This window comes from Phoenix dactylifera, chromosome 3 (genome assembly GCF_009389715.1).
Source record: "Phoenix dactylifera cultivar Barhee BC4 chromosome 3, palm_55x_up_171113_PBpolish2nd_filt_p, whole genome shotgun sequence".
Taxonomy (NCBI): Eukaryota; Viridiplantae; Streptophyta; class Magnoliopsida; order Arecales; family Arecaceae; genus Phoenix; species Phoenix dactylifera.
This window is the reverse complement of record NC_052394.1, coordinates 750,440-822,528: the sequence shown is the minus strand read 5'-3', so window position 1 is coordinate 822,528 and position 72,089 is coordinate 750,440. Positions and strand designations below refer to the sequence as shown.

The 72,089-nt window shown below is 40.9% G+C and overlaps 2 protein-coding genes, 1 long non-coding RNA gene and 1 pseudogene across 26 annotated transcripts in view; 1 reads left to right on the top strand and 3 right to left on the bottom strand.

Annotated features, from left to right (window-relative positions):
* Nucleotides 1-13,312, top strand: part of LOC103698679 (putative ABC1 protein At2g40090) — a 14,738-nt gene extending 1,426 nt beyond the window's left edge. Inside the window, exons 2-6 of one of the 24 annotated variants that reach the window (XR_005510886.1) lie at nucleotides 1,196-1,350; nucleotides 3,668-3,791; nucleotides 4,041-4,137; nucleotides 4,240-4,385; nucleotides 9,358-13,312. Coding sequence is in view for 15 of the 24 variants with exons in the window: in XM_039124141.1 (XP_038980069.1) it covers nucleotides 1,196-1,350; nucleotides 3,668-3,791; nucleotides 4,051-4,137; nucleotides 4,322-4,385; nucleotides 9,358-9,445 (518 nt within the window). In the remaining 9 variants the exon portion in view is untranslated. Of the gene's footprint in view, nucleotides 1-1,195; nucleotides 1,351-3,667; nucleotides 4,138-4,239; nucleotides 6,527-9,357 lie in introns of those variants that run through there. The other 23 variants (XR_005510883.1, XM_039124143.1, XM_039124141.1 and 20 more) reach the window with 23 other exon arrangements.
* Nucleotides 13,313-39,052: 25,740 nt separating this feature from the next.
* Nucleotides 39,053-47,587, bottom strand: LOC103723669 (arginyl-tRNA--protein transferase 2). The gene is made up of 6 exons (XM_008814650.4): nucleotides 47,125-47,587; nucleotides 44,906-44,944; nucleotides 43,609-43,759; nucleotides 42,311-43,456; nucleotides 40,966-41,296; nucleotides 39,053-39,455 (listed from the first exon to the last, which is right to left on the bottom strand). Exons 1-6 carry the CDS (start codon nucleotides 47,279-47,281, stop codon nucleotides 39,330-39,332), a joined length of 1,950 nt encoding a protein of 649 aa, XP_008812872.2. The 5' UTR covers nucleotides 47,282-47,587; the 3' UTR covers nucleotides 39,053-39,329.
* Nucleotides 47,588-49,332: 1,745 nt separating this feature from the next.
* LOC103723678 lies at nucleotides 49,333-52,721 on the bottom strand. Its single transcript, XR_005510878.1, has 2 exons — nucleotides 49,986-52,721; nucleotides 49,333-49,904 (listed from the first exon to the last, which is right to left on the bottom strand). It is a non-coding gene; the product is annotated as an uncharacterized LOC103723678 (long non-coding RNA).
* Nucleotides 52,722-66,746: 14,025 nt separating this feature from the next.
* Nucleotides 66,747-72,089, bottom strand: part of LOC103699176 — a 10,230-nt pseudogene continuing 4,887 nt past the window's right edge.

The window sequence follows — 72,089 nt, the reverse complement described above, 5'->3', positions numbered from 1 at the left end:
GCATAAGTACAAACATAACCCAAAACTCTCCAAAAACTTTTATAATGATCATATAGGGCCTTTACATAGTTAAAATTTGACAATCTTATTTTATTCAGTTAAACCGTACATTTAGTAATCTTGTAATTAATTTCAATTGTATAGCTGCTAACAGTAATGTGACGATGCTATGATATTATTCAAATGATAATCTTCAGACAAATAACAATATTTGGCTGACATGTTATTTTTCATGTATCTGAAATCGACAAATTTCTGCCGTTTCAAATGTAGTGAGGTCTAAATGAACCCCCTCCCCTTTTTCACCAAAAGAAATAACCCCTTTTTTATAAATAATAATGTTAAGCAAGGCCAATGCTAGATATATTGGAAAAGACACCCTCTTAGCAGATATGAGATGAGGGTTTATACTTACACTATGGAGAATCATCTTTGTCCAGGAGAGTGTCTGCAGTGGCAGTAATTTAGATGCTTTAATTGCTTTTTATTTTTGAACTTTGCATCTATTAGACTTAAACTATATGTTTGATGTTTAAAGTAGGTTTGAGAGAGCGAGATTAGATTACTATAGCATTGCTACCATGTGTAGTGCTCATGCTGTAGTAGGTAAGATTTTCTGCATCTTTTTGGGTTTCTTTTTTGAGGTTTCAATTCATAGCCACAGTTAATTAAATTCTAGGGCCATGCTTCAGTGCTATAATAGTTCTAATAATCTTCTCAAAAGCTAGTTGATGTTTAATTGAGAATTGTAGATTTAACATGTTATTTTGAATATGTGACCCCTAATACCAAAACTGGTTCTTAAATGTTATAATATTTACCCTTATGAGCCCATTCCTGACCACATTCATTCTAAACATGATTTTAAAGAATCAATATAACCCTTTTGCTTGTACATCTGGTATAACCACATATGTTGCCTTGCGCTAGGTGAATTTTCATTGCTCACCAAAAAAATTATAAAGAATCAATATAGCCCTTTCGCTTGTACATCTGGTATAACCACATATGATGCCTTGCGCTTGGTGAATTTTCATTGTTCACCAAAAAAATTATCATTGAATGTGAATGCCCTATGATGTTGCTTGTTAGAAATTGATGCTACTGTTTTGTGATATTTATTAAGAAAAAATGTTTGTATCACCTCTCCATCTTTCATTCGTGCTCTGCCTTGCTGCCTTTTTTTCCTTTTCAGACTATCAGTATTCATTATGGGGGCTTAAAGAAGGAAGTGTTGAATGGTTGAGAGCCAAGCATGAAGTCCATAATCAGTTTGCTTATAGGCTTCAAGAGTTATGCTTCCATAGTGGAGGAATTTACATCAAGCTTGGTCAACATATTGGTCAATTGGTATGTTTCAAATTAGACCATCTTATTCTGTACAATATAAATTTTTCTAATGCATTTCATGAAACACTGGAAAAGCATGTCATCTAGTGTCACAAAATTATGAACCTCATGAAACACTAGAAGAACATGCCGTCTCATGTCACAAAATTATGAACCTTGAATTTCATTGGTCAACAACCAAGGAACTGGAGAAGTCAACTAGTGAAATCTCAAAAAAATAAATCAGTTGGATCAGGGTGCCTTCTTTCTCCCCAAATATCATTTTGTTTGGACTGTTGGAGAGCTAAATTAAAATCTGTGCCTTTTACTGCATAAATATCTGGTATATTCACTGAAAATTTCCGGATTAGGAATGATATTTTGCCAAAAACTGAGCGTTAAAGAGGGAGAATGAGAACATGTAAAATAAGAGAGCATTAAGAGTACTGAAAACAATCTTATGCATAAGAGTTGAGCATAGGAAAGTTATTTATTTTGGGGGGTTTTTATTGACTACTGTTTTATGAGTTTTAATCTGAATTAATTTTGAGATGTAATATCCATTATGTGACTTAATGATTAAAATGCATGAAGTTTAAGATCAAGTATCTCATATTTAGTTTTATATTTTGTTATATTAAAATATTCAATTTCATCAATAAATAACTAAATGTTAGGTCAATAATTGGCTTCCAATGTTCTATGTCGATATTATCCCTTCTTGACCTAAAAAATCTGGATGAAAGTTGGTAGATTATTTGATCACTCAGTTTGAGGATGCTGAAATAGTAACTGGACAGATATCTGTTGATTTAGCTCCATGTCTTAATGGGACTATAAGAAATTATCTTCCTTCAATTATATAAGCTTCCATAAGGATTAATAATTACCTAGGACATGATTCCTGTTGCCTAAAAAGAGTGCTTTTGTAACTTTTAAGACAAAAAAATGCTTCGTAGAAAATATGTGTTCGGTACCAATATCTGAAAATTGCTTCTACAAGGAGAACAAGTCAAGAAAAACTGCTTTTAGGAGAAGCTTGAAAACCTACTTCATATCTTCTCCTTTCATGAAAAAAACTTTTTAAAAGCAGAAGCAACACCAGCATCTTGAAGAGGTTAGATCTTGCTTATTAGAAGTGGCTGCAGGAGCAGGAGTTGATTCATGTTTGGGTATAGGGAAGTAGGTCTCTTAAACTATTTTGAAATAGGAAAACACTTAGAAAGAGAGTGTGAGGATGAGTTTCCAAGGAGATTATATGAAGCAGGTCTTCTATTTTAAATGCATGATTCCTGCTATAAGGGTTAGATTCATCAAAGGTCCAGTTTTGCCTTTTTTTGATGATATCACATAATCAATTTAGTTGTTTACATAGGTGTGAAAAGGATACAAAAGACACATAGCGTCCATATAGTGTTGCTAGAGATTCCATATGATTATTTTCTATAGTGGGTATGAAGGTAGGAAGATAAAGTTGGTCTTTGTTCTTGTTATATTTCCATGATCAAGGGAGTGAAAGAGGTGAATTTTTTATGAAAAAAGTAACATATTAGCAAATTTGGGATTATTTTGCCTAGTAATACTCAAAAACATATTGAACAATTAAAAGTGGATGAATAGAGCACTAGATTCTACTAAATTGTTCTCGGTGAATAGGAGATACTGAAAGATTTTCATGACGTTTTTGTATTTCTAGAAGTCACCACAAAGTTTCGTAAAATTGTAATTTTTATGAAGTTTGGATAAACTTCAGATGCAAAATTCTGGGAGTAATCAGAAAATCATTTCATAAATCAGATAATTTCATTAGTTTCTGGATGAGGATGAAGACCATCTTGGGTTGCTTTATAGGGTAGTTGCACCTTTTACACTTCTTCTTGCTCTTTGAAAGAGGTTCTTTTGATTATCTATAGGCATGGGCCTGGAGTCATACCACCCATCCCCCACCCGAAAAACAGAAAAATCCACGACCACCTTATGCGGCATTTTATAATATCCTTTTGGTGTTAGGGATATGCGGTGCCTTTATGTTTTTATGCTGCTGGCATTTTACTAAAAGAATTGTACAATTATTTAGAGAAATACTTCATTTCAAATGTAGGAAATTTTCATTGAAAATTCAATTAACCGTCAATCTTTTTCTTTAAATGGAAAATTTTACTTTTTAATAATAATATATAGTTTGTTTTTATCTTATGCTGTTAGCCTTTCACTAAAAAAATAAAAAAGTACAATTAGTTAGGAGAAAATCTCAGTTGAAATGTAACCATTGTTCTTTGATACTTGTTTTTATCCATTTCATTTTTATCTTTTTAATGGATAATTTACTTTGTTATAGGAATATATAGTTCCTCAAGAATACGTACAAACAATGAGGGCCTCAATGCTGAAGAGATGTCCAGTTTCCTCTTGTGATCAAGTGCGAAGTGTATTTGTGAAAGAGCTTGGGGCCACCAGAGAAAGTCCGTTCAGTTACATTTCCTTTTTCAAGTTTATCTTGCAAAAACTAGAGAAAAGTATATTTTTCTTTATTTTCTATTTGTGCTGAAATAATGAATGTTGCTGGTAGGTATGCCTTCTTGTGCTCTTCTTTACAATTTATTTAATAGCAAAGGCCTTCTTCATTTAATATATGTGCATGTTTTAAGGTCATTCATTTCACAGTACCTATGAAGTACTCCTCTATTGATTAAACAATTATGAATGCTCAGATTTTTGCAGAATTTGATCCAATTCCACTGGCAAGTGCTTCTCTTGCGCAAGTTCATGCTGCTAAAACTCATGATGGCGAAAAGTCTCTCTGTAAAGGTTGTGAACCAAACTGTACTTTCCTGAAGTTATGAGATATTAAACTTTGAATATTTTTTCTCCCTCTCAATATTGAGTACTGAGAGTTATCTAATATCGTAGGTTGTCTTCTGAGCTATGCAAGGGCTTAATTATGTTAATGTCCAGGTTCAACACACTCACTTGATGGATACTGCCATTGCAGATATTGCTACTGTGGGTTTGGTAGTGAATTTCTTGCACTGGTTCTTTCCTGCTTTTGATTATAGGTACTGCTTCAAATGGTTATTATTGGTTATTGTTCCATTTCAGAAATTAGAGGTTTCACTTGGAATTTGACATATTTTCTATTTTCTATTTTCTTTCCTGCTTTTGATTATAGGTACTGCTTCAAATGGTTATTATTGGTCATTGTTCCATTTCAGAAATTAGAGGTTTCACTTGGAATTATCGGTCATTGTTCCATCTGAATTTTGAATGGTTCATATTCACTGGATTCGTTGTGGGCTTGATTGAAACTTTTAAAAATAATTTAAATGTTATGCATGCTAGTTGATAGAAAATTGGCCATGCTCCATAGGTGCAACATGTAGTTTTTCAAGGCATCAGTCACTAAAAAAATGCAGTAAGATCATGCTTCTTTTGTAGACAGATCACAAAATGTGTGCTCTCAAGTTCTCGGTATATACTTCCATAACTAATTTGTGTTTGCACTTGTGTGTAGGAAGCAGAATTGTCGATCTAGATATCAATTTGCTTTGGTATCTTGATTCTACTTTTCCCCAAATTCTTAAAGCTTCCAACTCCTTGCACCAAAAATAATCTATTGTACTAATGTATCTTAAGGCAAATTCTACGTCACTTTTTGCACTATCTATAGGATGTTGCTTTGTGCCCCCTCACCCAGCTTTAACTGCTTCTGGCTTTCAAGCACATATCATCATCTATTGCCAAATGGCTCTTTCAAGACAGTGCTTGAGTTCAATAACTTATGTACTATTTCTAGTTTGTGTAGTTTCAAATTGTGCTGTTCATGAAATATGTTTTGCAGTTTCTGTTATCAAATAAGTTTAGTGCAGTTTGGCCATATTGCTTCTGAATTTAACTTTCTCATGTTGGAAGCAAGATATCTCATCAATCATTTACATGAGGCACATATATAAGCTAGATTAGGTAGCATGTGAGCCAAGTGATGATGTTGAGACACCCCCAGATATGAAAAGCTATAGGCTTGTATGCTGGATCCAAATAAATTGGGTATTGGCATTTGTGATGATGAACTTGTGAGCTAAATTATTATGCTCTCATCAGTACTACAAGTTACTATGCATATGTAACAACTTTTTTTCGAGAGAGAAAGGAGGCCCACCTGCATTATAATTACCAATGTCCTAATGCTTGGGTGTGCACCACCCAAGAATTGAACCTAGAACCTCTGGTTGTTAAGCAGAGGGGTTTAACCATTGAGGGTAGCCCCAGTTCACGTATCTAACAACTGAAAACAAATAAAAACTGGTCCTATCATATTTTTTCACATTTGTCTAGCCTGTCATATATTCATAATAAATCCAAGTTATCACAAGATTATGACTAGTTTATGTTCGGTAGAGATACTTATATTTGCATCGTATAACACCTTCGCACAACTAAAATTGTAACTTTTTATTTAGTTGGTTGGTTGATGAAATTCGAGAAAGTGCACCTAAGGAAAGTTTACTTTGATTTCTACTTGATCTTTCTATACTAGTTTTTAGTGTTGGCATATATTTGCATGCTTGCAATGAAGCATGAATGTTGTAACTCTTTATGTACTGATGGGATGCATGCATGATTTTCTTCATCATTTTTGGGTCCCTTAATGTCTTAATGTCGGACAGTCTCTCTGTGTGTATATTCACATACAGATAGATGTTTATATCTGCATTCAGGTGACCTTTGTCCTAATGATTATTTTTTTTAATTGTTGTGATGATGCTTACTTTCTTCTCCCTTATGCTTTGAGTTTTGTTTTGTGTACTGACTGCAGCTATCATTTTAACGAGGACATAGTTCAAAATGTTTGTATTTGGCTGACATCTAATGTGTCCTTTGACAACACATCCTTTTTAGAAGAATATAAATTACTTTTCATTTTACTCTAGAAAGCTAGACATGGTACTATGGTAATTGTGGTTGTTATTATAGCAGTGTGCTTCTTTCTGTTTGTACTGAATTTGAAATTATGATGTAAGACTAATTATGGTTGGCCTACAAAGGCATAGGTGGACCAAAGGAATTATACAACGGTTTAGGTCAAGAAATCTCCTTGTTGTTCTGTTACAGAGAAGGATGTTTTTTTGAAGATTGTAAAATTCAGGCCCGCCAAAAAATTATTCTAATCTCAATTCCCTTTATCTGATCTTTATCCTGATCTGTTTTCCATCACTCTGGATGAATATGCTGCTGTGTCTCCTCCTGTTCAATGGTCCGATGGTGTTTTTCATTTACATCTTTTCTTTTGAAGGACAATTGGTGATTACTTAAATTTGGAACGCTCTCTGATTTGTTATCTTCTCTTTCACAATTCAACCCTTCTTCATCTGGATAAAGCTCATTAGAGATGGTCTTCTGATGGATCTTTCAATGTCAATTCTTACTACAGATTTCTAAACTTTGATAGTCTGGTCACGAAGGAATTCTCTCCTATATAGACATCTGTTATTTGTCTTAAGGTTAAAAATTTCAATTGGCTGGCTGTTAATGATAAATTATTGATTGCTGAGAATCTCTTGAAAAGGCACTAGCAATTTTTCTCTAATTGTGATCTCTGCAATGCCGGAGGAAAATGGGGTTCACTAGTTTTCTAGGTGCCACCATACTAGAGGATTGTTGAAATTCTTTAAAACCAGGTTATCTATAAAAGGTTTGTCTGGTTCCCTATCTTCTACTTGGAAATCTTGTAGAAATTCTAGAATTGAAAGGTCCCTCGGTAGGGTGAAAACAGATGTTATCCATATCTATGTTCGTTTAATATCTGTATCTACATTTATATTCGCTGAAAAAAATATGGATACAAATATGAATATATTAATATCTGATCCAGATAAAGATACAAGTTGAATATTAGTTATATTCGTATTTGGTATCCGAATATGGATATAAGTCAGATTTTTTTGGATATAAATTGGATCTTGAGTGGAATTCAATAATGAAAACTAACATAAATGACCACACATGATGAGAATAAACCCGCATTATCTATCTAGATCGCACATGATGCATGGGTATAGTTCCTAAACCCTAATGGAGACCGACCTGGTCAAGGGTTCAAGTCACTAGTCTAATTGGATTTGCATTAAAATAAAATATTAATTTTCTATATATATAACTTTGATAAATATAATAATGATATTAGTAACATAAAAATGTTAATAGATTTTATAAATTTTCTACATCAACCATTACTCTTTAATTGCAACAAATATAAAAGATAATCATGAATTATCTATTTCTTGAGAGCTTGTAAATAAAATATATGTATAAATAATAAAATGATATATATTCATTCTTTCATTTTTATCAAGGGAAGAGGATTGATAGTTATAAAAATAATTAATTATTAAATAGAAAGTATCATCCTAATTATTCTATTTAATGATAGGACTGAGATTTAAATAAGTAAAATAAACCATAACTGCATAACAGGATTGAATGTTGTACCCTGGTGGTTCAGTGTTTGTTATCCAAGTAACATGCCATAAGTACGGTTCTACGCATGGGAACAAAATTATTTTGGGACAATATTTTACTGGAATTTACCAGATATCTAGATCTGGATTCGGAAAATCTTTAGAATCTGAATCCAGTTTTAGATCTGGCAAGATTTATTGGTAAGTATCAGGATCCAATTGGATACAAGAATTTGTATCTGAATCCAATCCAAATTGAGTATGGTTGGAAATTATCCAACCTGTTTTCAGCCCTATCCTTTGGACTCATTACCTTACGATTTTGGCTCTCTGGTGATTTGCCTGGAGAGGAAGGAATTGGCAAACTTTTTGTCAGTGTCATCAACTGGAGACTTAATCAAGGATGTTGAGTGCTATCAACTTGAGTCCTAGTAAAGACCAAGATATTTCAATTTCTTGCTTTCTTAATTTAGTTTTGACTCTTGGATTGCTTGTATTCATTTCAGTACCCATGAAATGAATTAATGGTCCCTGCCACCTTCTCTTTCAAAAAAGAAGGCCAAAAATTTCTGCTATAGGTCTTCAGGTGAGTTATAGGTCCAAAGAAGAGTTTTTAAAGAAAACAACATACTAGTTCTATAACAGAAATTGGGATCACAAATTTTATGTTTCTGTATGAAACAAAATTTGTGAAGCAAGGGAGAAATATGAGAGAGAGAGAAGAAGGGTCAAACCTGACCTAAAGATATCCTTTCTTTCTTTCAACAGCCACATACAATGCTTTTATCCAGCGACCTCTCTTACATGCAAACTAGCATTCTTCAAATTGGAAAGTACCTAGAGAAATCAGCTACCACCTATTCATTTCACTCCAATTAAAATCCCTAGAACCATGCTTTAAATTTTATCTAAGATTTTCTAGCTGGACACTAATGAGACCTAACTAAAACTCCTAAATGAAAAGTCATGTATGCTATTCACTTTTCACAGTATTGTAGCATGTACAGTGCCAAACAGTAGATTTGTTTTCTTACAAAGAAACACTTCAATTAATTATTAAATACTAAAACAATTCAAAATAGTTGTCTTTTTTTGTCATCTTGACCTCTAAATAGCAACCAGTCACGTCATATGCCATGGATATGGACGCAAAGAAATGCTCCAGCATCATTTGCTTCTGTTATGCTTACCTAGTCCTCAAGATCATATCCCTCAAAATTTTGATCGCCATTCTGAGTCTTGAACATTGGATGATAGAGGCCTATGTAGAACATTCTCCCTATCAATTCACTAATCATTTGTTGTGGTGCCCGACAATTGGTAACTATGAATCTTTTGATAACTTGATTGATAGTGTTTACCAAGGAAACTGCAGAATTAGCAAGGGTCATATCTTCAACGTGCTTTGATACAGTTATAGCTCTTAATTGGTGTTGCTTTCAGCAATTAGAAATTCCTTTAAAATTGTTTCTATAGAGCATTCAATCTTCTTAACCAGATTTTTTAAGCTGGTTTATTTTCAATCTTAGCATCTAAATTTGAAGTATGATTACTTGCGTGATTTTCAATGTAGAAATCCTCGCTTTCAGCTGAAACATTCTCAATGCCATAAGATGGGCCTTCATCTGCATCAGTGCACTGCCGAATGCCTAAGGTTGTAGCACATGCTTGCAACATAGCTTGGATGTGAGATGATTTTTGATAGATGTCATATCATCATGCTTGTGGTCAAAACCTTCTTCTCATATCTGATATGCTGGGGAGAGCATCAGTCTTGGAACTTAATTTTTAATCCAAAAACATGACGGACAGAGAAAAAAATAAAGATGGAAAGAAAGGCAGAGAAATCCTTTCTTTCTTTCAACAGCCACATACAATGCTTTCATCCAGTGACCTCTCTTACAAGCAAACTAGGATTCTTCAAATTGGAAAGTACCTAGAGAAATCAGCTACCACCTATTCATTTAACTCCAATTAAAATCCCCAGAACCATGCTTTAAATTTTATCTAAGATTTTCTAGCTGGACACTAAGGAGACCTAACTAAAACTCCTAAATGAAAAGTCATGTATGCTATTCACTTTTGACAGTATTGTAGCATGTACAGTGCCAAACAGTAGATTCGTTTTCTTACAAAGAAACACTTCAATTAATTATTAAATACTAAAACAATTCAAAATAGTTGTCTTTTTTTGTCATCTTGACCTCTAAATAGCAACCAGTCACGACATATGCCATGGATATGGATGCAAAGAAATGCTCCAGCATCATTTGCTTCTGTTATGCTTACCTGGTCCTCAAGATCATATCCCTTAAAATTTTGATCGACCATTCTGAGTCTTGAACATTGGATGATAGAGGCCTATGTAGAACATTCTCCCTATCACTTCATTAATCATTTGTTGTGGTGCCCGACAATTGGTAACTATGAATCTTTTGATAACTTGATTGATAGTGTTTACCAAGGAAACTGCAGAATTAGCAAGGATCATATCTTCAACGTGCTTTGATCCAGTTATAGGTCTTAATTGGTGTTGCTTTCAGCAATTAGAAATTCCTTTAAAATTATTTCTATAGAGCCTTCAGTCTTCTTAACCAGATTTTTTAAGCTGGTGCATTTTCAATCTTAGCATCTAAATTTGAAGGATGAGCACTTGCGTGATTTTCAATGTAGAAATCCTCGCTTTCAGCTGAAACATTCTCACTGCCATAAGATGGGCCTTCATCTGCATCAGTGCACTGCCGAATGCCTAAGGTTGTAGCACATGCTTGCAACATAGCTTGGATGTGAGATGATTTTTGATAGATGTCATATCATCATGCATGTGGTCAAAACCTTCTTCTCATATTTGATATGCTGGGGAGAGCATCAGTCTTGGAACTTAATTTTTAATCCAAAAACTTGACGGAGAGAGAAAAAAATAAAGATGGAAAGAATGGCAGAGAAAGGTAGGGTCCATCAGTTCTAATGCCAAAATTGATGTAGGACAGATTAAGGATGGCTTACAGGCATAGCTGGACCTGTGGAAGGGATTAGACAAGGGTTTAGGTCAAGAGATCTCCCTGCTGTCCTGTTATAGAAAACAGGACAGAAAAAGTTCAAGGAAGCACAAAATTTTTGTTTTAGGTTTTTAGATGAGATATATGTCCACAAGTTTTTCAAGAAAACTTGTCATGGGGTTGCTTCATACTTGTCCTATAACAGAAATTTGGATTGCAAATTTTATTGATATAAAAAAAGGATGGAAGTGTCGTTTAGAAAGAGCAAAAACAGTGATTGGAGATGATAAAAGAGAGATCAAGAAGAAAAGGATGGTGGTGTGTAAATAGTTTAGAAGTGTGAGCTATTTATACATCAAAAATCATGTGATTTAAAGACTCCAGCCCATGCATCAAGTGATGTTTAACTAGTTTAGAAGTAATAGATTACGTCCAACAGCTCAAATCATTGATGTAGGACCTTCATCATCCAATATAAGCCTAAATGGTTCTGAGTAGAGATCCATTCAAGCATAGCTAAGTCTATCTAAATCATATGAAAGAAAAAACAGATGGATCATAGAATGTCATACCAGTCCAAACTGGGCGGTACAGAGTGTACCGTACTGGTTTGGTGCTGATATTTGGTACGGGTGGCATACTGATACTCGGTACGCTAAAAAACCTCTGTACTGTACCGATATTTTATTAGTGCGGCACTGATACGGGGTCCGATATCGAAACGACGAACCTTGAGATGGATGACAACCTTTTTTTCTTCAATAAAATTCTACGGATGGCTTGTTAATGGTTTGTTTCTACATCAACCATTACTCTTTAATTGCAACAAATATAAAAGATAATCATGGATTATCTATTTCTTGAGAGCTTGTAAATAAAATATATGTATAAATAATAAAATTATATATATTCATTCTTTCATTTTTATCAAGGGAAAAGGATTGATAGTTATAAAAATAATTAATTATTAAATAGAAAGTACCATCCTAATTATTCTATTTAATGATAGGACTGAGATTTAAATATGTAAAATAAACCATACCTGCATAACAGGATTGAATGTTGTACCCTGGTGGTTTGTTGTCCAAGTAACATGCCACAAGTACGATTCTACGCATGGGAATAAAATTATTTTGGGACAATATTTTACTGGAATTTACCAGATATCTAGATCTGGATTCGGAAAATCTTTAGAATCTAAATCCAGTTTTAGATCTGGTAAAATTTATTGGTAAGTATCCGGATCCAATTGGATACTAGAATTTGTATCTGAATCCAATCCAAATTGAGTATGGTTGGAAATTATCCAACCTGTTTTCAGCCCTATCCTTTGGACTCATTACCTTACTGTTTTGGCTCTCTGATGATTTGCCTGGAGAGGAAGGAATTGGCAAAATTTTTGTCAGTGTCATCAACTGAAGACTTAATCAAGGATGATGAGTGCTATCAACTTGAGTCCTAGTAACGACCAAGATATTTCAATTTCTTGCTTTCTTAATTTACTTTTGACTCTTGGATTGCTTGTATTCATTTCAGTACCCATGAAATGAATTAATGGTCCCTGCCATCTTCTCTTTCAAAAAAGAAGGCCAAAAATTTCTGCTATAGGTCTTCAGGTGAGTTATAGGTCCAAAGAAGAGTTTTTAAAGAAAACAACATACTAGTTCTATAACAGAAATTGGGATCACAAATTTTATGTTTCTGTATGAAACAAAATTCGTGAAGCAAGGGAGAAATATGAGAGAGAGAGAAGAAGGGTCAAACCTGACCTAAAGCAATCCTTTCTTTCTTTCAACAGCCACATACAATGCTTTCATCCAGCGACCTCTCTTACAAGCAAACTAGGATTCTTCAAATTGGAAAGTACCTAGAGAAATCAGCTACCACCTATTCATTTCACTCCAATTAAAATCCCTAGAACCATGCTTTACATTTTATCTAAGATTTTCTAGCTGGGCACTAATGAGACCTAACTAAAACTCCTAAATGAAAAGTCATGTATGCTGTTCACTTTTAACAGTATTGTAGCATGTACAGTGCCAAACAGTAGATTCGTTTTCTTACAAAGAAACACTTCAATTAATTATTACATACTAAAACAATTCAAAATAGTTGTTTTTTTTTTTGTCATCTTGACCTCTAAATAGCAACCAGTCACAACATATGCCATGGATATGGACCCAAAGAAATGCTCCAGCATCATTTGCTTCTGTTATGCATACCTAGTCCTCAAGATCATATCCCTCAAAATTTTGATCGACCATTCTGAGTCTTGAACATTGGATGATAGAGGCCTATGTAGAACATTCTCCCTATCACTTCACTAATCATTGTTGTGGTGCCTGACAATTGGTAACTATGAATCTTTTGATAACTTGATTGATAGTGTTTACCAAGGAAACTGCAGAATTAGCAAGGATCATATCTTCAACTTGCTTTGATACAGTTATAGCTCTTAATTGGTGTTGCTTTCAGCAATTAGAAATTCCTTTAAAATTCTATAGAGCCTTCAATCTTCTTAACCAGATTTTTTAAGCTGGTTTATTTTCAATCTTAGCATCTAAATTTGAAGGATGAGCACTTGCATGATTTTCAATGTATAAATCCTCGCTTTCAGCTGAAACATTCTCAATGCCATAAGATGGGCCTTCATCTGCATCAGTGCACTGCCGAATGCCTAAGGTTGGAGCACATGCTTGCAACATAGCTTGGATGTGATATGATTTTTGATAGATGTCATATCATCATGCATGTGGTCAAAACCTTCTTCTCATATTTGATATGCTGGGGAGAGCATCAGTCTTGGAATTTAATTTTTAATCCAAAAACATGAGGGAGAGAGAAAAAAATAAAGATGGAAAGAAAGGCAGAGAAAGGTGGGTCCATCAGTTCTAACACCAAAATTGATGTAGGACAGATTAAGGATGGCTTACAGGCATAGCTGGACCTGTGGAAGGGATTAGACAAGGGTTTAGGTCAAGAGGTCTCCCTGCTGTCCTGTTGTAGAAAACAGGACGGAAAAAGATCAAGGAAGCACAAAATTTCTGTTTTAGGTTTTTAGATGAGATATATGTCCACAAGTTTTTCAAGAAAACTTGTCATGGGGGTGCTTCATACTTGTCCTATAACAGAAATTTGGATTGCAAATTTTATAGATATTAAAAAAAGATGGAAGTGACATTTAGAAAGAGCAAGAACAGTGATTGGAGATGATAAAAGAGAGATCAAGAAGAAGAGGATGGTGGTGTGTAAATAGTTTCGAAGTGTAAGCTGTTTATACATCAAAAATCATGTGATTTAAAGACTCCAGCCCATGCATCAAGTGATGTTTAACTAGTTTAGAAGTAATAGATTACGTCCAACAGCTCAAATCATTGATGTAGGACCTTCATCATCCAATATAGGCCTAAACGGATATGAGTGGAGATCCATTCAAGCATAGCTAAGTCTATCTAAATCATATGAAAGGAAAAATAGATGGATCATAGAATGTCATACCAGTCCAAACTGGGCAGTACAGAGCGTACCGTACTGGTTCGGTACTGGTATTTGGTACGGGTGTCATACCGATACTCGGTACACTAAAAAGACTCTGTACCGTACCGACATTTTGTTAGTGTGGCAGCGATATGGGGTTCGATATCGAGATGACGAACTTTGAGATGGATGACAACCTTCTTTTCTTCAATAAATTCTACGGATGGCTTGTTGATGTATTGTACGGACGGATGTGGCACAAAATGTATCTTCAAATTGAGACTGTGATTCTAGACTATATTGCACATAAAATAACGATCAAAAAGCCTTCAAGGCTGGTCCTATCGTTTTGTCTGTTGCATCCTCCTTCTATATGCATCTAGTCATTTTCAATCACTGCAACATCAAGTGCGCTCTTCTGAGAACTCGACCTTGTTGAGTTGGAAAAAGGACCTAACAAGTCATCTTTGCCCAAACTGACAAGTTGTACAAGGTATTTTTAGGGTTTTAAATTCCGTGGGATGGGGGTCCCAATTTTTCAACAAAATAGGGCACCCATCCTAGTGGGTGTCCTCGTCTAGAACTTACTTGGGATGCCTTTATATATATATATATATATATATATATATATATATATATATATATATATATATATATATATATATATATATATATATATTATTTTTTTAAAAAAAATTATTTCGAAGTTTTACTACTCTATTTGTTGTTTAAACATTTTTGAATTTCAAAAATAATATATTTACAATAAATTAGCTCTATTTAAAACTAACATTATAGTGTTATGACCTCTCAAGTTATTAAAGATCCTTCCTTGATTACCTAGCAACGATCTCTTATAGTTGATGCTGCACAAGTCCTTGATAAAGCAAATATGATAAAGTTTGACGAAAAAACATTACAATTTTTACTATACTGAGCTTGGTCGCTTGTAAATGAAAATATAATTATGTCAGTACTATTTAATAAATTATATTCAATATTACACAAAATGGAGGGCATGCCTAATGTCGATGTTCCTCGACCATCCTCAACTCCTCATAAAAATGATCCAGAAGCCCTTTGTGCCACAACCTGCAACAATTTTCCTCGCTCTTTCTATAAGCTAGCAACTCCTCGCCCTGATATGTAGATATGGGTCTAGCTCGATGGTCATCATCTTGCGTAGCATGGGTGAACTCTACCTATCTAGTAAATTGATTGATCCCATGTGCTGCATCATCTCCTTCACCCTGACTATCATGATCATCAGATCTATCATCACTCGTGCTATCACTGTCGCCATTGCCATTATCATGAGATGATCTAGGCAATTCAGGATCTGAAAGCTTGGGTCTCTTTATCGTCATCTTGAATCTGCACATCATCAATTGCCTCTACTGGACGAATATGCTACTGTGTCTCCTCCTGTTCAATGGTCTGATGATGTTTGTCATTTGCATCTTTTCTTTTGAAGGACAATTGGTGATTACTTAAATTTGGAACGCTCTCTGATTTGTTATCTTCTCTTTCACAATTCAACCCTTCTTCATCTGGATAAAGCTCATTAGAGATGGTCTTTCGATGGATCTTTCACTGTCAATTCTTACTACAGATTTCTAAACTTTGATAGTTTGGTCACGAAGAAATTCTCTCCTATTTAGACATCTGTTATTTCTCTTAAGGTTAAAAATTTCAATTGGCTGGCTGTTAATGATAAATTATTGATTGCTAAGAATCTCTTGAAAAGGCACTAGCAATTTTCCTCTAATTGTGATCTCTGCAATATCGGAGGAAAATGGGGTTCACTAGTTTTCTAGGTGCCACCATACTGGAGGATTGTTGAAATTCTTTAAAAACAAGTTATCTATAAAAGGTTTGTCTGGTTCGCTATCTTAGCATCTAAATTTGAAGGATGAGCACTTGCAGGATTTTCAATGTATAAATCCTCGCTTTCAGCTGTTACATTCTCAATGCCATAAGATGGGCCTTCATCTGCATCAGTGCACTGCCGAATGCCTAAGGTTGTAGCACATGCTTGCAACATAGCTTGGATGTGAGATGATTTTTGATAGATGTCATATCATCATGCTTGTGGTCAAAACCTTCTTCTCATATCTGATATGCTGGGGAGAGCATCAGTCTTGGAACTTAATTTTTAATCCAAAAACATGACGGACAGAGAAAAAAATAAAGATGGAAAGAAAGGCAGAGAAATCCTTTCTTTCTTTCAACAGCCACATACAATGCTTTCATCCAGTGACCTCTCTTACAAGCAAACTAGGATTCTTCAAATTGGAAAGTACCTAGAGAAATCAGCTACCGCCTATTCATTTCACTCCAATTAAAATCCCCAGAACCATGCTTTAAATTTTATCTAAGATTTTCTAGCTGGACACTAATGAGACCTAACTAAAACTCCTAAATGAAAAGTCATGTATGCTATTCACTTTTCACAGTATTGTAGCATGTACAGTGCCAAACAGTAGATTCGTTTTCTTACAAAGAAACACTTCAATTAATTATTAAATACTAAAACAATTCAAAATAGTTGTCTTTTTTTGTCATCTTGACCTCTAAATAGCAACCAGTCACGACATATGCCATGGATATGGACGCAAAGAAATGCTCCAGCATCATTTGCTTCTATTATGCTTACCTAGTCCTCAAGATCATATCCCTCAAAATTTTGATCGACCATTCTGAGTCTTGAACATTGGATAATAGAGGCCTATGTAGAACATTCTCCCTATCACTTCACTAATCATTTGTTGTGGTGCCCGACAATTGGTAACTATGAATCTTTTGATAACTTGATTGATAGTGTTTACCAAGGAAACTGCAGAATTAGCAAGGGTCATATCTTCAACGTGCTTTGATACAGTTATAGCTCTTAATTGATGTTGCTTTCAGCAATTAGAAATTCCTTTAAAATTGTTTCTATAGAGCCTTCAATCTTCTTAACCAGATTTTTTAAGCTGGTGCATTTTCAATCTTAGCATCTAAATTTGAAGGATGAGCACTTGCATGATTTTCAATGTATAAATCCTCGCTTTCAGCTGTTACATTCTCAATGCCATAAGATGGGCCTTCATCTGCATCAGTGCACTGCCGAATGCCTAAGGTTGTAGCACATGCTTGCAACATAGCTTGGATGTGAGATGATTTTTCATAGATGTCATATCATCATGCATGTGGTCAAAACCTTCTTCTCATATTTGATATGCTGGGGAGAGCATCAGTCTTGGAACTTATTTTTAATCCAAAAACATGACGGAGAGAGAAAAAAATAAAGTTGGAAAGAAAGGCAGAGAAATCCTTTCTTAAATCTTTAGAATCTGAATCCAGTTTTAGATCTGGCAAGATTTATTGGTAAGTATCTAGATCCCATTGGATACTAGAATTTGTATCTGAATCCAATCCAAATTGAGTATGGTTGGAAATTATCCAACCTGTTTTCCGCCCTATCCTTTGGACTTATTACTTTACTGTTTTGGCTCTCTGGTGATTTGCCTGGAGAGGAAGGAATTGGCAAACTTTTTGTTAGTGTCATCAACTGGAGACTTAATCAAGGATGTTGAGTGCTATCAACTTGAGCCCTAGTAAAGACCAAGATATTTCAATTTCTTGCTTTCTTAATTTAGTTTTGACTCTTGGATTGCTTGTATTCATTTCAGTACCCATGAAATGAATTAATGGTCCCTGCTATCTTCTCTTTCAAAAAAGAAGGCCAAAAATTTCTGCTATAGGTCTTCAGGTGAGTTATAGGTCCAAAGAAGAGCTTTTAAAGAAAACAACATAGTAGTTCTATAACAGAAATTGGGATCACAAATTTTATGTTTCTGTATGAAACAAAATTTGTGAAGCAAGGGAGAAATATGAGAGAGAGAGAAGAAGGGTCAAACCTGACCTAAAGATATCCTTTCTTTCTTTCAACAGCCACATACAATGCTTTTATCCAGCGACCTCTCTTACATGCAAACTAGCATTCTTCAAATTGGAAAGTACCTAGAGAAATCAGCTACCACCTATTCATTTCACTCCAATTAAAATCCCTAGAACCATGCTTTAAATTTTATCTAAGATTTTCTAGCTGGACACTAATGAGACCTAACTAAAACTCCTAAATGAAAAGTCATGTATGCTATTCACTTTTCACAGTATTGTAGCATGTACAGTGCCAAACAGTAGATTCGTTTTCTTACAAAGAAACACTTCAATTAGTTATTAAATAGTAAAACAATTCAAAATAGTTGTCTTTTTTTTTGTCGTCTTGACCTCTAAATAGCAACCAGTCACAACATATGCCATGGATATGGACCCACAGAAATGCTCCAGCATCATTTGCTTCTGTTATGCTTACCTAGTCCTCAAGATCATATCCCTCAAAATTCTGAGTCTTGAACATTGGATGATAGAGGCCTATGTAGAACATTCTCCCTATCAATTCACTAATCATTTGTTGTGGTGCCCGACAATTGGTAACTATGAATCTTTTGATAACTTGATTGATATTGTTTACCAAGGAAACTGCAGAATTAGCAAGGGTCATATCTTCAATGTGCTTTGATACAGTTATAGCTCTTAATTGATGTTGCTTTCAGCAATTAGAAATTCCTTTAAAATTGTTTCTATAGAGCCTTCAATCTTCTTAACCAGATTTTTTTAAGCTGGTGCATTTTCAATCTTAGCATCTAAATTTGAAGGATGAGCACTTGCATGATTTTCAATGTATAAATCCTCGCTTTCAGCTATTACATTCTCAATGCCATAAGATGGGCCTTCATCTGCATCAGTGCACTGCCAAATGCCTAAGGTTGTAGCACATGCTTGCAACATAGCTTGGATGTGAGATGATTTTTGATAGATGTCATATCATCCTGCATGTGGTCAAAACCTTCTTCTCATATTTGATATGCTGGGGAGAGCATCAGTCTTGGAACTTAATTTTTAGTCCAAAAACATGACAGAGAGAGAAAAAAATAAAGATGGAAAGAAAGGCAGAGAAATCCTTTCTTTCTTTCAACATCCACATACAGTGCTTTCATCCTGCGACCTCTCTTACAAGCAAACTAGGATTCTTCAAATTGGAAAGTACCTAGAGAAATCAGCTACCACCTATTCATTTCACTCCAATTAAAATCCCTAGAACCATGCTTTAAATTTATCTAAGATATTTGGCTCTTGTTTTGTTAAAATTGAGCATAGAATCTGGATCTATACCTTTGATATTAAGGTCTAATGGCTCATTATTGTAGAATTAGATTGGGATGGGTCGAGCTCTTGTTGTAATGAGGTGACCTAGAATGTTGTTTTAGTTTACCTATCTTGACCTGTTTAATATGTTTAGTAGGCTGGTTGCATTTTATATAAGGGAAAATTTCTATATTTAAGATTAAGTTTCTAGCTTATAAGAGTTTGGCATGTGCATCGCATGTGAAAAATACCGAAGATGGCTGCGGTATTTGTGTAACCTAATAAATGCAGTATCCAACTTAGGTTCACTGCTTTTGCATCTTTTACTCTCGGCTAAACTCTATGCAATTCAGGATCTGAAAGCTTGGGTCTCTTTATCATCATCTTGAATCTGCACATCATCAAGTGCCTTTACTGGATGAATATGCTACTGTCTCTCCTCCTGTTCAATGGTCTGATGGTGTTTCTCATTTGCATCTTTTCTTTTGAAGGACAATTGGTGATTACTTAAATTTGGAACGCTCTCTAATTTGTTATCTTCTCTTTCAAAATTCAACCCTTCTTCATCTGAATAAAGCTCATTAGAGATGATCTTCCGATGGATCATTCACTGTCAATTCTTACTACAGATTTCTAAACTTTGATAGTCTGGTCAAGAAGGAATTCTCTTCTATTTAGACATCTGTTATTTCTTTTAAAGTTAAAAATTTCAATTAGCTGGCTGTTAATGATAAATTATTGATTGCTGAGAATCTCTTGAAAAGGCGCTAGCAATTTTCCTCTAATTGTGATCTCTGCAATGCTGGAGGAAAATGGGGTTCACTAGTTCTCTAAGTGCCACCATACTAGAGGATTATTGAAATTCTTTAAAAACAAGTTATCTATAAAAGGTTTGTCTGGTTCGCTATCTTCTACTTGGAAATCTTGTAGAAATTCTAGAATTGAAAGGTCCCTCGGTTGGGTGAAAACAGATGTTATCCATATCTGTGTCCGTTTAATATCTGTATCTACATTTATATTCGCTGAAAAAAATATGGATACAAATATGGATATATTAATATCTGATCCATTAAGTTGAATATTAGTTATATTCGTATTTGTTATCCGAATATGGATATAAGTTAGATTTTTTTGGATATAAATTGGATCTTGAGTGGAATTCAATAATGAAAACTAACATAAATGACCACACATGATGAGAATAAACCCGCATTATCTATCTAGATCGCACATGATGCATGGTGTTGGGGGAATAAGATTTTTCCCTCCCAGTGACACAAATGCCCCTAAGAAGTCGTACAATCGCCGACTCTGGACGGCCGAAGTCGGCGTCCGACCTCGGAGCGCCCGACCTCAAGACATCCGACCTCGGAACCTCCGACCTAGGAAAACCCTGATGCTCAAGGTCTACCCTTGTCAGCCACCTACTACGGCCATACCCCTCTGAGGTCCGGCCGAGGACCATACTCTGCCGCTCCCCCGGCATTTATTGCGCATGGCCACTGTAAACCTCCAGTTCACTCAACAATTAATGCGGATCTCCGGCTTACTCCACAATTAATGGGGATCTCCGGCTTACTCCACAATTAATGCGCATGGCTCCTGTCATCTACGGACTCTCAGCTCTCCACGGCAAGCTAGCCCAGTAAAGTCCAATCGGCTATGATAATCGACTATGATAAGTCTCTGATCTCGGCCTTACCTCCGACACCAATGCAATAATTCGCCTGGTAGCGTGCTAGTTCGGGTCGTACGACGCCCTTATCGCCGACATCAGCGCAATGATTCGCCTGCTCGTGCGCCGACCTGAACCACATGCCGAGCCGTACTATGGCCTCGCCCCGTTACATCATAGGTAAACCGACCCCCGCTTATAAAAGGGAGCCTTGGCTTCTCAGGTGGGGGGGGAGGAAAAAATTACGCACTCCACAAAATACTGTTTCTCTTCTTATGTCCACACTGTTTGCCCCCCTTTCTGACTTGAGCGTCGGAGGGCTGGCGCCGGAAAACCCGGCCACCGGTTCGTGTGCAGGCACCCAGACGGAGGACGCCGCCCGCCGACGGATCGCCGCTCCCCTGCGAGGACCTCCCGCTCCCTCTCTCCGACCGAAGATCGCCCCCGGGTCCAATTTCCAGCAAGGGGTGCAAATCCCGCATCAGATGGCGCTAGAGGAAGGGCCCGAGTAGCGATCATGAAGTTGAGAAGCAAGGGAGCCTCCAACATCTCCCGACGTCCCCCACAGAGTCCTGGACATTCCGTCCAGAATCCGCCTACTCCGGCTGACCCGATTCCTCAGGTCCAGCCGGAACAGTTTAATGCCTTGGTGCAACAAGTCCAGGCCTTGACCGCCGCCGTCCAAGGCCTGCGGTGCGAGGAGGCTTTACCGACGCTTCCCTCGCAGGCCCAGGTCCTGCCGGAATTTCTTCCCAACGGCCCGGTTCTCCCAGGCCAGAATTTGCATGGCTCCTCCAGAGCCAACGATGAAGAGCGGACTTCCCCCCAAAGAGAGCTACCGGGGGAAGATTTCAACAGAAGACCCCAACCTTCTGAGGCTGAGTCAGCCCCAGACCGCCGTGGGCCGGCGCAGACTACGGCGACAATTCCACGGGTGGGGGAGCTCGACAGGAAAGTTGAGCATCTGGAGCGTCAAATTGCAGCGCTCCACAGCAAGATAGCGAGACAAGAGGGAGACTTTGAGTTTACTACCAAGTCCCCCTTTTCTTCCAGATCGAGGATGAGCCGGTTCCCACAAGGTTCAAAATGCCTCAGGTGGAGCCCTACAGTGGAATCACCGACCCCCTCGACCACTTAGAGAGTTATCGGGCCCTCATGGCCCTATAAGGGTCCTCGGAGGCCATACTTTGCAAGGCCTTCCCAGCAACCCTCCGAGGGACCGCTCGGCTTTGGTTCTCTGGGCTGAAGCCGAACATGGTATCCTCCTTCGAGCAACTCGGCAGGCAGTTCGCCACCAATTTTGCTGCTAGCCGACGCCAACGACGGACGTCAGATTCCCTCTTAGACATCAAACAGAAGGAGGGGAAATCCCTCAAGGAGTACCTGGATCGCTTTACTGCCGCCACATGGGAAGTTCGCGAGCTAGACCAGTCAATAGCCATGTCGGCTTTGAAGACTGGGGTTCGCTCCTATCGATTCCTCTTCTCCATCGAGAAGAGCTTCCCGGCCGACTTCACCGAGATGCTGGCCCGAGCCCGGAAGTATGCCAAGGCCGAGGAGGCGGTCGCCTCCAGGCGGGGAGCAATTGAGCCCGCCTCAAAGAAGCAGAAGAAACGCCGCGAGGAACGCGGCCGACAAAGGAGCCGATCTCCCCGTCGAGAGAAGAATCTCCCCCGGCTGAGGAGCCCGCCCCGGCAGCAGGGACGACCTCAGCAGAGGACCCCTCCTCGACCGAGGTCTCCACCACGGCCTCGGACGTACCCAGGGAGGTACGAGAACTACACACCTATCAACGCTCCTCGGGCTGAGATCCTGATGGAAATCGAGGGCCGGGACTTTTTCCGACCCCCGCGTCCTATGCGAGACACGGGAGTTCCCCGTAACCCCAGGAAGTACTGTCGCTTCCATCGAGACCGTGGGCACGACACGGAGAATTGCTTCCAGCTCCGGGACGAGATAGAGGCGCTCATCCGTCGGGGAGTACTCAACCGGTTCGTGAGGAACCGACGTGAGGAAAGGAGGCCGACAGAGAACGTCGCACCACTCGAAAACCCGGACGACAACAGGCCTATCGCCGGCACCATCAATATGATCGGAAGGGCCTCGGCAGGAGCGGCCGCCCAGGGACCACCCCCAAAGCGCCTACATACTGATGAAGTCATCTCATTCTCGGACGAGGACTTAGAAAGGGTTGAGACCCCTCATGATGACGCTGTGGTCATCTCTATGATTGTAAATAGGTTTGATATAAAGCGTGTCCTAGTTGACAATGGAAGTTCGGCCAACGTTTTGTATTATCATGCCTACCAAAAAATGGGGTTGCCAGAAGGACATCTCCGGAGAATTAATGCCCCACTGGTTGGGTTCACCGGAGATTCGGTCCCAGTTGAAGGTGAGGCCGGCTTCCTTGTCACAGTTGGCCTTGCCCCCGGGAGAGCACTGTGAGGACGGACTTCCTGGTGGTCCGCCTGCCCTCGGTCTACAACGCCATCCTTGGGCGGCCAGGGCTAAACGCCCTTCGAGCCGTGGTTTCCACCCGCCATTTGCTCATGCGGTTCCCTACCGGCCAAGGAGTAGGCGAGGTCCGTGGAGACCAGCTGGTTGCCAAGCAATGTTACATGGCGGCCCACAGAGTAGGACAACCAGCCGAGGCGCCGATTCAGCCAACGGGCCCCTCACTACCCATAGAAACCCTCGACGCAAGGGACACCCTTTGGAAGAAGCAAGTAGAGCCTGGTGAGCTTCTTGTTCAAGTTCCACTACAAGAGAATTTTCCCGAGCTAACTGTGCAGGTCGGCTCCGGCCTTGGCGCCTACGAGAGGGATCGCCTCGTCAGCTTCCTGCGGGATAATGTTGACATTTTCGCCTGGTCGCCCGCGGACGTGCCAGGAATTGACCCTGAGGTCATGGTCCATCGACTCCAGGTGAAGCCGACCAGCAGACCTGTAAAGCAGAAGAAAAGGGGTTCCGCCCCGGAACGACAACGAGCTGCGGCCGAGGAGGTGGATAAACTCCTCGGAGCTGGCTTCATCCGGGAGGTCTTTTACCCGGACTGGCTCGCCAACGTAGTCCTCGTAAAGAAGGCCAACGGAAAATGGCGCATGTGCGTGGACTACACCGACCTGAACAAGGCTTGCCCAAAGGACAGCTTCCCCCTCCCAAGCATCGATCAACTCGTCGACTCCACCTCAGGACACCAACTGCTAACTTTTATGGACGCCTTTTCAGGGTATAATCAAATCCGAATGGCGCCAGAAGACGAGGAGAAGACGGCCTTCATCACCGACAAGGGCACCTACTGCTACAAGGTGATGCCCTTGGGCCTGAAAAACGCTGGGGCCACCTATCAGAGACTGGTCAGCCAAATTTTCAAAGATAAGATCGGCCGAAATATGGAAGTTTACGTGAACGACATGCTGGTGAAGAGCCGAGCGGCCGAACACCACGTAGCTGACCTCAACGAGACATTCTCCAAGCTCAGGAGATACCGAATGAAGCTCAACCCGGCGAAGTGCGCGTTCGGAGTCACCTCGGGCAAATTCCTGGGTTTCATAGTCACCCAGCGCGGAATTGAAGCCAACCCTGAGAAAATTCGAGCACTACAAGAAATGGCGCCACCGAAGACAGTCAAGGAGGTGCAGCGGCTCACAGGGCGGGTTGCCGCCTTGGGGAGGTTCGTCTTCCGATCGGCTGAACGCTGCCTCCCATTCTTCAAGAGCCTCAAACGGCCGAAGGACTTTCGGTGGACAGAAGAATGCCAGCAGGCCTTTGAAGAGCTCCGGAGCCTTCTGGCCTCTTCCCTGCTACTCACCAAGCCACAAAGGGGCGAAATCCTTTACTTATACCTGGCCGTCTCCCCAGTCGCAGTGAGCTCAGTCCTCGTCCGGGAAGAGGACAAGCTCCAAAAGCCAGTCTACTACATTAGTCGGGTCCTCAGGGATGCTGAGACCCGATATTCCAAGCTCGAGAAGACCATCTTCGCTCTCATCATCTCGGCTCGGAGACTCAGGCCTTACTTCCAAGCCCACACAATAGCTATACTGACCGACCAGCCCATGAAGCAAGTATTGCAAAGGTCGGATCGTGCGGGGAGGATCGCCAAATGGGCGGTCGAGCTCAGAGAATTCGGCCTCGAATATCGACCCAGGCCGGCTATCAAAGCTCAAATACTCGCCGACTTCATTGTAGAGTGTACTCTGCCGGACGACCTCGAGCTGCCATCCATATCCATGGAAGAAGCACCAAGGCCACCATGGGTCCTACACTCGGACGGGTCTTCAACTACGGGGGGTAGCGGGGCCGGACTCATTCTCACCAGCCCAGACGGAGTGGTGGCTGAGCAAGCCCTGCGCCTCGAGTTCCCGGCCTCGAACAACGAGGCTGAGTATGAGGCCCTCATCGCCGGGCTTAAGTTGGCGAAGGAACTCAAAGTGGAGGACCTGACGGCCTTCAGCGACTCCCAGCTGGTAGTGTACCAGATCCAAGGAGACTTTGAAGCTAAAGAGCCATCCATGCAAAAATATCTCCAAAAGGTGCGGGAACTCACGTCTGCCCTGAACTCTTTCAGTATTCAGCACCTTTCCAGAGCGGAAAATCTCAGAGCAGACCAATTGTCCAAATTGGCGACCTCCCGCATGAGCGAGCTTCCCAAGGGAACAACGCTCGAGTATCTTCGGACCCCCAACACGGAGGAGCCAGAACCTACCATGTGCGTCAACTTTGAACCAAGCTGGATCGACGGGTTCGTCTGCTACCTCGAAGACGGGACCCTGCCTCATGACGAGACGGAGGCTCGCCGAATCAAGCGCCAAGCCCCCCGGTATGTCTTATACGAGAATAGACTCTATCGTCGATCATTTACTTCTCCCCTCCTCAGATGCCTCCGCCCCTCCGAGGCGGACTATGCCCTCCGAGAGGTCCATGAAGGAATCTGCGGAAATCACCTGGGGGGTCGGGCATTGGCCCATAAGATCCTACGGCAAGGATATTACTGGCCCACGCTCCAGAAGGATGCGGCAGATTTCGTCCGCAAGTGCGACCGATGTCAACGGAACGCCAATATCCAGCGCCGACCTTCGGCCCTGCTGACTTCCATTATCGCCCCCTGGCCGTTTGCCCAATGGGGAATCGACATTCTGGGGCCTTTTCCCCTGACCACCGGACAAAGAAAGTTCCTGGTCGTCTCCATCAACTACTTCACCAAATGGGTCGAAGCCGAGCCTGTAGCCCGGATCACCGAGCAAAAGATGCGTGACTTCGTGTGGAAGTCCATAATTTGCAGATTCGGGCTGCCCCGTATCCTTATATCCGACAATGGTCGGCAGTTCGACAATGTCCACTTCAGGGAATTTTGCTCTGAGCTCGGCATTGACCACCGCTTCACCTCGGTTGCCCACCCCCAGACAAACGGAAAAACTGAGGTCACTAACCGTACTATTTTGCAGGGGCTCAAGGCTAGGCTTGATCGGTCCAAAGGACAGTGGGTCGAGGACTTGTACAACGTCCTTTGGGCGTACCGGACTACGTTCCGACTGCCCACGGGAGAGACCCCCTTCAACCTAGCATACGGCACTGAGGCCGTCATCCCGCTAGAGATCGGCCTTCCTTCTCCAAGGGTGGAGCATTACGACCCCGACACCAATTCCTCCCAGCTCAGGAGCAACTTGGACCTCGTTGAAGAGACACGAGAAGTCGCCCGAGTTCGTATGGCAAGATACCAACAGAGAACGGCCCAATACTACAACTCTAGAGTCAAGCCCAAGCTCTTCAAAGTGGGGGACCTCGTCCTCAGGAGAGCCGAGGCTTCTCAACCGACCGAGCAAGGAAAGCTCGCCCCAAATTGGGAAGGGCCGTATCAAATCGCCCGAGTACAGCGACCCGGAGCATACAAATTGAAGTCCCTAGAGGGGACTCTGATTCCGCGAAGCTGGAACTCCGAGAATCTACGAATGTACTACCAGTGAAACCCCTAGGGGTTCAAGACAGTCAGGACAATGGACTCAGCCTCTTTTCTGCAAATAATTCTCCCATTTTGATGATTATAATTCTCTTCTAATGTTGGGTCGTCTGTGATCCTCAGATTCCCCGACCTAAATCGGGATGCCTCGAGGCTCGACCGTAGAGTCCCAAACTCCCTCGACCTCGGAAAGTATCGCAGGACGATGAAACCTCGACTTGGCGCAAGATTCTCTCGACTAAGGTCGGGATGCCCCGAGGGTCGACCGTAGAGTCCCAAACTCTCTTGACCTCGGGAAGCGTCGCAGGTCGATAGAGCGTGCCCAGACCCATCGACCTGACGAACGATCCCTCGACTAAGGTCGGGATGCCCCGAGGGTCGACCGTAGAGTCCCAAACTTCCTCGGAAAGCGTCGCAGGTCGGTAGAGCGTGCCCAGACCCATCGACCTGACGAACGATCCCTCGACTAAGGTCGGGATGCCCCGAGGGTCGACCGTAGAGTCCCAAACTCCCTCGACCTCGGGAAGCGTCGCAGGTCGGTAGAGCGTGCCCAGACCCATGGACCTGACGAACGATCCCTCGACTAAGGTCGGGATGCCCCGAGGGTCGACCGTAGAGTCCCAAACTCCCTCGACCTCGGGAAGCGTCGCAGGTCGATAGAGCGTGCCCAGACCCATCGACCTGACGAACGATCCCTCGACTAAGGTCGGGATGCCCCGAGGGTCGCCGTAGAGTTCCAAACTCCCTCGACCTCGGGAAGCGTCGCAGGTCGATAGAGCGTGCCCAGACCCATCGACCTGATGAACGATCCCTCGACTAAGGTCGGGATGCCCCGAGGGTCGACCGTAGAGTCCCAAACTCCCTCGACCTCGGGATGCACTGCAGGTCAGCAAAGCATCCTCAGACCCGCCGACCTGACACAAGACTCCTCGACCAAGGTCGAGGCACCCCGAGGTCCGACTGTAGGGTCTCAAACTCCCTCGGCCTCGGAAAAAGCTACAGATCAGTAAAGCCTTCCCCGATCCTCTCGACTTCGGCGGGCGTCATCGGGTCCATAAGAGGCTCGAGCCCCCCTAACAAGTCAAAGCGACCCCGAAAGTCGACAAGGGGAACAATCCACTCTGCCGTGTGGAACACAATTCTGGGAATACAAAAGGTACATTTAACCCGACGCCCTCCTTATCAAGTTTTATCTACGTTCTGCTGGCGGAATCTCAGTCAAAATTGGAGCCTTATTTCGCCCAAAGTTGGGCTACTCCAATGGGTCGGCTTAAGACCGATCTCCTAACAACATTATGCATGCTCCGCTTGTCAAATCTCCACAACTCGTACAAGTCTTCATAAATTAGGGCCCAACTCGGCCCCCATACGTAGACTCCGATGTCTAACTGAGAAAATGATCCCGACCGCGGGCGTACCAGTCGAACACAAAGATGCCGAGGCAATCTTTGAAAGTTCCGGCCCTGCTCACCGAAATCTCGGCAGAGTCCGAGAACGATAACTATGAAAACCTTCGGCGATAATTCGATTATTAGCCCGCGCTCCCTACGAAGGATCCGAGAGTCGAGTTCGGAAACCCGACTAGACTCCCCGAATAGCGGCACGTACAGACCTAGCCCGGTCTTACTTGAAGGGCTAAGCCCCGACCCTGATGCCTTAGGAACCTAAAGGCCAGGCATGGCAACTTCTGCGATTCTAAGATCCGAGTTATAGGACTTAGAGAAATTTTCTAAAAACCTAAGCTCGGAGCTCCCTTTGGTCGGAATGACTGGAATCCGAGAAGGCCAAGATATAGCCCAGGAAAAAGGGCGACTTCGTTAAGCAGCTCGAAAACTAAGATACAAAGTTAGAAGTCGGAGGAACGATAGATTAAGGCCCCGGCCTCATTCACGACAAGAGAAAAGGAAGAAGAACGAAGTAATAAAAGGGACCTTTCATTGATAAAGGGCCGGAAGGCCAATTACAAAATTGGAGGTCAGCCATTCAAAAGCCGACCTCGGATACAATAAAAAAGAAAAAAATACGCCAAGTCTTAAGGGGCGGCAGCAACATCCGCGTCACCCTCAGGGTCGTCCACGGTGATGACCTGGGGGCCCTCAGCCGGCACGGGCTCGGGGTCGGTGGCGGGGGCCTCGGGTGTTGCCTCCGGGACGTCGTCCGTCTCGGCCACCCCCGTCGCAGGCTCGGCGGGGGCACATTCATACAACCCCGCCTCGGACGTCAAGATGGCGGGGATGTCGTCCGTATCTGACCCGTAGCCCAGGTTCATCCTCGGACGAACTGTGGAAAGATCGAATTGGGGACAGATCCGAGCCATCTGCTTCCGGAAGTTGTCAAAACCCCGGAGAAACCCGTCCACCGTCTCCTCCTCTAACATGTCGCGGAACTCTTCCGACTCCTTGAAGAGTTCCACGGCATGCTCGGCTCGCTCGAGCGCCCTTTTTTCCCGGGTCTCGAGCTGCTCGATCTTGAAGCGGAGGACCCCGCCCTCGTACTTGAGGCCCGCGACCTCGGATTGGGCCTCCCCCAGGCGCGCCTCTGAAGCGCGCAGAGCCGACTTGGTCAAGGCATGGGCGGCCTTTTCCTCCTCAAGCACCTCCGCCATAGCGAGGCGCCCGGCCTCGGTGGCCTCCCTCCGAGCCTCGGCCTCGGCCAACGCTGCCTCCAGCTCGGCGATTCTTTTCTTGGCCGGCTCCAACTGCCGGCCGAGCCGTCGGGCCTCCTCTTGACACCCTTGGGCGATAAACACCAAGGTGTCAAGTTCATGGATATGCTGCAAAGAAAGGAACAAAGATGGTCGTGAGTTGAAAAGCACGTAAGTTCACTAATAACTTTAAGGAAATTAAGAAGAGAACTTATCCGGGCGGTGTTGCGGTAAGTACCGTCAACAACTTCCTCCAATGGCAGGTTCCGGAACTTGGCCCGGTCTGCAGGAAGCATCGCACGCCGAAATACAGCGCGTGCGACCTCGGCGTCATGGATGGCCGAGCTCCCCTCGAGAATAGGGGAGTCCGGCTCGGCCGACTCCTCTCGGAAGGCCCAGGAAAAGCCCGGCACACCCGAGCCCGAGGTCCCGGAACCACTCGCTTCAGGGCCTCGGGTCGGCTCGGGCCCCGGGCGCCGTAGCTGAACCACGGACGGCCCCTCCCGCTGGGCGATGGGAGCAGGACAAAGGGGGGCCGCTGGGCCCGCGTCGCTGGCGGCCCGCGTCCGCCTCGGGTCGGCTGTGGAGGCTCCCGCCTCGGGGCCACTCGTCCCGGCCGATGTGGGAGCACCGGCCAATCTTGGCTTCTTCCGAGGCTGGGGCATAGCTCCCCCGGCCTCGGCCTCTCGTCTCTTCAGGCGGGAGAAGAGGGACGTGTTGCTAGTCGGCATGTGGGGGATATCTGAAATCAAAAATTTTCCAAGTGTTAGACCAATGTAAGCGAAAAGAAAAGGCAGACAAGAAGGTAATGCAACTGCTCTTACCCTCGGGGCGCGCCGAGCTCAGACCCACGCTCGCCAGGGCGTCCTCCCGTAGGAGCTCGGTCAGGTCGTACCCCTTTCCGAGAGCCCGCAGAAAGTCCAGGACCCTCAGCTCCCTCCCCGAGGGCTCGGATAGCTTGTTGAGGGTCTTCAACCGAGGGTGCCCCCACCTCGGGTTGAACCCCCACGGCGCCTCGGACGCGAGGAAGAAAAACTTCCCCTTCCACTCATGAATAGAGGAAGGGGCCCCATGAAAGAGTGACATACCGCCCCGAAAGGCGAAGTATAGCCACTCTGCGTCCGCCGGGTTCTTCTTTAATAAGAAACACCGACGGAAGACGCTCACGGTGATCGGGATCCCATGCCCGAGACATAGGGAGAGGAACCCGACGATAGTTCTCCACGAGTTCGGAGCAAGCTGTGCTGGGACGAGTTGGTACTCGGCCAGCAAGTTGTTCACGAACTCGTGAACAGGGAACCGAAGGCCAGCCCAGAGGGTCTCGCGGTGAACCGCGATCCGACCTGGGGGCGGCCGCGTCATCCTATCTTCCGGCCCCGCAGTTTCGAGGCGAAACCCGGGCTGGAAGAAAAATCGGGAGCGGATTAACTCCAACTCCTCCCCCGACAGACTTGATCCCACCTCCTCAGGACCGAGACCCATTTTACAGAAGAATGAAACTAGATTGAAAACTGAGGAGAGAAAAGGAAGAGGAACCTTAGCAGTTACAGGGTAGGAACCTACGGGACATCGCCGGAAATCGCTCCGGGCACCGACGGCAAGATTTGGTCAGGGGGTAAAGCAAGGTGGGAGACGGCGAAAATGGAAAATGCAAAGCAACCAAATGGAACTCTTAGGGCAGACTCGTGGGGTTTATATAGACCCCCCTGACGGCCCCGATCGACAGGGTCGGTTCCCATCCCCCGACTGGATTGCGCCACGTATCAACCTCGGAGGCCGAGGCACCGCATTCACTCCGGATCAATAAATCGGGTACGAAATCGAAATGCTGTCCCATCGGATCTCGGGGCCTCATCATGGGTCCGCAGGATCAAATCGCCTTGGAGAACGAGCAGACATCACCCTCGCTCCCCTCATTTAATAAGGCTCTGGGACACGTGGAGCCTCGATATAGCCTCCACCTCACTAGATCTATGATCCACTAACACGAGATCGGAAGCGTCCGACCTTAGGTCATGCCGCGTGTCTGTTTTGAAGCACGAAACGGCATGCTCATTGATGAGCGGGGAACCCCGACCATAAGATCGAGGCGCCGCCTCGTCGAGCTCGAGGACCCTCATCATGGGTCCGCCGCACGAAGTGATCTCGGAGATCCGAGAGGCGCCACCCCCATTGCAGCTGCTTCGGAAAACGTAAGGATACAAGCCCCGTCATTAGTTCGCTGAACAAAGCAACCTCGAAGCGCCCAAGGGCGCGGGTCCCGTCATAAAGGCGCCGAGAAGTGCAAGGGTGCGGATAAGATTCCCCCCAACTTTAACGATAGTCTTTACTTCCCACGTCCGAGCCTACAAACCGCTCGAACTCGGAAGTCGGGGGGTAGTGTTGGGGGAATAAGATTTTTTCCCCCCCAGTGACACAAATGCCCCTAAGAAGTCGTACAATCGCCGACCCTGGACGGCCGAAGTCGGCGTCCGACCTCGGAGCGCCCGACCTCAAGACATCCGACCTTAGAACCTCCGACCTAGGAAAACCCTGATGCTCAAGGTCTACCCTTGTCAGCCACCTACTACGGCCATACCCCTCTGAGGTCCGGCCGAGGACCATACTCTGCCGCTCCCCCGGCATTTATTGCGCATGGCCACTGTAAACCTCCAGTTCACTCAACAATTAATGCGGATCTCCGGCTTACTCCACAATTAATGGAGATCTCCGGCTTACTCCACAATTAATGCGCATGGCTCCTGTCATCTACGGACTCTCAGCTCTCCACGGCAAGCTAGCCCAGTAAAGTCCAATCGGCTATGATAATCGACTATGATAAGTCTCTGATCTCGGCCTTACCTCCGACACCAATGCAATAATTCGCCTGGTAGCGTGCTAGTTCGGGTCGTACGACGCCCTTATCGCCGACATCAGCGCAATGATTCACCTGCTCGTGCGCCGACCTGAACCACATGCCGAGCCGTACTATGGCCTCGCCCCGTTACATCACAGGTAAACCGACCCCCGCTTATAAAAGGGAGCCTTGGCTTCTCAGGTGGGGGGGGGAGGAAAAAATTACGCACTCTACAAAACACTGTTTCTCTTCTTCTGTCCACACTGTTTGCCCCCCTTTCTGACTTGAGCGTCGGAGGGCCGGCGCCGGAAAACCCGGCCACCGGTTCGTGTGCAGGCACCCAGACGGAGGACGCCGCCCGTCGACGGATCGCCGCTCCCCTGCGAGGACTTCCCGCTCCCTCTCTCCGACCGAAGATCGCCCCCGGGTCCAATTTCCAGCAAGGGGTGCAAATCCCGCATCACATGGGTATAGCTCCTAAACCCTCATGGAGACCAACCTGGTCAAGGGTTCAAGTCACTAGTCTAACTGGATTTGCATTAAAATAAAATATTAATTTTCTACATATAACTTTGATAAATTTAATAATGATATTAGTAACGTAAAAATATTAATAGATTTTATAAATTTTCTACATCAACCATTACTCTTTAATTGCAACAAATATAAAAGATAATCATGGATTATCTATTTCTTGAGAGCATGTAAATAAAATATATGTATAAATAATAAAATGATATATATTCATTCTTTCATTTTTATCAAGGGAAAAGGATTGATAGTTATAAAAATAATTAATTATTAAATAGAAAGTATCGTCCTAATTATTCTATTTAATGATTGGACTGAGATTTAAATAAGTAAAATAAACCATAACTGCATAATAGGATTGAATGTTGTACCTTGGTGGTTCAGTGTTTGTTATCCAAGTAACATGACACAAGTATGGTTCTACGCATGGGAACAAAATTATTTGGGACAATATTTTACTAAAATTTACCAGATATTTAGATATGGATTCGGAAAATCTTTAGAATTTGAATCCAGTTTTAGATCTGGCAAGAAGTATCCGGATCCAATTGGATACTAGAAGTTGTATCTGAATCCAATCCAAATTGAGTATGGTTGGAAATTATCTAACCTGTTTTCAGCCCTATCTTTTGGACTCATTACCTTACTGTTTTGGCTCTCTAGTGATTTTCCTGGAGAGGAAGGAATTGGCAAACTTTTTGTCAGTGTCATCAACTGGAGACTTAATCAAGGATGTTGAGTGCTATCAACTTGAGTCCTAGTAAAGACCAAGATATTTCAATTTCTTGCTTTCTTAATTTAGTTTTGACTCTTGGATTGCTTGTATTTATTTCAGTACCCATGAAATGAATTAATGGTCCCTGCCATCTTCTCTTTCAAAAAAGAAGGCCAAAAATTTCTGCTATAGGTCTTCAGGTGAGTTATAGGTCCAAAGAAGAGTTTTTAAAGAAAACAACATACTAGTTCTATAACAGAAATTGGGATCACAAATTTTATGTTTCTGTATGAAACAAAATTTGTGAAGCAAGGGAGAAATATGAGAGAGAGAGAAGGGTCAAACCTGACCTAAAGCAATCCTTTCTTTCTTTCAGCAGCCACATACAATGCTTTCATCCAGCGACCTCTCTTACAAGCAAACTAGGATTCTTCAAATTGGAAAGTACCTAGAGAAATCAGCTACCACCTATTCATTTCACTCCAATTAAAATCCCTAGAACCATGCTTTAAGTTTTATCTAAGATTTTCTAGCTGGACACTAATGAGACCTAACTAAAACTCCTAAATGAAAAGTCATGTATGCTGTTCACTTTTCACAGTATTGTAGCATGTACAGTGCCAAACACTAGATTTGTTTTCAACGTGCTTTAATACCGTTATAGCTCTTAATTGGTGTTTCTTTCAGCAATTAGAAATTCTTTTAAAATTGTTTTTATAGAGCCTTCAATCTTCTTGACCTGATTTTCTAAGCTGGTGCATTTTCAATCTTAGCATCTAAATTTGAAGGATTACACTTGCATGATTTTCAATGTAGAAATCCTCGCTTTCAGCTCAAACATTCTCACGGCCATAAGATGGGCCTTCATCTGCATCAGTGCACTGCCGAATGCCTAAGGTTGTAGCACATGCTTGCAACACAGCTTTGATGTGAGATGATTTTTGATAGATGTCATATCATCATGCATGTGGTCAAAACCTTCTTCTCATATTTGATATGCTGGGGAGAGCATCAATCTTGGAACTTAATTTTTAATCCAAAAACATGACGGAGAGAGAAAAAAATAAAGATGGAAAGAAGCCTTTTTGTCAGTACTATCTAATAAATTATATTCAATATTACACAAAATGGAGGGCATGCTCAATATCGTTGTTCCTTGATTATCCTCAACTCCTCGTGAATTTGATCCAGAAGCATTTCTGTGCCACAACCTGCAACAATTTTCCTTCCTCTTTTTATAAGCTAGCAACTCCTCGCCCTGATATGTAGATATGGGTGTAGCTCCATGGTCATCATCTTGCGTAGCATGGGTGAACTCTACCTATCTACTGGATCATTTGCTGCCTTCCCTTTTGTTTTGGGTTTCCCACGCCTCTTCTCAACCACGCCTCTCTACCTCCCTCTCGAACTCTAACCGATTGTTTACATGTTGACTTGCTCTACCTCCAATACTAGTCTCGATGCCTTGGCTATCTCTAGAGGCCCGTGTGTCATGTCTTGAACTAAAGAATATGCAATCAATTTGTTGATCATAATCCTCAGATCGTTTGCTACCTTATCCACCATCATCTCCTCTGGGTTTGACGTATCCCAATATCAAAATATTAGTAGGAGAAAAACAAGGGAAAGATGATCCTGGACTTTAGGATGGAACCACTGTAAAGGTAGTTTACAGTGAAAAAAGATCACTTTTCTTAGCTTTATTAAAACAAAACTCTGATCTTAACTCAAAATGGAAATCCAGCAAGATGGGCAGGTCACCATAGAATAAGAAAAACAGCTAAGAACATCAACTAAGCCTCCGCGATTGATTGCCCTTTCATAATCTTGAATAAGCAGTGATCGCATTTGTTCCTTACAATCTGACAATTAAAGCTGGAATGCCCTTTGCTAGAGCAAGCGCAATGATGTGGTCTTGATAATGCCACTTGATCGGGTAATGTTTTCTAATGCTAACGATCCACCATTGGGAAACTCAGAGAAGGTGGAATCTAGTCCGTTGCTTAGTCAGTAATGGCTATTCTTGGACCATTAGATTTGATAGATGACTTGCCTCCCTCCTTTTTTGCCCCTCCTTTCTTCTCTATGTTAATCTCCCAAGACGTAAATCTCTATTCTTTTCTTCTCTTCCGTTCCTTTCTTTCTTTTTTCGGAAACATGGTGCTCAATGGCTCGCTCTTTTCTCCTCTATTTTTTTCTCTTAGCTCTCTTCCTTCTCAAACAACGGTGGTCATGGCTATGCAGGTGGTGCCCATGCCCTAGCGATGATGGACGAAGGGACCTCCATGATTGGAAAGAAGGTGGAGGCCCCAGGGTAGGTTAGGTCTCCAACGTACTTGAATCCAAAATAGTTGCCAAACTTAACTAATTTGAGAAGGTTAGAGTTTTATTTTAATTAAAGAGTTAAAGCATTAAATCATTTTCTAAACTCTAAATTCTAAATCCTAACCCCTAAACTTCTAAAACCGTAAAACCCTAAACAAAAATTCTAAACTTCTAAAACTTCGAACCCCCAAAGCCCGAACCTTAAACCCCAAACTCCAGAACCCAAAACTCCAATCCCCCAACCCGAAATTCTAAACCCTAAACTCCTAACCCCAAACCCCAAATCCCAACCCCCTAAACCCACAACCCTCAAAACCTCAAAATCCTAACCCCTAAACCAGTAATCCTAAACACTAAAAGTTCTAAACCCTAAACTCTAAATTCTAAACACTAAATCTTAAACTCTAAATCTAAGCCCTAAATCCTAACCCCTAACCCTAACCTCTAACCCCTAAAACCTAAACCCTAAACTCCCCAGAACCCTAAACCCAGAACCCTGTTCCCAAAAACCTAAACTTTAAACTCTTAAACCCCAAACCCCTAAACCCTAATCCCCTAAACCCTAAAAGTCTAAACTCTAAAATCCTAAACTCTAAATTCTAAACCCTAAATTCTAAAATCCTAAAAAACCCTAAACCCTAAAATCTTAAACCTTAAACCCTAAATCTTAAAATCCTAATCCTAAACCCTAAACCCTTACTTTCTACTCCTCTTTTTTTTTTGACTATGCTTATTGCTCCTCTGCTCTCCCTAGCATAGTGCCCTCCTCTTGATCTCCCCTCCAAACGTGCCTTCTTTCGACACTAATCTCTTTGCTGAGCTTTTTTGTCAATACGTAGTCTGAATAGTTCTGTTTCTCCCGCATGGTGGCTTTCTCAACCCTATCGAACTTAGGCTACCTAACTTTGACATCGAGGAGCTCCCTATTGGATTTGAGAGTAGATAATGATGGTAAGCCTAGGTGGATGGTGTTACTGGTCGATTTTTCACCTTGTTCATCCATTGTATTTTTATCTTTATCTTTCTCCACTAGGTGAGTACTTAGGCCATCGAGTCCATTATAAGGTTTGTCCCTAGCATCCTCTAGGGTTTTTTGTGGATTTTGTGAATTCATGTGGATTTATGTGTTTCATTCATCTTTGGTGCACAATCTATAGATTTATGATTTTGTCCCTAGCATCGTAGGTAGCATCACCATTGATGCCAATCAAATTTTTTACGGTATCTTGGTTGGACTCATCAATTTTTGGTGCTAGATCAATGGATCGAGGGTTTGACTGTAGAATGTATATAGGGTTTGACCGCAGAATGCATATTTGTTATAGAACAAAGAAGATGGATATCTAGTTTTGATTCTTCTATAAACTATGCAAGACACTAAATAGGTACATCAATATATTTTTATATTTTCTTTTGCATCTTTTATTCCTTTTATCTTAAAGAAATTTATATATATTATTTAAACTTGAACATTTGAAGTTCATTTTTAATTTCTATGGTGGCATGGTATGGTCTTTTTCATCTTTTGCTATTTGTCTTTATTATAGTTATCATTGTTTCATGAATTTGAAGAAAATAAGATGATAGTACTATTTTTATTATGCTTCTGTTTTTAATATATTATTATTATTATTATAGTACCAAAATTTGTTAAAAAATACTAATAAATTTTATTTATATAATATATATATACATAAATAATAATAAGTAATATATTTATTACATCCTCGTGATGTTATGATTCAATCCAGGTTGACCTGATGGTTTCAGTGAACTGTCCGGTTTTCAAAATCATGCCACCAGTAAGAGACTCAAAGCAATGGGCAAACAAAAATGCTTCGTAACTAAAAATATTGCTCAAAAAGCCCCTCAACTGGTGTGGTGAATTATGATTGCTCTCTGGTATCGTGAAGTGTGCCATAAAGTGAAGCAAAGTAATGGGCGCAGGACGGCTGAATGGCATTTTTGAGTGATTCCTCGTCCAGAACGAAAAAACGGAAATAGGACGAGAAATCAAGGGAGAGGATGATAAATAAAAAGAAATTAAGAAAAAAACATTTATAGATTATTTTGACATTGCTAAAGGACTGGAAGATTTGGATTATTTATCTATAATAATTCATGAATAGCTAGCATACAAATGATGCAGGAATCCCAGCCATCCATAACATCAAAAATGTTATGCATTGACCATTACTATTAAGAGTCCATACTACTAGTAGAGTTGTTAGGTGTCCACAATGATTATACTTGAAAACCTGAATGCGCAAGAGTTAAGCTATAACATGGAATGGCGGAGGTGAAGAGAAGGGTTCGGATCTAAATGAATCATATTCGGTTAAACAAGCACTCTCAAACCATTGCCTTATCCATCCATAATCAGATTGAAAAATATAAATTCATGCCAAATCTATTTATTTTAAATAAATCTATATCTACCTATCAACTCATTTAAATTTTAACTCTCCAACCAAATATATAACTGAAAAATAAAGCAGAGAATGATATTCAAAGTTCACAAATAAGATAATCAAATTTAACTTATCATGTATCATCATAATTACAATACATTCAGCAATTTAATAATATGTGATGAAGAAATTGACAACAAAGAACTAAAACATCATTTCATATTATGAAATGCCATGAGGCCCTATCAATATAAAATACTTTTATAAAAAATATTTTTATAAAAATATCATATAAAAATACTATAGAATGGTTAATTATATTAGGTCTGGAAGCTGATTAGTTCGCAGCCGGATAACTCCATCTAGTTGGAGGGCTAAATCCAAACCCACGTTTATAACCGGGTTCATTTCCAGTCAACGTAGAACTAACTCGACTGAAAAATAAATTTTATTCAGATGACTCTGTGCCGGTTGGCAGATCCACGTCAAATTTTATTGTCCCTAGCTGAGGCCTGCAAGGACTGAATCCTCTTTTCATTGAAGTCATATACAGTCGGAACCAAAAACACTCAATGATGGAAACCATTTCTTTTATGATAGAATGGTTTTGAAAAATCACTGAAAAGAGAGGAACGTTCCAATTCTCATAAAACAACCTTCGGTACTTTCTTGGTGGCTTTGTTTCCACCAAAATATCACCACAGAACATTAGGCTGGAAAAAGTTTCAACAATGGATGCTAGTGTAAGTTTCAACAAAAGTTGATTTGTATATCACAAAATAACTATCCAAGGGCATAAACCACATGATCAGCAAGCTCCTTTCCCACGACTTTCACGTATCTGTGAAGCTGCATTTCTAGCTCAGCAATATGCCCCTCCTCTATTGGGCCAAATACTCGCTGAAGGTCCTAATAAAAGCAGAAAAAAAAAAGACAGGTTAGGTCGGGCTGTATTTATAAAATCAGAGAGCCTGGCAGATATTGACAAAAACCATTATTCCCTGCTTAGGGTGCTACTAAAATTACAGAATCTTGGTTGCCTCTAAGGTTGTCTTCAGTCAACATCAATTTGCTTTCTACAATTTTTCGACTTCTACCTTTGAGGCGGGCTGCAATCTCAATCTGCTTCCGCTTCTAGTCGCTAAAGAAAGATTATTACATAAGAGGGTGGATATTTGCTATTAGATCTATTCCTTCCGCTAACTTTCCGGCTGTCTTCAATCAAGCTTCTAATAATGCAACACCTCAACCATCCAAAGAAAAAATGCCAACTTCTACCACAGCATGGTTATAATCTATACATATAGAAATAGCTTCTAATTGCTTTGTACAATTTATTTAATATTACTAGGCAAATACATAACCTCGTCTGGACCAGACCGGCAGTTCAAGCAGAAAACCAGCGAACCAAAAAAACTAGGTTTAACCAAAGTTTGCAAAGGCCTAAGTAAAGATCTGAACCTATAACCATAGACTAGCATACAAGCCACTCGACAATCAAGATACAATTCTAAGTTGCTTCATTTGATACTTCTAAATCTATATGTCAGTCATATTCCGAAGCATATTATCTTTTAATAATCAACTTCTCACATAAAAATTAATCTTTCCTCTTTTATTCAAGATCAAAAAATAAATATACTTTATTTTATTATTTTAAATATTTCCAGAATATTATTATTTAAAATATCAATAAGTTCTGCAAATCTCATTGAAGAAAAATTCCTTTTCAGTTTGATATAAAATCAAAAGACAAGTATACTTTATTTTATTCTTTTAAATATTTTCAAAACATTACTATTTAAAGTAATTAAAAAATACAAATAAGTTCTACATTTTTTTAAAAAAAATAATTCTTCTCTTTAATATGAAACCAAAAAATAACCACAGTTTATTTTATTATTTTGGATATTTCTAAAAATTTATTACAAATACCAATAAGTTCTCATTTTTTTTTATATATTATATGTACATTGTTTTTTCAAAGAATAGGGCATGACTCATGATTATTTTCTGTTTAAGCTGTAACTAAAGAGTACCATAGAGAAATGTGATTTAAAGGATAGTATTTAATATACAAGATATATTACTAATTATTCATATGCTTCTCACATGTATCTATTTTTAAATAATTTTGATTCTTAAAAATATTTTTAAATTATAACCTGCTTAGACTGATTTTCCAGGTCATTGGATCACTGACCTGGTGACTCACCCCTGGTCAGATCGGTAGTCTGGTTTTTATAACTATGCCTTAAAGAAATGGCTTTGTTGCTCTCAAGATATCAATACTCAAATTCTGGTTCCATCAACACATGAAACTTTGAGAGAGAGAACTATAAACAGCATGGACCTAACATTTTTTTATGCGCATGCAGGAAAGCAATAGGAAAGAACATAAAAAGCAGTTGACACTCACCTTGAATTTCACACGCGAACCACTTAAATCAATCACAATATTGCCAACATCGGGAGCTCTAGAATCATCAGTAACTGATGCACTTATAGCTTCTGGGCCCAATTCATCATCTAACCCTGTATCTGAATCTTCAAAATCAAGGTCAGTAATCTCATCTTCATTGCTAGAAGCTTCACCTGAGCCATCATGATCAGGACAAGAGTCCAACTGTCTGGTAATACTATCAGGATCCTGAGGTGGTGTTGGTCGATCTTGCAGGGCCACAAAATCAGATAGGACAACATATGACTTTTTGTCAAGTAAAGGTCTTACAATATCAAACGGCACCCACCTGCAAAATACAGCCTTAATAAATGGAAGCCTAAGACAACCTTCAGCTAAGAAAACACAAATGCATGCACTTAAATTATCGTAACCAGCAAAATGAGAGATATGTCTATGATCACAGAAGTTTTTCAGCATGATGGACAAATTAACATCAGTCTATATACGTTCAAGTAGCACTAAGTTAACCAAAAAAGGTCAAAAAAAAAAAATGGAGCATTTAAGCTATATTCGTTATTACCTCAAAAAGATGAATTCCAAATGTCACATATACCACACACATGCTATTAAGCAATAGGAAATCCAAGCACCTCTCATGGTTTTCATGTTTTTGGGATCTTCACCCACCTTTTACTCTCTTTGGTGGCATATGCATGAACCAGTCTTAAAAGGCTGAAGGTGGAGGCCTAGTGTTCAGCTTACAATGAAAAGGATTAAGTCTGGAGTGGTTCCAGAACTAAGGCTCGGATATTCCATACAGATAATCACAGATATCATCATAATATTTTGTAGCCTTTGAGTTGCCCCACTTGCTTTTATAAAGGTTAGGGAGTGGAAGCCCACGACTAATATGGTTAAAACTTGCTAAACAAAGTACACAAAAAGTAAACAAATTAAATGAGTCAACTTTCAAAGATAGATGATTGTCATTTTTTTACATTTGTTTTAGTTGTAATAAGGATGTTGGTTATTCTTTTAGCAATAAAGGAATACCATATAAGAGAATCTAATGAGGCGCATGTGTTTCTCTACCTCAAAATAATGCAGAGATGACATAACTTTGAAAAGGGTAAGATGTAAATGTTAATTCCAAAACTGAAGCCTTAAGGTATTCTCTGACTGCCTCACCTCAAGGAATAGCTTTTTAAGCCTCGATGCAAACTTTTAAAAACCGTGGTGTTTGCACAGGAAGAAATATATGATTATGCATACAATTAGAACCATGTCCATATTCCTACACTTCACACTAAATTTTCCAAGCATATCTTGATATGGTATCGCAATTCAAGGAAGAACATACTCATAACGAAGTGGACAGAGAAGTTCAGATGGACGATATGCTGCTTTGTATCTCATTTTGTGGCAGGAGTGAATGTAATAGCCGAGATAATAATACTGAATGCTAGGGCAATGGACCTGGGTCTCCTTTACCCAGTTTATTTCCTGCAAAGCTGAATACTTTCCAAGTGATAGAAAAGCAAAGTCAGGGTCCCAAAACAAATACTTGCTTGACAAACACCTTGGAAGTATATCCACCACACCAACTGCAATAAGCTTCCCATCAATCACATATTGCTGATGGAAAGAGCCGTAGCCATAAGCCGGAACTGTCTTATCACCACTACATGGTGGAATGAATACAATAGGAGTATCCACTAGAAATCTTCTGTAAGAGCTTTCTGTGACTTTCTCTGGTTTATCATCATGCACTTTAATCTGGTACTTTCTGTACAGCTCAAATTCTTCTGGATCAAAACTTGATCTTTTCATACGTATCTCTAGCTTTCTCCTCTTATAAGATGGAACTTTAGTACTGTCAGTCGAACTCCGTTTCGAAATACCTCCAATCTTTGGAGCTTGTTTACATGCATCACTGGTAAGCTCACTAGTCTTTTTGGTTGCAGAGTAAAAATGAAGGTGGCCAGTGCAAGCTTTTGTTAACACATCAGAAAGTTCACCATGTTGTTTCATGAAACATGCCAGCTTTTCTGCAATAATCTTTGGTGACATGTCTGCTAATTCTGCATCTGATGATAAACTTGTCTCAGTAATTTTTTTTTCCATTGATTTGAACCGTCTGAAAACTGCTGCTATCTGAAAACATATGCTACTTGTGTACAATAAATCCTCTGATGTTTCCATTAACTTCTTTTTCACTTGAGGGGTGACCTTTTTTACAACAGCTTTAGGAAGCTGGGTCGTAGTAGGAAAGTCACCACCTCCAAAGCACAATCTTACAGCATCATCTATTTTGTTTGACAAAAGAAGGATAAACTCATCTTCCTTGAACATCTTTTCACATGTATCAGCGGAAGATTCTTTTCCTGATGATGCTGACACTGCTGCCAAAGACTCATTGTCAGTCAGGTTGAATGTGCCCATTGAAGAATTTGGCTTATCTTTTGACTGATCAGGTTTCTTCATGCCCATGACACCATCTAAAAATCTAAAGATCAAGTTCTTATCAGCCGTTAAGCATATCTCATAGAAGATGGACCAATCAGTTTAATATTGATCTATAACATAGGCAGGTCTTAATAATCATCATCCAAGGAACGATCATTTAAATTATGGAAGGAAAAGGCTCAAGAAAAATACCTTTGCATTTTTTTACATACACGAACTTGCTCTTTGGAAAGAATAAACTCACTTGCCTTCAAACGAATGGTATAAGATGGGCAGCATGTCCTTTCCATATCAGGCTTGTAAAGATAACAGCCCGATCTCCTCCAGCCACGGTCAAGAAGCTCTGCCAGCAGGTAGCCAGAATGAGAAGACAAATGGAATTGCTAATCCCCAAAAAAAAGGTGGAGAAACATGGAGTACATAACAAGAGCATTGATTGTAGGGAAGGGATCTCTGTTAAACAAAAAAGAAATCCACAACTAATTACAGGTGTTTTCTTATATATGCTATTTATGTGGATATATAATGGATCCCTGTGAAAAAAATAGGCCAGATAAGGCTCCAACTTAGCACTGCAAAAGATATAAGGTGTTACAATTTCCAACTCTTAGGAATAAGGCTGATTCTCATAAGCTACAACTTGGAGATGAGGAAATTGAGATGGATAAGTAGCATATGTAGGCAGGGCAAATTATAAATACATGGTTAGTGAATCAAACAAGATGAACAAGTAGTGTTTAATAGATGTGATCTTAAGTAATAAGGATCCATTACATGGGTAAGATGGCAGTAGAAAGTCGATTATACTGAGACAAATTTGTTGCAAATATAGGATATCAGCATGTGGGTAGACTTTCTCAAATTGTTAATCACGTGGCGATGCAAACTAGATAGGACAGTACATAAGAAAGGGGGTAAGTTTTTGATGGCTTATGAAAGCAAGTGAAGAAGGATTAAAATGCCCCCTGTGGTGGAAATAATGCTCTACTAACATGAGGCAAATGTACGGGACTCATATGAACATTCCAAATTGTTGCAATAAGACATTTTTACATGGTAATGGATTTATTTTGTATGCAAATCAGTATTACTTCAGAACTGACCAAGCATAGCTTTGCATCATTTTATCTTAATTATTATTGAAATTTGTATGGAGACAACAGAATGAAATCAAAAATCTACAATTTATGCTGTTGTTGGAAGTCACTCAGCAGAGCATCTACATATTGTCAGTTAATTTCTGATTGCACCATTTCCTCATGGAAGATATTAAATGCAAGTTGACCACAATATAACCTTAAAATAACTATTGGAGTTCTGTTGTGTTCTATGTTTTCAAAAAGGGTCTGTTCTTACATAATGACCAAATCCAATTTCATATATCTTAACTAATACCATCTACAGTTTTGGTATTTCTGAATGCAGCAATTGTTCCATTGTTAGTGTGCGAAAAACTAAAATATGTTACTGAATATGTCAAGTCACAGACCTTGGTAGTCATCAGCTGTAATACTATTAGCCCATAAACCTGCACAAAAATCACAAACATGTGATCTTTAATAGAAGATCCATCAATGGATCTAAAAACAAAAACTAAATGAGAATGAGCCATGTCAACAAGTTATGCGATATATATGATTATTATGGAAAAACAAAAGAAAAATGGAAAAGGAGGAGAAATTTTGTGCTTCGAATTGCTTATCCCACTGACAATTGCATATAGCAACGTTCCATTAATTATAGAATCTATTGCCAGAATGTGGAACCAACCTGCAGCAAACCAAAATAACCCTACCCCTGTGCGATGTAGTGCAAACAAATTACCTCTTCACCAGAAGTTTTAAATCGTACAATTATATAGACACAATATATAAGCAACCAGATTAGCCGATCACAAGAATAGGACATTACACGACATATATTCTTGTCACATGCTGCATCCAAAAAAACTCAACTGTCCACTTCCAGACAACAATGACAATTAATCACTGATTTGAACATATCCAACTCAAACACCTATTTTAGGATTCATACATGCTGAATGCATTCATATAATGGAGAAAATACATAATCATTCACTTAAAAGCATAGTCCACATCCAACTTTTATCAACAAAAACAGAAGTAGAAAAGGTTAATTAAGAGATTTATATCAAAATTGGATTATTTTCTCTCAAGAAGAAAAAAGAAATGGATATGGGCCAGCTTACTTGCCACGCAAAAGACATCAATTTGAAAAATGGATAAGCAGTTTGCTTGGCAAGTAAGCCAAAGGAGCCATGTTGATTGACCTTTGCTTCAATGGATGTCATTTATGCTGTTCACAATAATCGAACAAGAGGGAACAAATGGATTAAACAAAATAATTTAATGATCTTTGCTGTCAAGTTTCAATTTTAAAACACTTAAGAGCACAAACAGACTCCCAGCCAACAAACTTCTATTGCTATTATCATCTTCTTAGAAATATTTCAAGATCATTCATTAATCTTCCTTAACCCAGTGATTGGCAAGAAGAAATATTCTTTGTCAGATGACATAGGAAGATAAAAATAACCTACCCTGCAAAAAAGAGAGTTCAAAACTCCCAAGAAGACATCTTACATCCCTCTTGAAAACACATAACCGTTCTCCTAAGCTTTTTCAAGTAACCAACAGAGGCACAAAAAATAGCAAGATTGAAAATGTCATTAATAAGATGTCAAAAGATTGCCATATGTCCTGATTAACAGAAATAAGATAAAATCTCCTTGGAAGACTCAATGTTAGATTTGTCCATGAGACCACACATACAAGCATTGTGGGGAAGGCGAAGGAAAAAAGCATAAAATGCAAGAGCTGGCTCTTATACTATGTCTAGTAACAGCAGCCATGTGAAGTTTGGGATTCAGTTGGACACCACTCCTGACAATTAGTTTTAAGGACTCGGTGGGATGACATTTCATGCATTCTCGGAGATATGAGAGTAGGAATCTAGGAGCTGCTTTGCATTATTATGAGCTTTGCATTATTATGAGTTAGACACTGGCCTTATACATGAGAGTAGAAGATCACTCATGGTTTGGAACTCAAAAGAAAAGTAGCATAAAACAAGTTGAGAAAGGGTAGATATTGGTTCCATTTGAATGGAATCTTATCAAACTAGACATACGCGTTGGGCACCAGAAACCTTGTTCTCAGTTCGAAATCTGCATCTGTAAGTGGAATATGAACTGCCATGCACAAATGCTCAGCCAAGATTTGTCGGGAAAAAAAAGAGCCGAAGGAATTGGAAGATACGAGCATTGGAGGAACAGGAAATTCGGGAGATGAGAAAGGGGAAAAGGAACTTGCTAACAAGGAGAAACCATCTAATCCACCGTGTTTCGGGTAAGGTGGATGGGAAAAACACGGATTCAATCAAGGAGGAAGACTACATAAGGCTCTGATAATTTGGTCTCGAAGCCGCATCATCGGATGCAATAGGAAGAGGGGAAAAGCAAAAGAAGAAAAAGAAAAGGTGGGGGAAGGGTCGGCAGATCATGGAACCGATTAATCGAAGAGGGGAGTCGAATCAAAATACACTGCACTATCAAAAGCTAACAAATCGTTCAAAAAATCAGGCTAACTTGTCTGGTGGATCAGAAAAGAAATCAACAACCCTAATTTATTAAAGCAACGAGAAATGAGAGAGGGATTTGGGGGGATAAATAGGGGGCGAAACTCAAACCGTGGGAGATGCTGGTGTATCGGGTGGATCTGCAGTAGCCGCAGGGGGTGCGCCTCCTGCCTTGATCGATCACCACCGTCTCCCCTTTCCCTCCGACGTTTCCGCTGCTGATATTGCTATCGCTATTGCTGCGGCTGCTGCTCGCCCCGTCCCCCATCGCCGCCCCTCCAAAATCTTCTTCTCCTTTCCTTTGCCCTTTCTTCTCTCTTTTCTCAGAAGCGGAGTCCCCACCGCCGATCGCCCTTTGCTCGCCGCGCCGATGAATTTATATTACATTGGAGTAGGCAGATGACATGAGCCTCCACGACCAATTAATCATCTCAGTTTCTATTTCGTTGTTATCGGCGCGGTGAAACAGCAGAATTGGAGGCCGGTGCGTGGAAAGGCAGCGGAGGCAACTTTGGATTCCAAACCCATACGACCTAAAATAAAGCCCTGCCTGCCGGAACGACGGGTAGCCTATCCCAGCCGTCAGCAGCCTCGCCGGGCGGTGGTATTTGCTGAAATAATTTAAAAATATTATTTTTAACCAAAAATATTTTTCTTTATATTAATATATTATAAATATACTAATATATTTATTAATAATATGTATATGCAATAATATATTTAATATATTTATTTTTATCTATTAATTATTAATAAATAATTAACAAATATTTATTAATTATCCATAAATTTAATATAAGATTTACTAATAATTAATATATTTATTTATATACAAAAATATGCTAAGATTTATTTATAATAAGAAATATATCTTTAGTGTATGTATAATTAATTTAAATTAAACAACATTTAGCTAATGTTGATAGTGTTTATGTAAGTAAGCCACAAATAGTCAACAAATAGAGTGAGAAAAAAATAATATTTATTTGAATTATATATTCAAAAATATTGTTGGATATTTGACAATATGTCCATGTAAGATTATCTCCAATCAAACATAGTAATTTTTTTCTGATATTATTTTACAGAGTAATTTTTTTACCAACCAATCGTTATAAAATTTATTATTTTCTGCAATTATTTTTTTAAATAAATATTTCCCAGGAATTATCAAATTATCCTCTAATCTGACGTACGCCAACCAGATAAATCCTAAAAAAATATCAATAGAATGGGGCGGGACTCAATTTTTTTTCCCTTTTTTTGGTAAACATATCTCTTTTTCTTCTTTCAGTACAGTACTCATGTTCTACTGAAGATGAGATGTGACATCTTGCCCGTGCCCATCTCTCAGGACATCCCACCCACGTACTTCGGTACTTTCTCTCCATCCCCCTCTTCTCCAATCCCAGCCAGATCTTTTTTTGTTCATTTCTACGATGTTTGTGCTTATTTCCGCATACCAGATGTTTAATATCTAAGAATTAGTATTTTATTTAGATATCTTTATATTTATTTTTGTAGAGTTAGTGTTTACTCTCGATAGATTAATGTTTACTCCCAATAGATTAGTATTTATTTTTGAATATTTAGTATTTTCAAACTATCAATTTATTCTTCTTCATTGTTATTTGCTGTAAGAGATACCCATATTAGTATTTATCTTGAACATCTCGATAAGTAGAATAGGAGAGAGGAGAAAGAGAGAGTGTATGGACAAGACATATATCAAGAAACATGCACGAACATGGATGGTGCGGTCTATCTCATTATCTATGTATGTATGTATGTAGCTGCAAGGTACATGTTGATCCATATTAGAGATTTTTTTTTTTTTTTTTTGGAACTCATGGAGCCTTTTAGAATCCAGCGGTTTGTCTGTCGCAAATTCTAACACAACCACTCCTTTACGTCTTGTAATCATGCTTTACCTTAATAAGTCTCTATATTCGAGATTATTACGGAGGCTGTCTTGAATCCCAAGGCTGTCTCTAACACGCACACGCGCACACGAACAAACTCTGCTTGCTTTACATCTGATAGCATTCCATGCTAGAGAATCTTAGGCTTTGTCTAAAACACACGCAAGCAAATTCTGATCAAGGTCATTGAACTGGCTACGGACTTTCCAAATTAATATGCCTTTTAGGAGCAGAATGCGAGACTTGCCTCCAGACCCATCAAACGAGTCTGGGAAAAGAACTCACCTTAGCTTCGCCTTCTATATGGTGTATAATGTGTTTTTCAGAAGCATTTCGTTGTGTATTATGCTGCTCCTTCCACATATCCAGCACAACTTTTAGAATAGACTAGAAGAGCTTGGCAAAAAAAATTGCTAAAAGGTATATAAAAGGAAAGGAAATTCAAGAGAGAACAAAAAGGCTGTAAGTAGGTTGTTTCTTTCCCAAAGAGCATCACACAAATATGTAAAATTACACAGCATCAAACTCTAAAGCACCACAGCTTGCTATCGCATTCATCATGCAGCCACCCAAGACTTCAGATGTTGGGCATTAGTGGTAGTAGATTCTTGATTGCTTGCAGATGAGTCGCAGCATCTTTTATCTCCATACGCTCTCCTGGCGACTCCTTGGCGCACGAAAGGCCAATTGCAAGCACAGCAATCAAGCATCTTTCAATCCTCTCACGTGCTTGGCTTCCACCTTGATTTACATGCAGCATTTCTTCACTCTCCTGTGAAATAAGGATGGATCCACAATCATGGTAACCTGGGAACCTTTTGAGAATTCGTCCTCAACGAATTTTTGAAAGAGTAAGACCATCTCTAAACATGTCATCCGTGGGCCTCTTCCCAGTAAACAACTCTAGCATAAGGATCCCATAACTGTAAACATCGCTTTGAACAGAGACTTGGCCTCCCATCCCATGCTCTGCAAAAATATAGGAATCAGGGAAGAGAAAAGAAGGAAAATCTAGCAAGATCTCTAGATATAGGGATGCTGCATCTTTACCTGGAGCAATGTATCCAATTGAGCCCTTTATAGCAAATGTACTAGTGCTAGATAGATCTCTGGATGACTTGTCGGTGCTCTCAGGAAGGAACCTTGCTAGCCCAAATCTCCCACATGAGCAGTCATGCTATCGTCAAGGAGAATGTTGCTTGGCTTTAGATCACAATGAATAATTGGTATCTCACAGTGGTTATGAAGATAATTCAGCGCAGCAGCCACGTCAAATCCTATGTTCAGCCTCTGGATGAGGCTTAGTTTCTTTGAATAAAATTTCTCGTCTGATCGTGGGTGCAACCACTTCTCTAGACTCCCGTTAGGCATGAATTGAAACACTAGAGCTCTAAAATCATTGCCTCTGGAATCAACACTCGCACATGCCGTCAAGATCTTTACAAGGTTGCGATGTCGGATGTTTCTCAGGGCCTCACACTCTGCCATGAAAGTCCTGAAAGCTCCTTGCAGTTGGAGGTTAAGCACCTTAACGGCAACAGTTCCACCCGTCACTCATCATCCCTTTAAATACAGAACCAAAAGTTCCCTCGCCAATCAGGTTATTGCATGAAAAGTCATCAGTTGCTTTCATCAACTCCGTGTAAGAAACTTTTTTAAGTAGATCCATCGAGGGAGTCGCGAACGAAGATTTCTTGGAGTTCCTTTCGAATAACAGGTGATGAGCAAACCAGATAACAGGATCAATGACAAGATTCCGCAAGCAACTGGGACAATTACTTTGAGCAGCACAAGGGACCTCTTCTTCTTTGATGTTTGACCTGGACACGCGGGCAAATGCAAATCCGAGATACCCCCACATAATTTGTCATTCCCGAGGATGGAAGCTGCACTAGCATTTTTGAAGACTCCCTTCCTTGGCACTTCACCATCAAGATCATTGAAGATAGGTTTACATGCTGCAAAAAACGTAGGTCTGCTAGAAAATCTGGGAATGGCCCGGACAAGTTGTTGAGTGAAAGATCCAACACTATGATGCCCTTTAAATTGCCCAGTGATGAAGGAATGGATCCTTGAAAGAAGTTCCCTTCTAAATAGAGGTATTCCAGCACCTGACAATCCCCAATTGCTGTTGGAATTTCACCCGACAATTTATTGTTGGAAATATTCAGAAACTGAAGATTGCGCAGCTTGCCTACTGAAGGTGGAAGCGGCCCCATCCAAGAGGTTACTGGATAAGTCCAGAAACTCCGATAAGGAGGAAAGGCTAAGGACTTCTCCGGGAATGGATCCACCAAGGTGGTTACGAGAAAGGTCTAGTGTGCCCAGACTCCGACAGTTGCCAAGACTCACCGGTACGCCTCCTTGCAAGTCATTCCCATCTAAATAAAGCTCATTTAAACCGGGTGAGGTTGCCAATGGAGGTCGGGATGGCCCCTGAAAATTTGTTGCCAAACAGGAGCAGAGCTTCTAGTTTTCCAAGTTTTCCAACAGAATCAGGAATGCTGCCGCCGAGAAGGTTCTGATTAAGGCCCAATATAGTCAGGTTTACCAAGTTCCCAATTCCGGGAGGAACGGTTCCATATATCCGGTTTTGCCCCATGGTTAACCTGTAGAGCTGGGTCGACAGATTGGCTATTGAGGCGGGCAGCGTCCCGCTAAGATCATTGTCGACTAGGCTCAAGAAACCCAGTTGACTACAGTTTGTCAGGGAAGAAATAAAGGCCCAATCATTGGCTTCTCTAGCCTTGAGCCTGTTCCCCCGTAGAGAAAGCCAAGAGAGATCTTGCAGGCTTCCAAGATTTGCAGGTATCCCTCCACTGAATTTGTTGCCACTAAGATCGATCTGTTGAAGCCCTGAAGCGTTAGCTAGCGAGAATGGGGATTGGTCCTTCAAGCTGGTTCCCGACCAAGTTGAGCCACAGGAGGTTTAGGAAGAGCGCTGCCGATGTCGAGTGGAAGTGTTCCTGAGAGCTGGTTTTCTACAGCACTCAAAGTTTGCAAAGATGAAGATATTGTAGAGGGACGATGGAATGGTGCCGGAATTATTTTGGTTGTCGGAAATTTGAAAAAACTGGAGCTGGTGAGGTGGCCTAGGTCCTCCGGAAGGTGGCCTTGGAGTTTGTTTTCCGACAAATCAAGAAAGGCGAGATGCGAGAGGTTGGTGAATGACGGAGGGATGTTCCCTGTGAGATTGTTGCCCGCTAGATATAGATCCTCGATTCCACCGAACAACGGTGGAATACCTCCAGTAAGGCCGTTGCTTGATAAATCAAGATAGGCCAGAGAGGAGAGGTCTGCGGAAAGAACGTGGTATGGCCCCGACAAGGCCGGTTGTCTGAAAGAAGAAAGATAGGCCAGAGAGGAGAGGTTCCCTAAGGAAAGCGGCATCTTCTCCAGTAAGCTCGTTTGCGCGACAGATCGAGTAACTGGAGAGACGAAAGGTTGCCTAGTGAAGGTGGGATGGCTCCGGCAAGCCTATTGCTGCCTAGATTCAGCCCGGCAAGCTGGGGAGAGAACCGAGCTGGACGGGAATGTTCCCCGAGAGCAGGTTGTCGGTCAAGTCGAGGCCTAAGAGGCTCCTGCACTGGCCTAGACTGGCGGGAATGGGCCCACCCAAGGGTTGGAGCTCAGGTTGAGGGTCTTTGAGGTGACGTAAATGGGCCAACGTCCGGGGGGACAACACCGCCGAGCCTGTTGCCGGGGAGGTGGAGTCGAGTAAGGAGGTGAGGTTTCCGATAGAGGGGGATATCGAGCCTTCCAAGGCTCAGGGGTCGAGGACCAGGCCACGACGCCTTCTCCTGGTCCGAGGACTGCAGGAGACGCCAGCCCACCTACAGATGGATGCACTTGCCATTCCACGACTTCAAGGATCTGTGGGGTCGTGGGTTATTGGCTGCCTTGAAAGCAAGCAGACGAACCGGTCGGTTTGGCTTCCTGAACGCTGAGGTAGGAGAGCAGCTTTGGAGGAGGAAGAGGAGGAGGAGGAGGAGAGGCCCAACGTACCTTGGAGCTGAGGGTGAGTTCTTTTGGGAATCCATTGCTAGGATTTGAAACCAAGCGTTAGAAGACGACGATGGTGGCGGAGACAAGTTGTTGGCACACGGTTGGATTAATAACCCCGGCAGCACGCTGCAAATAGAAAGCGCGCGCTATTGGCCTCTCTATTGATTAAACAAAAAAAAGGTGGCCGCCTGTGTTGAAGGACCAAGGGATATCAAAAGCAGCAAACAATCGAAGGAGACCCATGATGGGCAGGACTAAAGAACATCCAAAGTCAAGGAGAAGCAAACAATTGAAGGAGACCCATGAATGGGCGGGACTAAAGAACATCCAAAGTCAAAAAGAAGTGGCTCTAGATTCGCCTTAATGGGCTTAGAATATATTTCCACATGCTTTTGAAAAAGCATGCCCATAGCATTGATAATCTTCCCAACCGTTTCATAGATTTTGACTTGCATTTCTTAAGGCGCGCTACTCATAATTCAGCTTCCCAAAGGACAACTGGAAGGGGGCCAAAATCCACAATTTGGAAAAACATGGAGAATTTGGCAGCAGAAAGGAAGGAACCCAAAATTAACTTAAAAAAATTACAAGAAAGAACACCATTATCAATATGCTAATAAGCATATTAGGGTAAAATCAAAAAATTGAGATTAAAAGCAATAGTCACATGAAAAGCACAACCTCCACTGGGAAAAGAGAATAATTAGAGACTGAACAATTAAGTCAGCTGATCCATGTTATGATTCATGAAATCTGTACGGCATTCAATCAATCTCAATAAATCTGATAACATTTGGTCAATGAAGAAGATCTCAATTCTTCAAGAATTCAGAGAATATGTCACTGTGCTCAAACATGTGCCGCACCCAACAACTCAATTTCAGCCTACTTAAGCTAGAATAATGAGAAATAAATGCCCTCCGCAACTTGTACTTATCCTATTTGCATCCCAACTCAGGAGGTGCAAGCTAGATTGGTCACTTGGTGGCAAACTTAAGAATGACTATAGATTGAAATATCACCCCCAATAACTAGCATTGTGCAGATAACTCCTCTTTTTTTCTTAAAAAGACAACATGAAACTAATAGAGCTAAAGTAAGTAACATTAGAATGTCAGCAAGAATGAAGTTGGCACTGACATCTTTTGCTTAAATAATCTACTGATCTTTATAAAATAGATATCTGACAAACTGTGGAGATTCATCATTCTTCAGTCCTGAAGAAAAACTTGGAATACTTAGAGATGAGAAACAAAGCACATTGCATGTACAGCAGCAAATTGATACTTTGAAAGGAAGCATTTTACACCCATAGTCTTTTTTCCCCAACATTTCAGAGTACCTACGATTTTTTTTTTTCAAATTCATATATAACAATAAGAAAGAAAGGATAAATATGACTAAAAATTTGCTGACTTCTGATAGAACAGATTACCACAGATCACAATCTTCAATCTTGGTTACCTCCACCACAACCGCAAGCCATGGCATCTCCACATGCTAAAACATGGGAAGGCCCAAATGACCTTTTCCTTCTCAGAAGCATCCTGCTTTTAGTTGCTTCTTTGTAGATTCATCAGTCGCTCCGGGAAGCTGCTTCAGCGATGATACTCACCAGATGTACTTTCCACTGTCTTTTATGGGCAACAAAAATTTCGGATGCTGATGTCTGTCATCAGAATCACTTTGCAAAGCAATATAGGTTTGGTTACAGGTGACCCACTATAATCCTTGAGATGCATGGCCAGTGAAATATGCTCCATCTCAAATAATCTTAGAAGAAACATACCACTGCTTTCATCAACTCTGGCACGCTACTACGTTATGCCGGACGTAGAAAACAAGCAACTTGAGACCGAAGAAAAACCAGATGATGATAACAAAGTTGACTAAGAAGATGAAGGGCAAAAAATTTTCTGATAGCAATTATCTGCCTGATCCTATTTTTTGGGGGGCTTCTTGATCAAACCTCGCATATGTACCCTCATCTTTTTCTTCTGTAATCTAACAGCTCATGAAGTTCTTTCTTCATGCTAGAAGGACTCAAAAAAGCTTTTCTTTTTTTTTCTTTTTTTTTTGAAAGTTCAGTAGCAGAAATTAGGGGCCAATAAAATAGAGACAAGGCAGGTTATAAGGCCTAGGAGGGAAGCTGGCAATAAGGAATTTCATACTCTCACTTGTCTTATTGACACAACTGGTAAGAACAAACTAGCAATACAAAGGCTTAATCATGTAAAATAATGACTATCATTGTCTCTACGTGCCATGAACCATTCCTTAATAACAAAATGCTAGTTCAAAAAGGATGTATATCCCTACATGCTTTCTATTATAAGGAAATTATGCCATGTATTCTTCCAGCATCCTTGAAAATGACCTGAACCATGAAAACTCTTTTTTTAAACTTGCTGATTACATCCAAATTTCTTTGTTACCCTGTTTCAAGATACTTGCTTATTCTTCCTTAACTAGCGTAGCGGTTCGGTTGTGAGTTTCTCTCCTGCAACTCATCATTCATGCGGCATATGATCATGTCATCCCAAAAGCTTGTCATCGCTTCATTTTCGGGGGGTGTTAACTCCCAGGAAAATTTCGTTTTGCTTACAACGTTACTCCTCCAAGATTCACCATGCATCCAGCATGTGAACCCTTCGTTGTCACCTGATATCCCATCTAAACAGCCAATGCAAACAGAATTGTTGAGCATATTGGCATTCTGTTAAAACTTTCCATCCAGCAAAAGTCAACAAAGAGAACAAATCGTTCACATCAACTACAATCTCCAATTCTATGCAATATCTTCATCAACCTTTCTGTTTTTATATATTTGTTGATTCATAACAACAGGAGAGTGCACTTCAGAATGTATTTTCATTTAACTCCTCAATTATAAAATCAACCATGAGGAGCAGCTTGACAGACTTAACTCCAGATTTTTTTTTTTTTGGTACACCAGCTGCCCATGCTAATTCGTACAAGTACATCCACAAAGTCAGGAAAGAGACGGCTCATTGGAGGAGGAACAGATACTTGACGAGTCCAGAGGATCTCTCCGGAGTGTTGGGCAGCAAAGGAGGCGACCTAGTCAGCTGCTCTGTTCGCCCACACATGCACGGCCTTGAATGTAATGTCCGGGCCCACAACCTACTAGGCCAATAAGAAATGGGCCCAGTTAAGGGTTTGGGCCCAAATTTCACTGTGGGCAGTATATTATTAATGGTTATTATAATGGTACGGAAAAAAAAATGAAGGGATAAGACCGACAGGGAAGGGTTACCTACCCCCTGCTGGCAGCCGATGCCGGCGCGCCGGAGACAGGGGGGGCGGCGGCCAGTCCCGGAGTATGGAGGAAAGGAGAGGATGGGACTCTCAGAGGGGGGTTTCATCCTCTAAACAATTATTTAAGCCTCTGCGGCAACCCCAAGTCACAGACTCCCTAAACTTTGAACGAGAGGAGAGAGCCGAAGCCTGGAGCTAAGGCAAGACCCTGAAGCTCTCGGAAAGGAGGGACTACTAGGGAGGAAGCACTGCCGACTACAACCGCCAAGGTAAGGAGTTTTTTTAGGTTAGGGTTTAACAGAAGTAAGGAAACCCCTCTGTGGGGTGCTCTTCCCTCTGTGTCAACAGTGAAATAGAGGGGAGGAGGCCGGCACAGGAGAGGGAGAAAAACCCACAAGCCCGGGTCGGGTCGGACTCACAGGCCGCGACCATCCGGACCGAACCCACCGGGCTCGGCCTGTTGACGAACCGGACACCGGGCCTCGGCCGCGGGTACCTGGGGTTCGGGGGGCAACCCGGGCCGCAGATCTGGCCGGGACGACAACAGGGCGGCCACAGGGCCGCCAGCCCGGCCGGACCACCACCTCTTCTCCGGCAAGAGGCGGTGGTGCCGGAGGGAAGGATCAAAGAAAGAAAAGGAAGAAGGGAAGAAGAAAGAAAGAGAGAGGAGGAAGAGGCCGTAGATCCGGCCGGAGGAGAAGAAGAAGGCCGAAGGACCGGCCGAAATGGCTAGGGCTTCCGATCGGAACCAAGGAGAGAGAGAAAAAGGAGAGGAGGAGGGGACTTGCCCGTGTACGGCCGTGAGCGTCGCCGGTGCGGGCTCGGCCGGGAAGCCGAGAGCTCGGCCGCGGGCTCGACCGAAGAAGCCGAGAGCTCGGCTGTGGGAGTCGCCGATCGCGGTCCGACCCCCTCCCCGTGAGGAGGAGACCATCGACCTCCCTTCGCCGGAGAGGAGAGGAGAGGAGGAATGGGAGATCGGGATGAAAGGAAGCTTCGGGAAGGAGAAGGAAAAAAAAAAAAAAAAGAAGAAACGGTGAAGAAAAAGAAAGAAAAAGAGAAACAAAAAGAAAAGAAAAGAAAAAGAAAAGAAAAGAGTGGGTTAACGGGCCGGAATCGGGTTCGGATCCGAAACCCGTTAAGCCCAATAATAAGAAATTGGTTTAGCCAATTGAAGCTGAACCCGAGCCAAATCAAATTGGGCTAAGTCTGGACAAGCCCGATTTAAACCAGGTCCGAACCCAATTAAGCTGAGTTGGTCTCAGCAGACCTAATTGATTGTGAATCAGGCCCAATTCATGCCTAATTCAACTGACAGAAGGTCGAATTGACCTTGGGCTAACCTCGACTCAGGCCCAAATGAGCCACATTGACCAAATCAGAGGACCCAATTGGCTAGAAAAGGTTGGACCCAATTATAAACGAGGCCCAATCCTTTAATTAAAAACCCAGTCAACCCATGTGGACCCAATTTGGTTTTAAATCGAACCCCAAAGGCTCAAATTGGATTGGGCTAATCCTTGGATAGGACCCAAGCAAGTAAGTTCATAGTATGATGAACTAAGAGATTTTATAATAAATAAATGGGGAATAATGTAAACCCTATGATGTTGCTTTAGGTGATTAAAGATTTGTCACCTGGACTTGAGCAATTTGGAAAGCGAATTGCTGTAAGTAATCTACCTTAATCTTATCGTAGATCTTGTATTACGTTTTATAAGATGAACCAGTGTTTTTCATACAATTTGAATTGTATACATGATTTGTGAAGAAAGTAAGTAACTTGTTTTAATCTTGTTGTGAATCATGTATGTAAGTAGCCTGCCCTAATCTTTATGGATCATACATGAAATTTAACATGTTATGCATGTACTGTAGGCTAAGAACGATATGTGTATCTGACATGCTCTAGTTACACAAGATATGATGATATATGCTTTATATTCCGTTATGCCTACAAAATACTGGGATTACATTACATGCTAAGATATGAGTTATGAAATATGAACATGGGTGGTACATGTCAGTCACATAATTCATAGTTGTGCACATATTATGTTTTCATAGCTCTTGTGATACATGCAAAATGAATGGAGTTCCATGTTATGATTTTTTTAGCATGAGTGTAAAGAATGATAATGATTTGCTCTAGCTGCATATTGCTTGTAAGGGGTACCTAAGAACTCTATTGCTACGGGCCGAATGCAACTGAGCCGGCCTTGCCAGTGGCCGATAATGACTGAGCCAGCCCCGCCAGTGGCCGACTAATAACTGAGCAGGCCCCGCCAGTGACCAATAATGAATTCGCCGTAGCATCTATGAGGTACTACCTATACGAAGCATTATTTATGAACTCTTAAGAGCTACTGACCCAATGTAACTGAGCCGGCCTTGCCAGTGGCCGAGAATGACTGAGCCAGCCCCGCCAGTGGCCGCCTAATAACTGAGCCGGTCTCGCCAGTGGCCAAGAATGACTTCGCAGTAGCATTTAAGAGCACGACCACGGCATGCCGGGGCACGGTTTCATATGCATACTTTATGAAAATGATATTTGAAGCATGATCATGAGGCTCGTTTCAGAGCCTGGGTATATGAGGCGGGTGCTTCCAAATCCTGCAGATGTTTTTTGGGGAGAAGCAAAATCGGTGAGGGGTGAAGGACGCTTGCGTGAAGCCCCGGAACCGGCCAACATCTGGCAGGGGAGCCCCGTGTTTCCCCCTCATGTGGGCCCGATAGTCACGTGCCCTGCGCAGGCGGGCCGTGACATTTATGAACGTGCTGGCCAAAGCATACATTGTTTTACAACGGGTTTTTTTGAATATATCCTTATGAATGTTGTATTTTGCTATAACCGCTATCTCCTTTAAATTGCATACATATTATGCCATGATGATGATTAGATAAATATGCATGTCAGCTTCTCAAACCCTGCATAAACATGGTTACCGTTATGTTCGATCCGGTAAGATTATGTATGATTACTTACTGAGCCGTGTAGCTCATATCCGTTCATTTACTTTTTCTTTCAGATCCTTACCACTGATAGCTGCCAGAGACACGTTAATTTGGTATCAGGGCTTCTTTCTTTTGGGGTAAAGCAAGTATACTTTTGTGTACATAAACTACATAGAAGCTCTGTATTTGGGTACTGACCAGCAGTTGTACTAAGAATGCTTTCATATGAAAAGATTCGGTTGGTTTGACTACCCTGTTACCCAGGTATGAGGCTGCGTGCTATTATGGGCGGTAGTCGGCAATAGCACGGCCGTGTCACGGATCCGGGTCCGGGGCGTGACATTCTAGTGGTATCAGAGCAATAGGTTAACCATGAGTAAAAATTTTAAGCTTTAATAAGGAATGGGTAGTTAAGTCTCATTTAGTGAGATTCCGCATAACCGGAAAGAAAAAAAGATTTTATTGGTCGTATCATCGGTCAGTCACGAAAATTGCTTGACACAAATATTTTGATAGGTGATAATGAGCAACAAAAAGAAAGAAGCTAGGGCTAATACAAAGCCATTCTAGGGGCATGATTGTGACAGGTATGGTATTAGAGCTTAAGATTTAAGACTACTAAGGATTTTGGTGTTTTGAATCAGAATGCTAACGAGCCATGCCAAAATAAGAAAAAGCTATTTTGGAGATTTCTCGACGGAGTAATTTGTATTTTGGATTATGATTAAATTAGATTTTGACTGATGTTAAGTGGAATACTAGCCATGGAATATTAAAGTACATTGTGATTATTTATGTATCAGTATATAGGTGATATTGGAAGTTTAACTTGGTACTGGGTACTGTGGATGATACTTCTAGTTTGAAGTTAATTATTTTGATGGCAAGATAGGGTTTATTCATAAGTTGTTTAAGGCTTGGACAAGGAAAGATATTTAATATTCTTCGAGGATAAATCTGTATGACAATTATGCAGGCAACTATTATATAGAAAGAAAGTATATTTGAGAAATGAGATTTAAGAATTTCTCCTTTGTTTACTTGGAATGTGAAATATTAGATCTTTGCAAATTATAATGCAAGATTAATATTTCGATTGGAAGTCATTTAGTAAATTCTGAGAATAATTTTCAATGTTGAAGAATATTTTAGGCTCAAATGTTCTACTATGGATAAAGTGCAGTAGTTTGTGATCCTGTGATAAATCAATTAAACGAATATTAGTTGATGTTTTGACAAAAAAAAAAAAAAAGAAGAAGATGATGATGACATGGGGTCATTAGGAAATGCGAGTGGAATCAGCAATAGAGTTGATATGGGAACATGCCCAATAGCACATGATGTTTCAGGAGTTTGTATTTAGTCCCTGCTTCTAAGATTTGAATAAAGTATTTCATCTCTAATAGAAGCAATTATAAATGCTTCGTTTATCACTAAGAAGCAAGTTTAAATTGTTTCATGAGGAAGGTGAAAGTATGGATGATAATTCATATCATCGTCTAGTGGAAGAGCAAAGAAGAAGATTTTTAAATAAGATCTTACAACAAAAGTATGCATCTCTTTCTTTTAACGGATGTGAGATCGAGAATCACCTTCTAGCAATGCTAAAATAGGGCAGATTATTGTTCATGCAATTTAAGATACCTAATATAAGATTGGGATATAGAATAATTTTCAGAAGTTTACACAATTCCGAGCTTAAAATGTTCTAAGATGACTTGAGGCTTTCTCTTATTAGGAAAGAAGGCTTATTTTCAATAATGAAGTTGTTGAAAATGTAAAATTCATTTAAAGCGTTGTCGCTTATTTAAGAGGATCTTATGTTGGGATACCCTTTCTTTACTCGCTCATGGAAAAGTAAAAAGAAGTTTTGGCTAAGTAACATTCGATCAAGATGGAGGAAAGATTTGAAATGCAAATACAGATGAGGAATTAAATAGTTTTGTTTGTAGGCAAATAGTATGTTGATCAAAAGTTATTTGTGAATTCAAAGGAATTTGATCAGAATGCGCAGCGAAAACATAGTGATCTGAATTATTAATCTAAGTTGGCCAGAAGTATTATTCTTTTGATTCGGAAAGTTTTAATAACAAAAGATTTGATCTGTTTTCTTGTGTAGTAAGATTTTTCTGGATAAATAAAAGGAGAATGTTCTGATTTTTGGATAGCACTGTGCTATCCTAGATTCTCCAGTTTTGTCATGCTAAGAAACTTCTTAGCATCTTTTGACATGAATTAATAGATCATCGATTTTGATCTTGGATCTAGAATATGTTGGTATGAACCTTCTCCTCCTAAATTTGAAGCTTGAATTTTTTAATTAATATCCATCCTTTATTCGATTGAAAGAAATTGAGGTTGTCAATTGACTTTGATGAATATCTATCAAGGGTGGATTGAAGTTGTTTATGATCTAATCTTGTGATAGATCGGGTAATCGAGAGCAGTTGATACTTTGACAAAGAAACTCGAAGTTCTTATTCAGAATTGAGATGTAGATTTTTGTGTATAAGAGAAAAGTTTGATTTAGATCACCTACCAAAAGAATCAAATCTGAAAATGTTAGACCTTATTCTTTTGATAAGATCTAATGATGAAACTGTATTGATGAATAGAATTATTGAAAAATTTGAATTAGAATTCTAATGGAGAAAAGTGTTGTTGATTCTCTGAATAATCTGGAGATAGCTATATAATTTCACCAGTGAGTTTTTCTATTGTTGGCAATTCCTGGAGATTTTGAGCATCTTAAATTTAGTATTAACGGATTGATGGTGCCTTAGGGCTTAGACCTGGAATGTTCCTTACTCCTAGCTATGACATTTTCGATCTACCTATTTGAAAGGGGTTTGAGTTTTGCTAGGATAAAGGTTGATCATTAAATTGTAGGCAAAGTTAAGAGAAGAAAGAGGATTATAGATTATGAAAAGTATTTGATGCTAATGCTCTCACCTATTTCTATTAACCGATTACGACCGTTGTGTGGACTTAATCGAGAGCAATTAATTTCTTGGGCCAAGAATCATAGCATTTAAAATCTAAGGTTGGAAGATTAGTCTTCTTTTGAAAGAGATCAAAGAACTCCTATATCATAGATGGAAGGTTCAAGTTTTGAGATGCCATGACTTTGTATGTCAAAATCTTATCAAATCTTAGTAGGTACTCTGAGAGAAGACTAACTGAGATCTCGAGGATGACTCAATGGTTGAATACTTTTAAAGCTGAACCTTAAGGTATGACTAATTTCGAGGACGAAATTTATTTTAAGGGGGGTAGGATGTAATGTCCGGGCCCACAACCTACTAGGCCCAATAAGAAATGGGCCCAGTTAAGGGTTTGGGCCCAAATTTCACTGTGGAGTATTATTTAATGTTATTATAATTAAAAAAAAAAGAAGGGATAAGACCGACAGGGAAGGGTGACCCTCACCCCTGCTGGCAGCCGATGCGCGCACCGGAGACAGGGGGGCGGCGGCCAGTCCCGGAGAGGAGGAATGGAGAGGATGGGACCTCTCAGAGGGGGTTCATCCTCTAAACAATTATTTAAGCCTCTGCCGGCAACCCCAAGTCACAGACCCCTAAAACTGAACGAGAGAGAGAGCCGAAGCCCTGGAGCCTAAGGCCAAGGAGCCCTGAAGCTCTGGGAAAGGAAGGACTACTAGGGAGGAAGCACTGCCGACTACAACCGGCCAAGGTAAGGAGTTTTTTTAGGTTAGGGTTTAACAAAAGTAAGGAAACCCCTCTGTGGGGTGCTCTTCCCCTCTGTGTCAACAGTGAAATAGAGGGGAGGAGGCCGGCACAGGAGAGGGAGAAAAACCCACAAGCCCGGGTCGGGTCGGACTCATAGGCCGCGACCATCCGGACCGAACCCAACCGGGCTCGGCCTGTTGACGAACCGGACACCGCGGCCTCGGCCGCGGGTACCTTGGGTTCGGGGGGCAACCCGGGCCGCCAGATCTGGCCGGGACGACAACAGAGGCGGCCACAGGGCCGCCAGCCCTGGCCGGACCACCACCTCTTCTCCGGCAAGAGGCGGTGGTGCCGGAGGGAAGGATCAAAGAAAAGAAAAGGAAGAAGGGAAGAAGAAAGAAAGAGAGAGGAGAAGGCCGTAGATCCGGCCGGAGGAGAAGAAGAAGGCCGGAGGACCGGCCGAAATGGCTAGGGCTTCCGATCGGAACCAAGGAGAGAGAGAAAAAGGAGAGGAGGAGGGGACTTGCCCGTGTACGGCCGTGAGCGTCGCCGGTGCGGGCTCGGCCGGGGAAGCCGAGAGCTCGGCCGCGGGCTCGACCGAAGAAGCCGAGAGCTCGGCTGCGGGCGTCGCCGATCGCGGTCCGACCCCCTCCCCGTGAGGAGGAGACCATCGACCTCCCTTCGCCGGAGAGGAGAGGAGAGGAGGAATGGGAGATCGGGATGAAAGGAAGCTTCGGGAAGGAGAAGAAAAAAAAAAAAAGAAGAAGAAACGGTGAAGAAAAAGAAAGAAAAAGAGAAAGAAAAAGAAAAGAAAAGAGTGGGTTAACGGGCCGGAATCGGGTTCGGATCCGAAACCCGTTAAGCCCAATAATAAGAAATTGGTTTAGCCAATTGAAGCTGAACCCGAGCCCAATCAAATTGGGCTAAGTCTGGACAAGCCCGATTTAAACCAGATCCGAACCCAATTAAGCTGAGTTGGTCTCAGCAGACCTAATTGATTGTGAATCAGGCCCAATTCATGCCCAATTCAACTGACAGAAGGTCGAATTGACCTTGGGCTAACCTCGACTCAGGCCCAAATGAGCCACATTGACCAAATCAGAGGACCCAATTGGCTAGAAAAGGTTGGACCCAATTATAAACGAGGCCCAATCCTTTAATTAAAAACCCAGTCAACCCATGTGGACCCAATTTGGTTTTAAATCGAACCCCAAAGGCTTCAAATTGGATTTGGGCTAAATCCTTGGATAGGACCCAAGCAAGTAAGTTCATAGTATGATGAACTAAGAGATTTTATAATAAATAAATGGAGAATAATGTAAACCCTATGATGTTGCTTTAGGTGATTAAAGATTTGTCACCTGGACTTGAGCAATTTGGAAAGCGAATTGCTGTAAGTAATCTACCTTAATCTTATCGTAGATCTTGTATTACGTTTTATAAGATGAACCAGTGTTTTTCATACAATTTGAATTGTATACATGATTTGTGAAGAAAGTAAGTAACTTGTTTTAATCTTGTTGTGAATCATGTATGTAAGTAGCCTGCCCTAATCTTTATGGATCATACATGAAATTTAACATGTTATGCATGTACTGTAGGCTAAGAACGATATGTGTATCTGACATGCTCTAGTTACACAAGATATGATGATATATGCTTTATATTCCGTTATGCCTACAAAATACTGGGATTACATTACATGCTAAGATATGAGTTATGAAATATGAACATGGGTGGTACATGTCAGTCACATAATTCATAGTTGTGCACATATTATGTTTTCATAGCTCTTGTGATACATGCAAAATGAATTGAATTCCATATTATGATTTTTATTAGCATGAGTGTAAAGAATGATAATGATTTGCTCTAGCGGCATATTTCTTGTAAAGGGGTACCTAAGAACTCCTATTGCTACGGGCCGAATGCAACTGAGCCGGCCTTGCCAGTGGCCGATAATGACTGAGCCAGCCCCGCCAGTGGCCGACTAATAACTGAGCAGGCCCCGCCAGTGACCAATAATGAATTCGCCGTAGCATCTATGAGGTACTACCTATACGAAGCATTATTTATGAACTCTTGAGAGCTACTGACCCAATGTAACTGAGCCGGCCTTGCCAGTGGCCGAGAATGACTGAGCCAGCCCCGCCAGTGGCCGCCTAATAACTGAGCCGGTCTCGCCAGTGGCCAAGAATGACTTCGCAGTAGCATTTAAGAGCACGACCACGGCATGCCGGGGGCACGGTTTCATATGCATACTTTATGAAAATGATATTTGAAGCATGATCATGAGGCTCATTTCAGAGCCTGGGTATATGAGGCGGGTGTTTCCAAATCCTGCAGATGCGTTTTGGGGAGAAACAAAATCGGTGAGGGGTGAAGGACGCTTGCGTGAAGCCCCGGAACCGGCCAACATCTGGCAGGGGAGCCCCGTGTTTCCCCCTCATGTGGGCCCGATAGTCACGTGCCCTGCGCAGGCGGGCCGTGACATTTATGAACGTGCTTGGCCAAAGCATACATTGTTTTACAACGGATTTTTTTTGAATATATCCTTATGAAATGTTGTATTTTGCTATAACCGCTATCTCCTTTAAATTGCATACATATTATGCCATGATGATGATTAGATAAATATGCATGTCAGCTTCTCAAACCCTGCATAAACATGGTTACCGTTATGTTCGATCCGGTAAGATTACGTATGATTACTTACTGAGCCGTGTAGCTCATATCCGTTCATTTACTTTTTCTTTCAGATCCTTACCACTGATAGCTGCCAGAGACACGTTAATTTGGTATCAGGGCTTCTTTCTTTTGGGGTAAAGCAAGTATACTTTTGTGTACATAAACTACATAGAAGCTCTGTATTTGAGTACTGACCAGCATGTTGTACTAAGAATGCTTTCATATGAAAAGATTCGGTTGGTTTGACTACCCTGTTACCCAGGTATGAGGCTGCGTGCTATTATGGACGGTAGTCGGCAATAGCACGACCGTGTCACGGATCCGGATCCGGGCGTGACATTGAAGGCACTACATTTCCTCACCAACCAATGGATGTCGCCTAGTAGCGAGTGTTCTGCCCCTTCCGCCCCTCCTTTAGTATCCACTCAATCACCATAGCTAAGTCCCCCTCAATGATGATACTCCTAACCCTAACACCCATCTCGCATGGGAGATTCCCCCCACATTGTCCTGAGTTCCGCCCCAAAAGCTGAAGCCTCGAAAATGCGTCCCCTCCCCCCCAACCCTTCTGCAACAATCAACCTAGAGTCTTGGTCCCTGATCACAAATGCAGCTCCAGCTCTGTCTTCACAAATGGGCAAACTTTCGTCAAAGTTCACCTTGAGATGACTAAGAAGTAGAGGCTCCCAAAAAACAGGGCAGACCTGAGCGCTATAGCAGCAGAGGAGTCCCAGATATCCCTAGCCATCCTAGATGAAGCAGCCACAATAGCCTCAGTAACTTCAGAGGCCTGACAGAGTGTCCTTTCCACAACAGTCCTTAGGGGTGCCCTCTTGTCCTCGAAGATTCTATCATTTATGTCCATTCAGATGTGATAAGCCAAATAAGCACAGTGAGACCTTATCTATTTTTTTCCAAATAAATGTTTATCCATTGCGCAACATAGTATGCATATGATACACAATATTTATGTCCAAACTAACAGTTATTTCCATAAGTATAAGATAATCCGAGCATCTGAATGGCCTCATTTCTCCAACTTTCAATAATCCTGGTAAAACAACTAAAATGCTTCCCCTTCCCTGCTTTCAATAAACAATTACAATAGAGAACAACTACAATTGCACGTATGTCCAATTCTTGCAAAGAAATAGATATTAACATGGAATCCGAAATTAAAGTTTGAATCCATAACAAGTGAGAGGATATTAAATCTGAAATTAAAGTTTGAACACGTAACAACCGAGAGGAAATATACTGAGAAAACACACCTCCTATGCAGTAGCAGGGTCAAGATCCATTTAAACATCCCCATGACCCAATATCCGTATTTGTTTCAAAAAATAAAAAAATTAAAAAAACGCAATCATGAATCCCTCATAGTAAAGGTTTTGTCATCTAATGAATTTTACTAAAGAACAGAGATCTGATATCCTTTAAATTTTCTTTACAGGAAAAAGACAATATCACTGAAAAACGAAAATTAATAAGCAACTATTCTGTAAATGTCGACTCGGCAAGATCAATAGCTCTAGCAAGAGCTGCTGCCTTGTTCTCGCACTCTCTTTGCTCATCATGTGGCACGCTATCTGCCACAATACCAGCTCCAGCCTGAAGCTGTGCTACCCATTCCTGGCGCTTGTTCATTTCCTTGTACGAATACATCGTGTCATTGCGGCTCCCTGTTGGAAATACAATTGTCCGGAGAGCAAGGGAAACATCCATATCACCAGAAAATGAGACAGCTCCAAAACCACCACTATATGGTCCGCGCCTTTTGACTTCTAATTGATCAATTAATTCCATGGCTCTGACCTGACTCAAAACAGAAGCAATGTTATAGGTAACAATGGAACAAAATAGGAGAGGAAAAAGCCGTTGTAATTCAGCTGGCGACCACCAGGCAGAAACAGAATGATCCAAATAAAATGCTTGTTGTGCAGAACAGCTTTTTAATGCTGAACAAGAATATAAGAAAGATTAGGAAATATATAGGTTAGGTCATTGGAACATCATTGGATACAGATGAATATATGAGCATCCAATCATTTAATCTTGACGGAATCTGCATGGAGTTAATGCTATAAAGGGCTAGCCAACTAAAAAACTAAAAACATATTAAAGGTCATGAGATATTCATTAAACGGTTATCGCAGTCTACAAGGAGAGTGACTACACTATTTTGATTTACCAGAAGGCACCATAATAGAAGCCACAAGGACCAATTGTTCATAAACTAGTTGACAATAAATATAAAAAATTAAGGCTATGGAAATGGTGAGGCATATCCAACAATAATGTTAATATTGAAAATGATAGTTATGGAAAAGGTCAAGCATAAAACGGAGAAATTAAGGGAAGGCACACTGTCAGCAGGGAAGAGGGTAAGTCTTGGCAAAATTGTAAGGCGGCATTGACAGGAGCCTTATGCATTGGGCTACCCCTATTTATACTCTCGGTTGGGAAGACTTGTTGGTATTAGCTGCAATAGGTTCTTTGCAATGGATGCCTAAAAGACATGTTAATTCATTCTTCAGGAGTAAATGGAATAGATGATTCAATCTGCGAGTACATAGATTGCCATTGCAAAGACATTAAGAAAAAATGGATATGTTGAGGTTAAGTCTACCAAAATACTTGCCAGAAATAACTAATAGGAAAAATAATAATGTAAACAGGAATATAGTATCAAACAGAACCTTTGGAGCTCCGCTGACTGTTCCAACTGGCAATGCAGCTCGTAAAGCATCCCAGCAAGTGAGATGATCAAACAACTCTCCAGTAACCTGCAAAGGTTTATAACAATATGAATATCAAACCACGCTTCTTTGTAGGATCCATTATGAAGGACTGGTTATCAGATTAGGAATCTAGAAAATTGTAACGGTAGTATTAAGAATTGGTGTCAAGCTTGGTTCATCTGTCACACGTCATTTATAAACATGTCATGTAAAGAACTTCACATTCCAAAAGAAAATAATAAGCAATATGTAACTATCTGAATACAGGGGGAAACAAAAATCAATTTCAGGACTTTTAAGCGTGTGTGTGTGTGTGTGTTCATGTGGGCATACACCAGAACAATATATATATAAAAAAAGAAAGAGCTATCAAATCAACAACCCCCCTCCCCAACAAAAAAAAAAGCTTGAAACCACAGAATGCAACTTGTTTGAGCCTTTTGACAAAAAAAAGGGAAAAAACTCAGATATATTGGTATTATAATCAGCGGCCTGTTCAACAAATTGTGGCACGGTTGAAGGTAATCATACTCAAATGACAGCATGTGGGGGTCAAGATTGGTGTTTTTACATTGTTATCATGCTCTTTAACTCTGAACCCAATTCCCAGTGACAACCAAAACCATTCCATCCAGCATGACAGGAAAAAACTTAGAGATTCGTTGCCACCTCCCTTTCTCAGGAAAGAGCAGAAATATAGACATCAGCAGCTGAATCAAGCACTTCAACTTAACTCCAAGGAGCAAAACAAGAAGGCGCTGGATGTTATGTGCAAACAGAAGAGGAATCAGAACTACTTCACTGGCTCACAACCTAGTACAGACGATCATTTGTTTGCATGGTTAGTCACATATAATCACCCATATGAAGAGTTTCCAATTAGACCTAGAGCAAAGCTTAATTTTTCATGAATATACTACACTATTACTGTATCCACACAATGATGAACAAAACATGGAATGATCCAAATGGAAATTAACACTGAAATTTGGGGTAATAGAACAAAATGCAAATGAATCCTTACAGCAGAATATAGCATAGAACACATGCATCCATACAAATATAAATAAAAAATAATAATAAAAGAACATAATAGAATTGCTTTTCCCTTTAATATAGCAATGCAGACCAGTATAGCATTGACACAAAGCATCAGACATGCCTAGAAAGGAGGGGAATAAAGAGGCCAGGAGGTGCATATTATGCATGTTTCATACAAATAGGCAACAAACATCTGCTGACAATTATGTAACTATCTCAATTGAATCAAACCAATAAATACATAAAGCCAATCCGTCCATTGTATATAACAAAACAAGGGCCTGACCGTGGAGCTGATGTGCATCACGTGAGAGTATCTTTCAATATTCATTAGCTTTTCTACCTTTACAGAACCAGGCTTCGAGACCTGTAACAATTGATGTTCAAACATCAGCAAGTAGAAAAAACTACCTTGGAATCTGGAAAGGAAAAATAAACCATAAAAAGTTTGCAATACAAAAATGAATATACACATAAACCATAGGTATTCAGTACATGAAATTACACCATACATAATTGACAGTTATATAGTTAGAGTTACAATATAGAATGATGCAATAGTGAAATGAATTCCATAACAAAGACGATAGCCAACATACCATGCTTCTAGTAAGCCAAATCTCCTTAGACACATAATACTGCATAAATCTACTCTCTACATAACAAAATGCAAAGCCATGATACAGGTCTCTTTAGCACCTTCCTACCTTCCCTGTCATACCCAAGGTGAATAACATATTGGGAACTTCGGCCATTTTGTACCAAATGAAGATTGTTGAGAAGGGGGAGAATGTGAAGAAAAAACATGTTGAAAGAAGTCAAAATTATGTCTTTAAGCTTAGCTCGTTCATGCGAAAGAGAAATAATCAGCTACCTTCCTTGACTGTAATTCATACAACAGAACTGTTGAGGGGAATGCAGCATCAACACAGGCCACAAAGATAGACAACCACGTAAGTAATACAGGCCAACACACTAAACCCCCAGCTCAACAGCAGAATGGATTTTCCAAAATTTTCTCAGATTCTAACACATCAAACATCTAATTCAAACTACATGTAAAATCATAATATGATATTGAATTGCAACAAAATGTACCCTAACTTAGAAATTAGTAAAAAGACACTTAGCAAAATATCAAGAAGAAAAAACAAACCTTTCCACACATCATTCCGCCCCAAATCAACTAGCATAATGTGTTCAGCGCATTGCTTTTCATCATTTAGTAGTTGTTCTTCTAGCAACTTATCCTCCTTGTCTGTCTTGCCTCTTCTAGCAGTGCCAGCAAGTGGTCGGTTGATAATCTTTGTCTGTAAAGAGAAAAGTGGGGATTTTCTTTTATGATAAATACTCTGGAGAACACATTTTGAGTCTCAAAAGTGGCTTTGCATGGAGGTCCATGGACTGTATGCAAATCAGACATGAATAAAAAATGCTGGTGAACACTAAACAGTAGTAACATGAATGTCCAACAACTTTAAGCATCCACGGAAATCCAAATAGATCTCAAATTTGGAAGGCCCAAGTTTGAAAAAAAAAAAAGATTTCAATTAAGACAGTAACACGGGCATATATTTCGTATGTCTTTCTTCATGCTTCACTATTATGTTTCTCATTCAACTTTTTTACCAATTACCATACAAGCTTGGTTTCACTTTTAGTAATTAGCAAGATCTCGGTTTTTTGTTATATACATGAAAATCTATTAAATGAGAACATGTTCCTTATAGTTAAAACTAGCTGCTGAAAGTCATGTTAAAAAGTATATAATGCAAATTAAGTGTTTCTGTCTTTTAAGAAGTTTAAAGTTCAAGAATATCATGGAAGACGGAAGTGTAATCATGGGATTAAGATCTCACACACAAAAAGAAAATATGGAAAGGTCTAGAAATTAGGACAGTAGAATTAATATATTTTACTAACTTCATTTACAAGCCAAAAACTATGTGCCTACATTTTCAAGTTTTCTGACTTTTCTTGATGAGACAATAATCGACAGGATTACAGAATAAATGGAAACGGACTGAACACCAGTTCAGTTTTTTCTGTTTAGTGATAAGAAGGATAGTATACCATAAAGGCTAGGAGTTTTAAAATGATTAAATGGAAGTGAAATAAGTACGGAAATAAGATATGAAGTCATACATGAAGCATGGACATGGATATCATATACAAATAAGAAACAATAAGGATATATCGATATGGCAAACCTTGAAGAAGTAGGATATAATATGGCTAGGATATGTCAACAAATGTATATGTAAAATATACGTAAGAAAGCACTCATAAAGCATAGTAGGCTATCAAAATAATATAGTTCATACTTTGGTCGATATGATCAACCTTTACAAGCTCACAATTTAGTCACCCATCACTTACAGATCCCACTCCATATTTTGTATTTTAAAATTAAATTTACAGACTACAAAACTAACTTATTCAACATTAAAAGGTTAACATTAAAGAATGAAAGCAAATTCCCTTCCCCACCCCACCCCCATATTTGGAGAAATCAACAAAGTATCTCGAGTGTATCCAGGAAAAACAGGATACTTCATACAAGTAATCGACACGTATCCAAGAAGTATACTACAAGTATCAATATCCAGTATTCATGTGATACTGACATGGCATGTGATGAAGTACCCATGCTTCCTAGGAGATCAACTAACATTAGCTTTAGATTTACAAAACAGGAAATCATATAGGAACCATCCATGCAAGACAAAATCTAATTTAATTTCTAATAATTGAAAGCC

Bases quoted from the DNA above. Each gene is read 5' to 3' on its own strand.
- LOC103723669 (XM_008814650.4), bottom strand. From the start codon at position 47,281: ATGGGGGACGGGGCGAGCAGCAGCCGCAGCAATAGCGATAGCAATATC. The intron at 41,297-42,310 runs GTATGTTCTTCC...TGTATTTTGCAG, and splicing joins CTCTGTCCACTTCGTTATGA to GTGGGTGCCGTTTGATATTG. The intron at 39,456-40,965 runs GTGAGTGTCAAC...TGCTTTTATTAG, and splicing joins GTTCGCGTGTGAAATTCAAG to GACCTTCAGCGAGTATTTGG.